This window comes from Canis aureus, chromosome 13 (assembly GCF_053574225.1).
Source record: "Canis aureus isolate CA01 chromosome 13, VMU_Caureus_v.1.0, whole genome shotgun sequence".
Lineage (NCBI taxonomy): Eukaryota > Metazoa > Chordata > Mammalia > Carnivora > Canidae > Canis > Canis aureus.
In genome coordinates, this window is record NC_135623.1 from 61,869,615 (window position 1) to 61,941,703 (window position 72,089).

Consider the following 72,089-nt stretch of genomic DNA (forward strand, 5'->3'; position numbering starts at 1 on the left):
CCTTACGCTCTTCAAAAATAAAACTTCCATACATCACAGTGCTGCCAAATCAGGCCCTCACCTAATTTCAAAATAGTAATACAAAAAAAAAAAAACACCATTGGAAATATGAATAGTCCTTTTCTACTGAGAAATCTGGTAAGATACTTTGTGAAACTCTCATATTACATGGCTTTTGTAGTGTATGATGTAGGCCTGTTTTTGAATGTGATATAAAATCAATCATGTGGCCTTGAAAAAAATTAAAAGAAGAATTACACATTTCTGCAGCTTATTACTGTCAGAAAAAAATGATAAGAGTTATCATATAGTTTAAATTGAGTCAACAAACCTATGGCTCATGGGTCAAGTTCACCTACTATCTGTTTTTGTAGGGCTCATGAGCTAAAAATGGATTGTTGAATAGTTGTGACAGAGACTGCATAGTCCATGAAGTCAAAAATATTTGCTACCTAGTCCTTACAGAAATGATTTTGTTGGGACAACTGGGTGGCTCAGTGGTTTGCCACATGCCTTTGCCCCAGGTTGTCATCCTGGGGTCCCGGGATCGAGCCCCACATTGGGCTTCCTGCATGGAGCCTGCTTCTCCCTCCACGTATGTCTCTGCCTCTCTCTGTGTGTGTGTCTCTCATGAATAAATAAATTAAAAAAGAAAAAAGATTTTGTAGATCCCTAAGTTAAATAAATACTATGACATATCAGTGGTTTTTTGGTAAAAATATAATTCAGTAACATATTTTAGGATGTGAAGTTTAATATACCTATGTTTAGAAACATATTTACTCCTATATTTTTAAAAAATGGTTCTTTCAATATGAAAAAATAACCCTACTTTGCAACATTTCATGTGCATTTTTCTTTTTAATCTAGTTAACCACGTTTATTTTCCTAGTTATCTGTCAAATTTTCAATTAACATTATTGTCAAATTAACTATGACAAAATATTTTTAGAAACTTGTGCCAGGGATGATGTTATAGTATATTGAGAACAGTATTCACCAACTCAAATTGACCATTTAAGTAACCAGCAATCAACCATAACAAAACCAATGTTTAAGTTACTTATACATAAATTTGTGTCTGAGAAATGTAAAGTAAATATAATGTTAAATATTTATTGGTAATTTGTTTTATTTTTCCAAAGCATAAAAATAAACACTAGAAAATGCTCCCTTGAAACTTTCTTTGAATCTAGCTTGTTACTTTATAGTAAAGTAAGATATCAGAGCAGTCTAATTCATAATATTGGCTTGGAAAATGAGAAGATTCTATATTTATAAGAATGGATTTGGCCTACAATAAGGGGTTGTTAGGAGTATTTTTAGACAAGAAACATATTTTCAACTATGTACTACCATGAAGGTGTATAATGAGCTGTGAAAACTATAGTCATATTTGCAAAGATTCAAACCAAATGGGGATGTCACAATTAACATGAAAATGGTGGAGAGATAGGAAGAATAATCTAGGCTGTCTCAACCCACCCTCTTTTTCTCCCCCAAATTCCTTTATCTGAAAAAGAAAAGTCATCTAGGATATTTTATACAAATGTTTCCTACTTTGCTAACATAGAAATAACCACGAAGGGGCTTTGATGTAATTAATTAGATAGATTTTTACATGGATTTTTGATGTGCATTGAGTCCAGATCGAACTTCAGTCATTTGTGTGGTTCAATAGAATCATGCAGTACTTAACACTTGAAAAATGAAGTGGCTCATTCACTGGACATATAGACAAAAAGGAAAAAAAAAAAAACAGTGAAAAAACATTCAATAAGCCAGAGTACAAAATTTCCATGTCTAAGCATTTTTTGCATTAAGACAGATGCCACTAAAAAAAGACAGTGTTTAGGCTCTCCCTGGACAATCACACTCTGACCCAAATCATCTGTCTTGTTCTATAGTGAACAGAGGAACAGTGCTGGGAATCTCCAGGCATCATCCTAACAGGGAGTATGTAACACGTCAAGACCCACCCCAATCTGACTTTAGGGCTCAGATCTTTTGATAACAAGGAGCTTCTATCCAGAGGCAAGACAACTTATCCCTTCTTGGTCCCTCTTCCTCTAAGGTAGTACTTCGTAGTTTGCCAGCTTATCTCTCCTTTGATTACAACCTCCTTAGAACCAGAGGAGGATATGAGTGGAGGATATGGGTGCGTGTGGTGTATGTTGCAGAGAGTTCTATCTAATTATTTTTGGTTCAACATTGCTTCTACTGAGGAAAACAAGCTTAGTGACCTGGCTGTGTCATGTTGATCAGTGCAAATTTATCATTCAGCTCATGATATGTCATGACTAAGAGTAAAAACAGACTAATTATTTGTACCTTATATAAACTGTATAGATATAAAAGCAAATATAAACTGGTTTTGTTTTCAAGAGCAGAAAATCATCTTCAAAAGAAAAGTCTCAATTTTCCTGTTTCTTTCTATTTATCTTTCATAACAAACTACAAGATTAGCTAATCACAGCAGTGCAAAATGTCTTCCATAATACAAAAGCCATATATTTGAAAATTATTAGAAAGTACATCCATGTGAAATCAAATAACCAGAATTTTTAGAAATAATACTAAATATAGAAATACTACTATTCATTTAAACACAATTAATTTAATATGAAAATATTTTAATGTAAAAGATGGTTAAATTGAATCTGCAAAGAATTTAAAGTTCCCTTTGTATGATATTCAGAAAATGTTAATCTAGTTTCATTTTTTTCCAGACTCATAAACAGACAGATCAGGCCATCCTCACATTAAGAGAGCCAGGTAGGTCCAAGAGCTGCCGAAAATTGTAAAAGTCCTACTTAGGAGCGCATGTGATAGTTTGTCAAAAACCATTTTATCAAAAGGAAAGTAGACAAGGAAACTGACATTTTAACTTGCCTGCTCTAAATATACTCTGAAATTCATGTAAAATGCAACACAATCATTTTTGGTTGGTTTGTTTAGCTGACTTAAGAGTTGTCAAAAATCACAGCAGGGTAACATGACTCTTGTATTATGCTATCTTTTAAAAATTGAATTCATGCCTAAAGCAATATAGTCAGTGAAGCATGTGCAAGTTTGAATAGTACATCTCATTAACAACATCTTGATATTGTGGCCAAAAATAAGAATACTCGTGAGACACTGACTGAATTCTCTTTGTCATCATCCACTCACATAGCATGACCCTCTGGTGGTTTGTTACCATTTGGAAAACAAGTCTGCAAAATGTCAATGTCACCAAATTGTAACAATGGTCTATAATTCTGAAAACTAAGGTTGGTATAATCAGCTTATTTTTAAATATTAACTACATATCGAGGTATAAATATATTCCAGGTAAAATGATCCAATGAATAAAACATCATAATTAAGCAATATTAGGAACATGATCCCTTATGATATCTTCCCCTTCTTTCTTGGTTGACATTTAATTGGCGTTTTTAGATCACAGCCATAAAAGCTTATTAAAAATATAAAGCATTCTCATTGCATTTTTACAGAGTTTTTAAATAAAGAATATTTTGAAGGAGATGGGAACTACATTTTTATATTTAATTTTTAGAGGGTACTCCAAAGTTAAGGGACAAGTTGGAGGGAGGAAGGAGACCACAGTAGACATATATTGGAGAGGTTGGAGAGACTGGCTGAAAAATTACAGTCACCTTGGGTGGCTAAGGTAGACATGCCTAAGCCTATGGGAAAGAACTTAGAAGAATTTTTAGAGAAATGCATTACAGTACACAGTAATTCAGATATCATAGAAAAGTCAATGCCTGAGGTCATCTAAAACAAGAGTATTTGACAATAATGGTACTGCATATAACCCAATTATTGCCCATAAAACCCCTGACTGTGGAAAGAGAAATAGCAAGTGGTGTAGACCACAATGTGCCAACAAGTAATGGCAGACCAAAGATAAGTGTCCCACTGAAATGACTCATCACTTACATTAATGTATAATGGCTTATGTGGGATATCTGATAATAACCCACAGTCTCAGTCAGCTCAGGCTGCCATAACAAAACCCCATAAACTGAATGCCTTAAGCAATAGACATTTATTTTCTCACAGTTTTAGAGGATGGAAGTCAGACATCAGGACGCCAGCGTGCCCCAAGGTCGGCTTCTGGTGAGATGTCTCCTCTGGTTTGCTGATGTTCACTTTCTTGCTATATCCTCACATGGCCTTTCCTCTCTCTGTGTGTGTGTGTGTGTGTGTGTGTGAAAACATAGAGATCTCTCTTCCTGTTCTTATAAGGCCACCAATCTCATCACATGGACCTACTCTTAACTCTAAATATCCCTCAAAGGATCTATCTCAAAATACCATCATACTGGGGATTAGAACTTCAACATATGAATTTTAGGAGGACACAAATATTCTGTTCATATACCCGTGTTCACTGAAACTGATGCTTATCGATTAAAATTAAATTAGTGAGATCAACATACTAAAATATTTTTTCCCAGTTTGTATTTCATGCAAGCTGTTTACAACTTTTATTTGGCTACTACTAGTATAAATGTTGCTATCCATATCAGAGTTTTTTGGGTTCCAAATAAAAATCCCTATCTTCAGTAAAAATGTTTAGTTAAATTAAATAGTATTATTTAATTTCTTATTGCTAATGATTTCATTGAGACCATTGTCAGACATTGTAGGATTGCATTAAACTACTACACAGAAGCTAGATTTATGTCATATTTTAAAAATCTGCCTTTGAAAATACATGCATTTCAAGAACATTCCTTAAAGTTCCATAGTGTCTTTAGAGTAGGATTCCAAACTAATTTTAAAAAGACTATGTGTATCTATGACATCCCTAGTTTAATCACACCTGCCCAGTTGGAGCACACAAGTAAAAAACAAAACTGTCTTAAAATTTTAGAGTATTGGTTACTTTAAAACAAAACTTTTTCAACAAAACATTTTTTCAACAAAACAAAACATTTTAAATTATTAAGATTAGTTTCAGTTGTGAATAACAGAAAGTTCAAAATACAATCACTTTAACAAGTCAGAAATTTGATTTCCCTTTATGTGTAAGTCTGGATTTTCACAATTTCAGGATGGTCAAGGCCATCTACAAAGCCCTTCATAGTCGTGAAAGCCAACAAAGTTCCATGAAGACCTCAGACATTCAGACTCCTTAAAACTTTCTCTTTGCTCCTTTCTAAGTGTGGCCTTCATAGTTATAGTCCAAGATACAGCTTCAGTCATTATATCCATCTCCTGTTGGATAGAAAACTTTTCCCTTCTTCCCTTCTAGTGCTTTGGCTGATCTAATAATTAAATTGACATAATACATATTTACAGGAAAAAAGAGAAATTTACTTACATATGTATGAGAGTCCCACAAAGACATGAGACTCCCAGGCACTTAGGCAATTGAGGCTTATACGTTATTCCGAGCTGAAGAAAACTGGGGTAGGGGTCTGTGGCTTCAAAGAGGAGGAAGACAATTCACAGGAAGATAAGAACAAATGCCTGCTACATAAGTGTTTGCCATGCCATGCAGATAAGTCTTTTTGATATAAAAAGTTATCTTTGGGGGCACCTGTGTGGTTCAGTGTTTAAGCATCTGACTCTTGGTTTCAGCTCAGGTCATGATCTTAGAGTGGTGAGATGAAACCCCACCTCCGGCCCTGTGTTTAGTGTGGCATCTGCTTGAGATTCTTTCCCCCTCCTTTTCCCTCCCCCTCTGCTCCTCCCTCTCCTTAAATAATTTATATGTTGGCAAATTAAACTTAAATAAAAGAAAATATGGAAATAGATAAATAAACAAAATCTTTAAAAAAAATTATCTTTGATAATAGATCTATCTCTTCCTGGCATAGACCCCCAATCAAAATTATTTTAGGCAGTTAAGGGGGAGATAAAAAGCAATTCCTGACCCCAAATGTCTGCAGCTTAAAATAATCCACATGTGCCAAAGTGGCATATTTTGGGGCAGCTTACCCAAAAAACCTCACTTTCCAAATTACAGAATTGAAAAAAGAGAAGACAAGAAGGAAAAAGTGTCCTCCAGGTGTTTCTGAGGGGATGCTCCTAGAAGCTACCTCAGCTCACTTCCACTATAACTCCAGTGGCCAGAACCCAGTCATCGAGACTTGCCTAAGTAGTGAGACAGGTTGGAAAGTGTAGTCTTTATTCTTGAAAGCCAAATTTTCTGCTAAGTTTTTTTGAAGATTTTCTTATTTGAGAGAGAGAGAGAGAGAGAGAGAGATAGTGAGAGAGAACACGAGTGGGGAAAAGAAGGAGAAGCATGCTCCCCACTGAGCAAGGAGACCCACGTAGGGCTTGATCCCAGGACCCTGGGATCATGACCTGAGCCAAAGGCAGACACTTAACCAACTGAGCCATCCAGGCACTCCTAAAATTTTTATTTCTTTGGGAGTAAACAAAAGATATTGGAGAACAGCTAGATTAGAATGACTTTTCCCATATTTTCAAGTGAATGTTTTCTCCTTTTGGTAAGACCATCATTTCCTCAGCCTAAACTGCAGTCTTATGCAGAAATAGGAACATGAGATTGCTGAGCTGGACAAAGAAGTAGCACAACTAAAAAAAAAAAAAAAAAAAAAAAAAAAAAAAAGGAAGAAGAAGGAGAAGGAGAAGAAGAAAGATAAAATTAGTCTGACATCCGTTTTAAACCAAAACAGCTCAATTGGCAATTTTTGCCTGAGGGGAAGTAGGCCAAGAGCCAATACTGAATTTCCTTTCATCTATGGAAAACTTGGCCTTCACTCAGGGCACAGATTTGGCAGCTTATAACAAGTCTTGAAACCACATTCCATTATTCTACCTGCCAGATCTTTCCCACTGGCAATCACTACCCTTCCAGAGCATCGAGGCAAGCATGAAAAGGGGAATTTCAGGTGTGGAAGCTCTGAGGGCTAGAACCTTGGAAGTCACTCACGGATGCATTGTCAAAATTAAGGGTTAAAGAGCACACAACTTCTGCTGAGCAACTAACTTGGTTATTTTTAAATTGAGCGCCAAAGTCTATCACCTTTGGTATAATTATCAGAAATCATTCACCAGCTTCTCTCTCTTCCTGGAATGTACCATAATTTTACCACTGATTTTCAATGCAATTTTGAAGTTTTAGGGAAAACATTCTTTCTTTGATAGAGTATGTACTTTCTAACCATTCAGCTCTAAATCTGGATTAATCCTTTTCATTAGTTTACAGTAGCATTTAATTAAATCTCACCGATGACTTGAACATGATGTCCATATTCAGCAACAAATAACGTGAATATTTACTACCATCTTAGGCAGAAATAAGGTGGAACTGTGTATGCATCTTCCTTTCCCGTTTACCTTCTGCTATGGGAACAAGAGCTAGAGTGGCTGTTTTCCCCCATTACTATCTGGTCATAACATGAGCTAAGCATCAGAACCTGCCATTTGAATTTAAAAATATTAAATTCTCCTTCCTAAGTATATCCAAAGAAAGCCTGCTAGGAAAAAGAAGCTCCATGGATCCAGTAAGGGCAGTCAAACAACATGGGATCTGATGTAAAAGCAAAATGGGTTCTGACCATGATTAAGCAAATAAGTATTTTCTTGAATGACTGAAAATTATATCCATGACAATCTCAAAAATTCATTGGCAATGTGGAAGAGTTTAACCCACCCAAAAATGGAACATATATTGGGATGGAGGGGGAAATCCTCCCCCCACACAGAAAAGACACAATAGAAAAAATATTCAGCATTCCTAAATCAAGTATATAGTTTCATCTGCACTAATAAAACAATTGGGATCAGGAAGGGTGAGATTTGTTAGAAAGATGGTACGATTTGCTGTTTATTGGATATTTTTCTTCACATGAAATATTCTCCTTAAAGTCACACATGTTACCCACAATTTCGTGAATCTGTTGAATTATTTAGTGAGCATTCAAAATAGTTCACCATGACATGCCTCCGTCTTCTGTTTCCTTGTTTTCCTCCCATTGCCATCATATAGATCTTTTTTTTTTTGTAAGATTTTGTTTATTTATTTATGAGAGACACACACAGAGAGTCAGAGACACAGGCAGAGGGAGAAGCAGGTGCCCTGCAGGGAACCCGATGCGGGACTCGATCCCAGGTCCCCAGGAATACGACCTGAGCCGAAGGCAGACGCTCAACCACAGAGCCCCCCAGGCATCCCATCACACATACCTTTTTATAATAATTGCAAATATGCATCATTTCTCTCTTTATCTACAAGGTAAGGAGACTCACACTGCCTATGTAATTGAATAAAATATATCTTTCTCTTAATTTTGATTCACCAGGTTTTACATTTTAAGTTATTTGGCTATTTTCTCATAGGTCAGTAGTTTTCATCTCTGTATGACATCAATAGCAGGGTTCGATTTCTTAAAGAATACTGAGCCCATCTTGAAGTTTTATACTTTGGAACTATTTCTATGAGAAACTAACACGAGCTCCTGAATCCTGTTTTGCAGGGACCTGAGGTTTTAATAATAGTGACTGTGTGAAAATATACCAGGTTAATAATACTCTGGGCTTTTCCTGAGGCAATTTAAAATGAGAACATTTATTTTTATTCTTCCTGTTGGGTCCAGAATGGCAGTGGGTAAACAGCTGGAACATTTCATTCTCTCTTGTTCTGACAGTGGGCTGACAGTGGCTACTTATGTCCCAAGCAAACATTTCACTGGACACTAAATGAGCTAACGAAGTCTTGCTCATTAACAGCTTTCAGTCAAGGAGAATCAACCTGATGCGCCCTAATGAGCCAAAAGTTGGGTGGGAAAGAAAAGTGTACCTTGGGGGAAAACTCAGCAAACAATAATTTCTAACCAGCACAACCACCCGGAAATAACCAAAGTAAGCAGATTGCCTCCCAGAAATAAAGGAGACAAAGTGAAACCTGTAACTTCCCTAGAAGAAGAAATGCATTTGCAAATAACTCATTGAACTTTTGCTTTTATGGCTTCTTTATTTCATTTTTAAATTGATAAAGATGATCAAAGAAAATCCTCAGAGGATTCTTGGGGCAATCAAGTAAGATAAAATGGTAAAGTACGTTGCAAATATTAAATTCATTTTATCAAGTTAAGAATATGAGGATAGAAACCTTTTTGCCAACACGATGAACACAGTAAGCAGGTGGTATGTTTTTAAATTATTTGGTAGCAAAGAGCCTAATTTGGATGCTTTCCTGAAAGTCTTCCTATTCCTTACTTTTGAAAAATCAACCCCGCCCTTGTGATATTCATTATGACCAACTAGAAATATTCCCACTTGACTATCCCTGTAAGTGTATTTATGTTTCCCTCTGACTTGTATTTAGGTTCCCAGGCCATACAAAAACTTCTCAAAATTGAGAAATATTGACCCCCTTTATCATTTGACTGAACAGCAGGCACAAAATCAATTCACATTCTGTCATTAAAAGCATGCTGCTCAGCAGGCTTCTTTAATCATATATATTTATTCCAAAATCTAAGCAGTGTAGCAAAAACATAACTAAGCTATAAATGATGGTCCTCTTCTTCCACCCTGATACACTATCAGCTTCACATTGCCCAGCCTTGACTCACAGAAAAAGAGAATATGTGTTGTGTGTACAGCAGTAATATGTTTCTCTTTACAAAAAGACACTTCAGTATTAGAAGTGGCTCCTAGTGATGAGAAGACCATTTTGAAACCACGTCATATTATGCCATTCAGATAACTAAAGCTCTCACTCAATGATATTCTAGAACTTTTGGTTATAGAGAACGGGTAGAGAAATAGGACATATGGATTCTGTTCTCTTCCTAACTACCTTTCCTATTATCCATGTGATTTTAATGGCCTATGTATGATGCACAATTGTGTCTAGAGAGCTTTTCATAGAACTGATAAGACTCTGGCCACTTCCGTCCACAGTGACTTTACCCCCACTCCATTCTCATCATCATCATACCACAGCACTTATATCATAACTCATTTGACATTTATTACTTACTAACATAGATTACATTTGTATATTAAATTAACATAGATACATAAAGTAGACTAATAGCCTGATTGTCTAACTAGAATTCTGTTTGTTGAACGAATAATAGATTCGGGGACCTATTGTAGTTATCTTCCCACAGGAGACACTCAGCGAACATTTGTTGGTAAAATTCATGATGCTGATAATATGTTCCAAACAAAAAGAAATATATGAATTCCACCAATCAATAAACTAACATAGTCCAACCATTTTTTACTTAAATTTAAAATAATATAAAAATACTATATATGCATTTCAGCCTCCTTAAAAATTCAGTTACTGGGACACCTGGGTGGCTCAGTGGTTGAGCATCTGCCTTTGGCTCAGGGCGTGATCTCTAGGTTCTGGGATCGAGTCCCACATTGAGCTCCCTGCATGGAGCCCGCTTCTCCCTCTGCCTGTGTTGTGTCTCTGCCTCTCTTTCTGTCTCTTATGAATAAATAAATAAAATCCCGCCCCCCAAAAAGAATTTAGTTACTAGTTTTATTTTCCCCTTAATAATAAAAAAGATAATGAAAAAAAAATAATAGAAAGATAATGTTACTCTATCTACAATTCTTTTAGAAGACCACATAGTTTTGATGGCTCTGCCTTGAGTAAATATTAACCAAAAGAATCTAAATCAAAGACAAAAATACTTCCTGATTATATTGAAATTTATTTCACTTTTGAAATGCAAACTCGCTATTAACTGTTATATAATCTTTCTCCTATACTGTCACTATCAATATTTTTGTGTCTAGGAAGCAAATATTGCTTTATTTCTTTTTCTGCTCCCTCTGTGTCCCCCACAGCCACAGATATAATAGATTAGAAATTAGTTCATTCTGTCAATTGTCCTCAAGCAAAAAAAAAAAAAAAATGTATGAGGAGACAAGCCTTCATGAAAAGGCTTGAAAGGCACCTGATTACTCATCTCTTCACAAAATAACAGTCCTGGCCATGTGTTATCATCATACCTAAAATGTTATCACTATGGATTGATTTAGTGTATCCATTGCCTTGTCCAGGAATCTCCTATTAGGGAAAACAAATTAAGGTATACTTTTATTTCTCCTATTTTCTCAAAGAAGATCAACTTTGCCACCTTCATGTGATTCTTAAAACACGTGATTTCACCCTTAACTGTCATGCTGGAGACCTGCACACAATGCCTAAGTTAAAGAGTAAAACATCCAGTTGACCACCACTGAAATGTCATAAAACCCAGCTAACAAAAACAATATGAATTGGAGGTTTTTAAACAAGAGTTAGAATCTACATAGCCACTATTATCTTCAGGGCTCAAACCAAGCCATGAGAAACTTGCTTAACTGGACCCTATTATATTGGCCGCTCTGGAATTACTCCCCAGTAAGGTGTGTGTTTAAAGTAGGCTCTGGGTTTCACCAGGGAAAAAATACCAAAAATAGCCTATCAGGATTGGTATTTCCATTTGCTGAAAAAATTTAGATGTCTAGGTTTATTTCACATAATTCTATTAAATACCAAACCAAACAAAAACACATTATTTTAGAATAAATACTAGGAGAGACTTTGTTTCCCTTGAAAAATGATACACATTTTATTCAAGGACATGGAGAACTATGTAAACAGTCATTTTTTTCTTACTGCTTTAAAACTTCCTAAATAACCAAAGCCAAATTCTCAGGGCAGCAATAACACCTGTATGAAACCTCATGTATTGAATAAAAATGCATTTCATTTTTCTTCTATGTCATCCTGATAATCCATTCTGCTTTATATTTTCTGTAGTGTTTTTCACTGAATGTACCTTCAGTTGCCTCATATTTTCTGTAGAATGAGGTATTACACATCTTTTAAAAAAAACAAAATAGAATTATTTGTTTCTTGATAGAAATTATGTGGCCAATTTTTGGTTTGTTTTTTCATATTTTCTCATAAGGATCCAGTATGTAAAGAAATCAGGAAGCAAAGAAGTGGTGGATGCAGGAAAGGCACCTGGTGAATATAACTTCCAGTATGGTCTTCAATGATACCTCTTACCTCCTGGTATTTATGTCCTCATGTGACATCCTCCACTGAGTGTCAGTGGGACCTACTACCAATTGAATATGGCAAAGATGGCAGGATATCATGCCTGTGATTAAGTTACATAAGATAGTGACTTCTGCCTTCCCAGCAGGCTGTCTCTCTCTTATTGGTTACTTATAAGTTGCCGTCTTGGAGAGGAACTGAGGGTGGTCTCCAGCTAACAGCCATCAGGAATGCAAGCCCTCAGCTTCACTATCCTCCAGAAACTGAATCTTGTCAATAACTATAAAAGTAAAGTTGGCAGCAATTCCTTCCTCAGTCAGTTCTTCAGATGAGACCTCTCTATTGGACAATGTTTTTTTGTTTTGTTTTGTTTTGTTTTCCCTCTGAATCAGAATGGAATTCTAAGCTATTATTTTACCCATTTTTATGTAATTAATAGTGAGATTATTTCTTCTTTGTTTTAAACCATGTGTTAGACTATGCAGTTTAGTAGGATTGCCATTTTAAAAACCATGTTTGTAAATAGTTATTTTCCAGATATCAGTAGGACCTTTGAACACATGGGTAAAAAGGAGATAAAGCCATTATGTAGTGACCAGAGAACTGAAGGACAAAAGGTAAATAAATATGAAATGGATTGATGGCATGCTTTTTTTTCCTCTACTTTTACAGACTTTCTGTAAAGCAAATGAGAAAGAGTTTTTTTTTTTTTTTGAATGAAGATACTATCCTATATAAATAATTATATTTCCTTGGTGATTAATAAGGTCTTTGAGCCCTAATTCCATCATTAGAAATTATTTCTTTTTTACAATCCAACATAACTGAAGTGTGCATCATATTAAATTCCTAGGAAGTTACTTATTTTATTATTCAATATCGTTCATCATATATAACACTGCCAAAAAATGTTTCTGTGTTCTTTTTCCCCAGAAGCAGCCAAGATTTATTAAACTCTATTCATTGCAGTCAGCTCACTGTGTATCACAGAAATCCTACTTTCTAACTAGTTCATACTATTTTACTGCTTCTCTCTGACTTCTTCACTCTCTTTACAACAGACCTCAGATTGCAATGCAGTTAAAATTAATGACTTAGTCAAACATTGAGAAGTTTGACTCTGTGTTCTTTGCTCTCCTTTTCAGCCTCTGTGGGAGATTTGATAACTTCTGTGCTCTAGAAACTTCTAATTAAGCATGAAGAAGGCTGGTAAGTCACTGTACTGTAGCAACAGTGATCCAATGTTTTTTTTCTGCCTAATGATCCTAAAACACATTCAATATATGTTCTTCATCTGAAATCTTAGCATTGGTCCAGGCATATTCATTGGTATTTGGAATGAATTTGCACAAATTCTCTTTGCTCCATTTCATAGTTTACTTCAATTCCTTTCTTTTTATATAGATCAGTGAAACCCTAGAAGATTTACTGTGAGTAAATACTCTAGATGTGGGATTTGTTGGATTTTAATGCCAGGCAACTGCTGGTCATATAATCAGAATTATCTACACTGAAGTAGAAACAAGTTTACAAATTATCTTTCTTTATATAGTTTCAAACCTCATACTCATTTATACCTATATTTCTAGTTTGATAGCAGTTTCTGCTACTTTAATTTATATCCTGCTACTTTCATAAAAATGTTTAATTTACTGGAATGCTCTTTGCAACCAAATAATAATAAAATAGAAATATACACATTGGACAGATCATGAGGTTACTAAACCCTCATAGAGTCCTGGGTTACTTATCCAGCCTCAGTCCTCCAGTTATTTGCTATCACAGCCCTTGCAAGTTCTTTCTTGTCACTTTTAAATACTGATAATTAAATTATGGGGAAATGAGAAAAGAGAAGACAATTACTTAGGTAAATGTCAGTTCCATGAAGAAGGTCCTGAGGCAGCTGATTCCATTGGAGAGGATTCATTGAATCAAGCTTTCTCAAAACGGTGGTCTCAGCACCTAGAAAAGAAACCAATTAAACAGAACACAATGTGGTATATGTGGTTTGAGAGATGTCACTACAGACCTCACAAACACAAACACCACACACTACCACTAAGGCATTAGTGATACATGTTGCCTGGGACTCAGATTTAATGGAAGTGCATTAAGTGACAATAAAAAAAACTTTCATAGGATCACATCTTGAATCTCCAAGGTTAGTAGTGGAAGGTGAGTCACAACATGGGAATTAAGATTTTATTTTTCCAAATAGACACTTTGTGACTCATCTGTTCCTACTCTTTCCACTGAAAAGATTAAAATGCTTTAGGAAATAATTAGATTTCATAACTGTGACTTGATGGTTAAAATATTTAGGAAGTAATCAGATTTTATAACTGTGACTCCGTCATGGCCTAAGAAATCAAGAGGCTCTAAGAGATAAAGAAAATATACAAATTATGTTTTGCATCACCTCAAGGCTTATGTCTTCCCTAATCTTTAAGCCCCAATGAGAGAGCTTAAATTAAAGCATTAAGATAGAGCATTAAAAAAATCAGTGAGTGGGGTAAGTTTTATACTTATCATTGTTTGTACCCTGACTATATGTCCAAAGGCAGGAAAATATACCTGTCAGGAAAAAAAGGGAAAAAAAGTGACATCAACACACATGTTAAGTTAGATACAGAAGGTCAGAATAGAGAGTAGGGGTGGAAAATAAAATGTAGTGCCATCAGTGGTTGCAACGCACGTATGTTCTCTAACCTTTCTATCAAAAAAAAAGCACCCTAGATTTTTGAGAAATAAAAATAATCAATAAGAAAAAAGTTCCTTCCAAATAATTTTATGTAAAATATTCATGGCAAGGAAGGAGAAAAAAACCAAATCTTACCCACAGCTTTATTTATTGGCCTACAATTGCTTCCATTATTCCTATTTTTCTTCCAATTAATCAACATAAAACTGAAGTAAATTGACAATTACTGCACAAATTTGACTTACCTTAAAACAATGTAGGCTAACGAATAACTATACCAAACTTTCCTCTTACATAACTCTCCCGAATAACTATACCAAACAATATTTTGTATTGCTCAAAGAAGTTTTTGAGTGATTTCATCATGTTGACCTTTGAGATCCACAAAATTCAATTAAGCAATGAAAAAGTCCACTATCATGTTATCATAAGAAAGTCAGTGACTTAAATAATCAAAAGAGGTCTAGCTTTACCTTTCTTTTTGATTAACGGTTGCACAGAAATAAAGACATTTTTCTTCAAGATTTTTCAGTCAGTACGAGCTACAAAGCTTTCCTTCATTTTTATAACTATAATAAAAAGTATGTTTGTAATCTATCTAGTTAAAATATCAGACAGCAGGTCCTCCTCAAAATGGATAGATGTGAGAAACCTCAGAATTTTTTAATTAGATTCAATAAAAAAGAATCACAAACACAAATTATTAATTCAATTTAATACCAGTTAGAATGTGGGCAGGAGGTTGGCATGAAAGGAAGGTAATATAAATTGTTCACCCAAATACTAAAGCAATCAGAGCCATTTTGATAATGAATACGCCACTACCATTTTGAGGCAAGACCATGGACCTGCATGCTAGTATTACCCCTTTTGGTCTTGAATAATGTTAAGAAGAGGCAGTGTGGTATTGTGATGAGGAGCATAAGGTCTGTGGCCGCAGGGTCTAGTTTTGAACTCTGGCTCAATTAGCTGTGTTATCTTGGATAATTTAATTGATCTCTTTGCTCCTCAGTTTTCTTATTTGTACAATGAGGGTAATAGCAGTACCTTATAAAGCTGTCAAAGAAGTCAACATTTATAAAGAACAACTCCTACTTTAATAGATATAGTGATTATTTCCATTAACTTGCTCTTTCTTTTAGTGTGTGTGTATTGCATACATACATTGCTCCCAAAAACATGTACCCCCTCTGCACAAAGAAACATAATTAAAACTCCTTGAATTGTATAAATACAATATTTATAGCTCATCGTTGATATGATTTTTCTTTGTAGAAATAATATTAGCGTAGTGGAAAATACCTAATTGTTGACTTACCATATGAATAAATACAGTATTACTTACTTTTGAGTTAATTTTGCAGGGAACCCTACCTCCAACACACACACACACACACACACACACATTCCATCTTTGAGACCACCTATGTAAAGGGAGCAAGAAGGCTTCTGAATTATAATTGGTTCAGCTTTATTTTTTTATTTTTTTTTATAAATTTATTCTGTATTGGTGTTCAGTTTGCCAACATATAGAATAACACCCAGTGCTCATCCCGTCAAGCGCCCACCTCAGTGCTCGTCACCCATTCACCCCCACCCCCGCCCACCTCCCCTTCTACCACCCCTAGTTCATTTCCCAGAGTTAGGAGTCTCTCATGTTCTGTCTCCCTTTCTGATATTTCCCACTCATTTTTTCTCCTTTCCCCTTTATTTCCTTTCACTATTTTTTATATTTCCCAAATGAATGAGACCATAAAATGTTTGTCCTTCTCTGATTGACTTATTTCACTCAGCATAATACCCTCCAGTTCCATGGAACTGGTTCAGCTTTAATACTACAATGACTTCATTCAATATTTGACAGTTTTGCTCTGAATACTACATATAAGAGCTACGATTCTGGAATTTTAAATTCATAAAATTTTCATTTCATTTTTCAAAAAAATGTTAGATTGACATTTGAAAGTTGTAGAAGCTGTAAGTTTGAGGGAATTCTGTCTAAATATATATGTGACTGCACTATTAAATTTCTTTTGCATATTCCAATTAATTTGTCATATCAAGTGTTTACATATTCCAAATTCTTTAGAGAGACAACTTCAGCAAATTACTGGATGTCAAACACTCCTGTTTTATCCAGTAGACTTGAAATAAAATCTTCCTTATTTTTTTTTTCAAGAAAAGTTGCTATTTTAGAAGCTTAGGACAAATCACTAACAAATAATAAATATAAAGTATCTCTGAAATGTTTATATGAGTCAATAAAAAATATGATTCCATTTAAAATAAATCAATTGACTGACATCTTTTGAAGAATACAGATACCGCTTAAAACTAGGAATACATACAGGTAAATTCCTTTCTATTCTGATTTCTTCCTGAATTTGAAACAGACTGAAAAATCTATTAACACTTTTTTTTTTAAGAGTGCCCAGCAGCATCTTAATTTTTAAGTAATGGTTGCCTAAAAAGTGCAAACATATAAACAGTTTAAATGCTAAAGATGGGAACTGCAATTTCTCCCTACCAGTGCAAGTCTTTTCACCAGATTCCTTTCTAAACCCTAACAAAATGCCATCTTTATAAATCTCTCAAACATATGCTGTACTAAAAAACAGATGCCTTGATACTAAAAATACATTTAGAAACAGAAATTTCTGAGTCTTAAGGATGATACAGTAGAACATCTCAGTCACAAAAATGACTTGTACCTTGAAAAAAAAGGAAATCAACCATTTTTGTTAAAATATAGAATCCCATCTTATTTTATGTGGTGAATTTAAATCACTTAAATCAATAGAGACTCAGTTGCTATTGATGACCTGCTAATTTAGAGTAGAATAATTAGGCCTTTGAACTATTCATCAAGGGGAAAAGCAAAAAATTTTTTTAAAAATGTTTCGACTCTGTAGGACTCATATTCAGACTTTTATTAGTAACAAAATCACCAGAGAAAATAGTTCAAAATATAGAAGCTACGTGGTTGCAAACCTACGATTGCAGCCCATTTCACTGTATTTTTTCAACAGTTTGATAGATTTTCAGAAATCCACTTTGTATGATTGGGCTTTGCTCAAAAAAAATGGAAAAAGACCCTTGTAATTCTCAACTTAAATGTATTTTTACAGTCCCTATAATTCATTCTATAAAACTGTGAGAATGTCGGTTTCAATTCTTTTCAGGATATGTTGAAATAATCTTCTCCCTCCCTTCAAATCTTAAATGAAATGTCATTGCATTATAAGGCATTTTCTTCTTTCTGATTCTCCCTGTGTCTTCTATCTTTCCTTCCTTATTTTAACTGTGTGTGACTTACTTGGGTGGGAGGGAGTGGGGGAGAGAACATTCTCTGTTGAGGACTGTTTTCTACCCAGTACGCCACTGCCCTCTCGTGGTTCAGAGTCTAACAATTGGAGGCTCTCACCATCTGGAAGGCAAAAGACACCATTTTACCCTCCACCAAGAGACAAGGAATATTCCTGCTGAGTTATCACAGTGATTTCTCCTCACCAGGAGAAAACATGGTTTTGTATTTAGCCAAATTTTTTATGCTTTTTGTCCAATCATTTAAAAGTACTTGGATTCTTTTATTACATGACTTACTCTTTACTGCTTTCCATTTTTCTTCCTTCTTTCCTCCCTCTCCTCATCCCTCTTTGTCAGCATAATTCTATTTAGTGAAAGAGGACTTGTGAACTCTGGGTAATTAAAATCATAATTAGTTATAAATTGCTTGTAAGTAATTTCAAATTCTTCCTCACAAAAATTTCAATTGGCATATTCAATCTAGACGTTACGTTGGACAAAGTCCGAGAATGCAGTGCCCTGGGTAAAATTTTAAAACAATGAGTCACCTCTCTATAAGAAACTCATATTTGTGTTCTGATTATTTCCATAAAAGTAACCAGAAGATCAAAGGGCAAAAATACACCCCATTTTACCAAAGAGAAACTCATACAAAGCCTCTTATAGGGTGTGATTTTTAATAACACTCCCTTTTGTTCTCAAAGTGAGTTGATTTTATGTAAAAAATTGTGTGATCACTCTGATTAGCAACTCTTAAATCTTACTGCTTAAATCCCTTAAGAGCAAACAGTGCTTTTCCTTTTTTACCCTCTGAGCATTAATGAGAAGTAGCAAAAATACTAAGACAAAGAGAAAAGCAAATTAGCAAACTGTCACCAGCCATGGTCATTTAATTTGTGTTTCACTGTTCTATATTTAAGTGTTCATTTCCAAAATATTTCTCTAGACTAGGATAAAGGACCCTGGAATTGACACTTTTAACAATATATAACATAAATCATCACCCTATGATAAGCAATGTAAACTTTCATCTATATAAATCAGTGCTCTCTAATGAGCAATACAGATTTTCATCTGCACACCCTTATTTTTGGTAGGCATGTTTGAGAAGTTGCGTGTGAGAGGGATAGGCAAGAGCTACCACAATGACTTTATAGGTTGTTATGTGTCTGTACATTGCACTGACCTTTCTAAATTCAGTTGACTTGGCATTTACGTGAGAGAGCAGGACCATCTCTCACTCAGTACTGTCACTTGCTCCCAGAAATTGAGTGTCCCCAAATAACTAAGAGTTTAGAGCCTCATTTGAAAAATAGAATCTAAATATTTTGTTTCTTAGGGACACAGACCAGTTGTGATGTTCTCAACACCATCACCATTTCTCTACTAATGAGAAGACCACACTTCATAAACTCTGATGTGTTTACTGAGAAGCCACTCTTACAGGAACCAGAAACCCACAATTTTTAACAGCAGCTTATCTCGTCTCTGCTGCAGAGTGGTACATGTGATCTCAACCTGCACTTCTGAAGGTTTGAACCCTTTCTGGCTTGAGAGGGACTTGGTGGCACCTATTGTTAGAGCCCATGGTTCTGGCTATTCCCTTCGGATCATTAAGTTCCCATGCATCACCTCTTTCCCACTCAGGCCTCGGGGTTTTCATGGACTCTCTTGTACAGCAAATCCTTCTTTTATTTGCTGGAAATTTCTGAAGTCCCTTCACATTCCCTGTAAAGAGCTAGGATTGGGCTGCCTCAGGTTCATCTGTTTAGGCCACCAAATCAAATACCATCCTTCCCTTCAGTGAATATAAAATATATATATATATATATATATATATATATATATATATATATATTTTAACTGCAGAGAGGAAGTAAACCACCAATTAGTAAATCTGGCATTTTACCATGCAGATTTTTGTTAGCATGAATGTGGAACAAATGGCATTTGCTATTATAAACAGATTTAATAGAAAACAGAAGAAGAAAATGCAAATCAGAGGCCTAAATACTGTAAGTTCACAATCCAAATCCACATGAAGACTTTGCTCTTTGAAACAATCAGTTAGAATATAAAGATGGAATATGAGTTCAAAATAGCTTGGAAGTACATTAACTCTTCATTATCTTTCAGTTACTGATATTTGTATGAGAAGGGAAAACAGAGAATTATGTTCTTACTGACTCAAACTTGACCAAGTTTAATGCCTTTAGATAGACAAATATGAACTATGACAGCCACAAAGCTGAATGAGATTAAATTGAGTTTGTAGAGGAGAAAGTTCTTCATAAATCCAATAAATAAATTAATGGAAAGAATGGTGAGTGTGCCAATATTGAGTATGTGTCAGGACAGATTTTTTAAACCAAAAGGGACATGAATTTAAGATGTCTTTCAGGTTTTATATCTTCTCTGATGTCAGTTTGTCATTAGAACAAATTGTCCTTAGGCTAATTATACTCTTACCCCTTGCAAAGAATTTTAAGATCAATTTTCTGCTGGGCTGAAAAATCCAGAGTCAGAGACTAAATGAAAACAACAGCTCTCTAACCTGTAAATGAGAGCACATTTTATAACATTAAAGAAATAATACATTTATATGCAAGCAGCTATTTAATAAAACTTTGATTTAATATACAACTACTCACTTGTATTTAGACATTTTATATGTAATGAGCTTTTCAAACTATAAAGTAATACAGACAACAAGTGGCAATCAAGTAAAGCAATAATTATTTGCAAATACCAAAGTCTTTCTTCCTGCCTTTGATATGTTTAGAGCTGAAGTGGCCATTATGTAACTCTGATGGAAAGGCCCAGAAATACTGGTTCTGACACACTGAGTCCTAAAGCAGAATCAGGCCCTGCCCATCTCTAGGATTCTGTTATTTGGGGAAAAAAATAAAATGATTTCTATTTAATCTGCTATGAGGAGGCTTTTCAGTGACTTGCTGCCAAGCCCATTCTTCAATGATGCCCAACTTCAGGGTAACTTAGCAAGATAAAATAGAATTTCCAACTACCTGATATTAACATAAGAATTGGAAATCTATCCAGGGATAGGCTGTAGTCTAAAGCGCAGGAGAGGAAGGGCAGTTTGACATCAAGGAAGTATGTTGGCAAAGGCCCAGACTTTGGACTTCACATCCTCTACAAGGAAAGGAGAAAATAGGAGCAAGCGAAGCAAGAGCTGGGCAGGGTCTCCTGTGGCTCTAGAAGAAAATGCAAAAGTAATTTCATTATCAGATCTAAACTAAAGGTCAGAGTCAGGGGAAGGGAAGAGTGCTTCATGTGTTTGGCCACAGAAGCCTTCAATGACCAGGAGAATTAGAGGTGATGAGATATAAACCTAGAAATTCTAAACCAGTTTACATACTATGGAAATAATCAGTGATACAAAGCATAAATCCTACTAATTTGAAGTGCAAACAACTAAAAATAGTAGTTTTGGCATTACTACTATTGGTTTTATCAGTGATCAATGAGCAATAATCCATTTTGTCCATTAAATAAGTCATCATTTTAAATCCTTTTAAAATTTTATTTATTCATTTGAGAGAGAGACAGAGACAGAGAGGATGAGCAGGGGGAGAGGCAGAGGGAGAGGTTGAGGGGAACCTGACTCTCTGCCAAGTGGGGAGCCTGACACAGGGCTCTATCCCAGGACCCAGAGATTGTGATCTGAGCTAAAGTCAGATGCTTACCCAACTGAGCCACCCAGGCACCATCATTCTGAAGTTTTGTGTGCTTGTATTATCAGTGGGGTGGTTGGATGACTTGAGACTGGTTTATAATGCTGTAACACATTCCTTCAGTAATTTCAAATCTCCACATCTTTCCTCACACTGTTGCTTTCTTAGAGATTGGTTCCCCGCTCTACCTTCCACAATATACTTCAATACTATCCATCCAGCATAGATAGTTTGTGATCTGTTCATTCTCTAAATAATGGTAAACGTACCCTCTAGTGTAAAAAATGTGGATGGAATTGTGATGATTTTGATATTGCCTTAGCCTTTCCAGAAGGTCCTTTAGCTTTTCATATGGGGTTCCAATTGCTCTTACTATGTGTTCAGAAAGGAACCTACTACTGTTAGCACCTCTAGCAATCTAACAGGAAAGTATTAGAGACACGGAGAGCTTTTGTTTTGTTTTGTTTCCAGTGGGATGTCATGCCACAAAACTGAAATTGCAATGCAAAGTATATAAACAGCTTACATTCTAGTCTAGCTGGTAGGAGACAAAACAAAACAAGACAGGGAATTACATAATGGAGTGGCAAGTGCTACAAAGTGGGAGCACACAGTGGCTCTCTGGGAGTTCACAACTACAAGACCTAACCCAGCTCTGAGAGTTCAGTAAAGATTTCTGGAAAATATTACATCTAGGTTGATAAAGAACACATTCATTGATGTCAATCACATCAAAGGGGTTTGGGAACAGTGAGCTGGGTAGAGGAATCTGTTCCCGCAAAGGCTCCTTGGTCAGAGAAAGTACAGGATGTTGGGGAACTTAAAGATGCAAGAAACAGGAGCACTCAAGCTTACCTCAATCACCAGAAATTTATCATAAATGTAAATAGAAAGTGAAAAAGTTAACAAATATTCTTAAGTGTCACAGGTCTAGCTCTCATAAAAAATAATATAACATGGTTTAGAGAGAAGCATTTGAACATCACGGATTTATTAACTTGTTCCCATCTCTATTCTGAGTACCAGAGCTACAGTGATGACAAAAGCAAACAAGGCTATATACTCCAATGGAACTCACTTTATATTAGCTAACAACCAAAAATGATCAAATCATACACACAAAAATTAAGTGAACAAACACATCTAGAATATCAATGGTGTGCTGGAGACTTAAAATGGGCAATGTGCCAGACTGCGAATGGATAGTTACTTAAGACTGGGTGTGTGACTGAGGGAATCTTTGAGGGGTGACATTTAAGTTGAAAACTAAATGACAAGATGGATCCAGCCATGGTAAAATTAGAAGGAAGAACAATCCAGATAAAGGAAATGGGCAGAAGTAGTCTTGGCAAGTTAGAGAGACAAGAAGTAAGACTTTGTGGTGGCCATAAATGTCACAGAGTAAGAAGGGCCAAGACTCGGTGGTGTAGGCAAGGAGTGTGGATTTTATTTAAGTGTGATTAGAAGCCTTGAGAGGGGTCATTTATTTAATTTATTTATTTTAAAGATTTTATTTATTTATTCATGAAAGACTCAGAGAGAAGGGCAGAGACATAGGCAGAGGGAGAAGCAGACTCCGTGTGGGGAGCCCAATGCAGAATTCTATCCCAGGACCCCTGGATCATGACGTGAGCCAAAGGCAGACACTCAACCATGGGCCACCTAGCTGCTCTAGGAAGGTTTTATGAAATAAACAGAATGATCTGACTTACATTTTCATAACGGTCGCTTGCCTGCTGAATGGAGATTGAATTGAGAGGTGAGGGGTAGGGGAAGTAGAGGCAGAAGTTCTATTATAATGCTATACGTAGAAAATAATTGTGGGTTTGGAAGAGTGGTAGTAGTGAAGAAGAAGAAGAGAAGGGGGTTGTTTGAGACTTGTGCAGAGTGAGCTCTGGTGGATTGGATGGAATAGGAGAAAAAAGAACAAAGAGTAAGTCCACAAGTTTAAATTTAGGAAACTGGTGGTTGGTGGTACCTTTACCTGGGATGGGCAGAGTGATGGAGGAGCCCAGTGTGGGATGGAGAATGAGAGACTGTACACACAGCTTTGCTATGTGGTTATCTTGAGCTCCAGTGTGTTTAACTTGAGCTTCTCTTAACCATCAATCAGGTGTCTGTGGAGCTATAAACCCATGGTCACCTTGGAAATATAGCTGTAGAATCATGTGTTTCATGATCTTGATGATCCAGCAACTCTGCAACTTCTGCTGTTACATTCCTTTTAATGAGCAGATTTCAACATTTCTCTGCTCTGTTCTTTGATACCTGGTTGCTCATGGTTTATTTTACCCCATGGCTTCTCCTCAATTAATACCTTTTTGTCTTATTTCTTCTCTCCATACTGTCTGTTGAATCATTCTGAAAAATCCCATTTTAATTCTTTGAATGCATTTGATTGGTGATAGACTCGCATATAAAAGAACCTGTATTGGACAGAGAATTTATGAACATCAACCTCATCGCAATGGCTTTGATTTCAAGACCTGATCTCTGGTTCAGTCATGTGTACCCAAGGTGGTACAGTTAGATGGCAGAGCACATGGGAACCCATGGGAAGCCATTAGCTGCTTTATTCAGAGATGTCAGACATATGAGTGCCAATTGCTATGAACATCAGTATGGATAAATCCTAACACTCATCTCAATGACTCTTCCTTTTGTCCTCATGTTCCTAAGCAAAAATCACCTTCCTCTCTTCTCCTCTAAACATAATAACATTTGATTTGCCATTTACGCGATAGAATACCATAATGGAAGTAATTTAGTCTCAGCTTCAGCTGAAGCCACAAGACAACTGATTTCCACTTTCCTTATGAGATTCCAGTATTAAGCCAGTGAGAATGCATCACATGCATCAAAGAGCTACAAATTCCCTAAGAGAAGTGAAGTGAGCTTCAAACACCTCACAGGCCCATACTACATAATGCTAGCTCATGATACTGTTAACCCAGTAAGGACTTTTCTGCTCTTCCTTCTGTCTTCCCAGTGTCAAACACTGAAAGGGTCAGGAAAGGGTTAGAAATACAGGTTCTTTTATATGGGATTCTATCACCAAACTCATTCAAAGAATTAAAATAGGATTTTCAGAATGATTCAACAGACAGTATGGAGAGAAGAAATGAGACAAAAAAGGTATCACCGTGGGGATCGGGGTGTGTGGGGGAAGGATTGAAATAAAAAAGAAGCCCAATGTGGCCTCTGTCTCACTGAAGGAAGCCAAACTTTAATAGGCCTAAACTGGTAAAGTAGAGCCATTTTATCTTCAAATAAAGTTTAACGTTTTGATTATTAATTAATAATAATGGGCATATTGATTACTCATTGAGGGATTCCTATTAATGAAAATGAGTGAGAAAATATGGTGACTTGACATAATTTTCAGACAGTGGAAGACAGGCTCCCTGGAATAAATGTAAAGGAAGACAAAAATAAAGTTTTATGACAACATCACATGAGTCCTGTTTGTTTGACACACAGATACATCTGTTTTATCCCTGATCATATTCAGCCTTGATTTAGTATGTTCTTCTGTCTCTTTCCATATATATATAGCCTATATAGAAAGGATATATATATATATATATATATATCCTCTCTGTACTTTTTTTTTCTCTCTGTACTTTATTTTATTTATTTTTTATTTATTTATTTATTTACTTATTTATTTATTATTTATTTATTTTTTGAGAGAGCAAATGAGTAAGCAGGGGTAGAGGGGCAGAGGGAAAGAGAATCTCAAGCAGACTCCTTGCTGAGCATGGAACCCAACTCAGGGCTGGACCCCATAACCCTGAAATCATGACATGAGCCAAAATCGAGTGTTCAACTGATTGAGCCACCTAGGCACCCCTGACTCCCTTTATTTTAAACTCCTTAGGAGCATAAGGCTACTACCATGCTTCCTATTTTACTAAGAAAACAAGCATTTAAAAGAGTGCTTCCACAAGATCCCATCTCTTCATCTTTTCATAGAATTTCAGCTAGGTATGTCTGACCCTCCATGTCACCTGTTTTGAGGGAAGAATTTTATATGCTCCTTGTGAATGCTAGATTCTGTGGTTGTTCAAGTTCTTGTCACCTCTCCATGACTGAAGGATGTGACTTCAGCAATCTCCTCTCCCCTGCTTCATCATTTTGTCTCCTTCTGCTGGATCATCTTTATCAGCATAAAAACATGCAGGTGCTTCTTCCTTAATTCTTCCCTTCTTATTCTCTCTTGAACCTATTCCCATAAAAGTCTTATCCTCTCCATCAAAATTATTCTTGAAAATGTTACCAAAGAGCTTCCTATTGCTAAATGCAGAGCTCAATACTCAGTCTGCATCTTACACCAGCTGTCCAAAGCATTTGGCAGAGTTGACAACTGCTCCTTATGGAAACTCCTCCAGGATGGCATGCTGACTTTCCTCCTCCCATATTCACTTCTCCTTCTCAGTCTCTTTTGCTACCTTTTCTACCTCCCCAAAACCTTAACCATTTTTTCTTCTAAGTACACTCCTTAGTACTTAGGATGATATCATGCAGTCTTAACTATTATATGAATATGCAATTCCCAAAAATTGTATTTCCAGAATAACTCTAGTTCAGACTCTCCTCAAGTTCAGGTTCATATATCCATCTCCCCACTTTACATTCCACTGGGAAGTCTAATAACCATATCAACATGTTCAAAATCAACCTAATAACCTTTCCTAAAGCTTGATACACTCATTCCTTCTTCATTCCTGTTAATGGCAACATCATTTTTACAGTTGCTCAGGCTCTAAAGCCTGGATTTATTTTTATTTTCTCTCTTTCACATGCCACACTATTTCAGTAGAAAATTTTATAAGAGGTATCCTCATCTATTACAAAGCCTGGTCATATTTTACCATCTTCACCCCTAGCAAGCGTCAATATCAACTCTTGACTGAATTATGAATAGCCGCATAAGTAATCACCTCTTGCTTCTATGTTTTCTTCCCCTTGGTCTTTTTAAAAATTTTAGGTGAGTCAATTAGAAGAAAATATTCACAAACTCCTACTTCATTTTTCTTTTTTTTTCTTTTTTTTCTACTTCATTTTTCTTATTAAAAATTAGCCATATCATGTCACTCCTCTGCCTAAAACTTTCAATGATTTTCCGTATCATCCAGAACGAAAGTTAAAGTTCTTTAAAGTGTCCACACGATCTTTTATCATACTGTTACTCTCCTTTCCAACTCTGCTTTAATTGCCTTGGCCACTTTGCTGGACCCAGAATCGGGGGCATTCTCTGGCCACAGGGCCTTTGTACTTATTGTCTACTCTGCCTGAAATGATCACCCTTCAGATATTCTCCTAGCTGGTTCCTTTAACTCCTAGGTTTTTAATCCTATGCCACCTTCTAAGAGAAGCCTCCTTTGTTTACTCTATTTGGAATTGACTGGATTCCCAATCCCCTTGCCCGCTTTATTTTTCTCCATAGCACTCCACCATCTAGCATACTACACTTACTATTCTTGCTTATTGTTTGTCTCTCCACTATAATGTGAGCTGCATCAGAGAAAAGATTTTGTTAAATGATGGCCTGGGTCCCCAGTAGGTCAAGCACATGGGTGCACTCAAAAAAAAAAATATCTGAAAAAGAAATCTGTCCATTCCCTTATCGACCCACTTCCCATACACACAGTTACATAGATGATTCCTAGAAAAGTATTTTGTACTTAAAAGATGCTTAATGAACGATAGTTGACTTGTATATTGAAAGTAACAACATACTATAGGATATATATTATGTACTTCCTTAATTGAATTTATACTGACATTGAGAGTAAGACAGCGGGTCAGAATCCAAGAGTCACTATGATTTTATTCCTTAGGCTTCTGCCCTCTCAGAAAGTATTGAAAATTGTGGGAGTTTTATATATCTTTCAAAGCAATAAATCATACAGCACAAGTAATAAACTACATGGAATCATGCATTGTATTCATGTCTATCTTGATTTTGTCTATTTTGGTAAGCTTTTTTGTTTAGTTCATTAACAGGCAGTTTAATCATCATTGTACATCATTATGTGGCAAAACTAGGAAAATATCTACCACAAATGTTTTCTTCTGAGGGCTTGCCAAGGATTTGTAGGCAGTAGATAACTATTCTTACCACATTTTCAAAGGAGCCTTAACTCCTGTGTATAAATCTACAGCAGTCAGTTCAATAAAAATATGGAGAGAGAGAGAATGTCTTCTTACATTTTCTCTCATTCAAGAAGAATGTCACTTCTTACAATTGAAGTTGGGAAGGAAATGAGGCAAAGTAATGAGTAAGAGCAATCCATGTGTTCACAATACCATTTTCTGCTTATCCCTAGAATCATAGTGCATTTTTACTCTAGGGTAGCAACGTCTTTTTACTTTTATATCTTTCTTAGGACTTTTTTCTTTAAGTTCTATTTTCTGCTGATGTATTCATCTGTATAAATATGTAAATGGGTGTTCATACATTATTAAGTCACCTCTTCTATGTTGCTTTTTTTTTTTTTAATAGTAATTAGGTGCCTCCTAAAGACTCAAATATTTAATGCAAAAAATTTTTAAAAAGAGTGTTTTAGGCATATTGTCAGGGAGATGATTGGAAATTTTGTGGCAAGGATCATCTTTCAACCCTCTTTTAATCATTACCTCATATGACATTATCATTAATAAAGCTGCAAAGTGTCTTCTATATAGCTGCAGGAGAAAAAAATAACTCATAGGAGTCAACCAGAGGGCATTCATTCGTTTGTTCGTTTCAGTTAATACCTGAAAGTTCTGTGGTTAAAGTGCTTTACTGATTACAAAGCAGTTTTATAGACTTCTTATTTGATCCTCACAATCACCTAATTTTTGAGGAAAACTATCTTGCATTAGCAAATAAGAAAGTTGAGACCCCGAGAGTTTAGGGAGTTGACTAAAATCACACAGTTTAGGTATAATTGTTGATACACAAACTTGTATATTCTAATGCTAAATTATTGTCCTTCTCACTATATATATTTCAGATTAGCATTTTCAATACACTAATATGGTGGAGTATCAAAGATGAGTAACCATGGTCCCTACTTCCAACAATTTATAGATGAGTGGAGTTTTTTAATTCATGAAAGAGTATGATTTTGCAAAATCATTGTCAATATGAAGTTGAATGATATAAAAATCTAAAGATCTTCATAATCAGAATAAATGAAACAAGACTATTGTGATTACACATGTAGAAGAACTTCTTTACCATATAAATTTAACTAAAAAGCTAATAGCGAAGTAACCTTGTCAAGTACATGGAATCTGTCCTTGAAAATCATGAAGAGAAGAATACAGAATTCTTCCTGGAATGAGAGTGATATTCACATCTTGGAGTCAAAAAGCTTCCTGTGAAGTTTAGAGAGACCTAGTCTTCAACAGCAATAAGTGTTTTATTAACTTACAATAGCCCCTTTCTGCACATGCTAGATCACTTGGCATGCAGGCTCAATAACTCTTCACGCTTAGGGACGAACTCTGTCTGAGATAAAGAGATATGAAGACTCCAGTAAGTAACTCAAGTGAATTCTATACCAAGTCATCTTGCTTTTAGTTCTGTGCTGACCTCTTGTCCCTTGACTAACAAGGAGACAACGTCCTTTTCTTCATCCACTTGTGGATATCAACCATAGAAATGGGTCCTTGTCTTGATTTTCGTTTCCTATAAGGCTGGAGAAGAGACTGCTTTTGTCCATCCTCTCAGAAAATAGGGCCTGCTTTCTGAATTCCAGCTGACCACTGGGATCCTATTCTCAGTTTTCACTCTTGCCGGAAACTACTGCCTCCCTGCCTTTGTCTTTACTTAAGGAAAGCCTGAAGGACTTTTAGCACAGGACGTGGCACACAGTAGGATGATGGGTATTGAAAGAGGTTATACAGCAAGAACTATGTCAAGATTAACATGTCTTCAGTGCAAGTTAGATTGTAGTAGACATAGACAAATTGTTTTTAAAAATAAATTAAATGTTCCAGATTCTATAATGAAAGGAATAGAGTGTAAACTGGCTTAAAGATTTTTTTTTCTGCTGACAGAATCAGAGAATAGAAAATGAGAAGAATAAGTAAGATTAAATGAACAGGATTTTCTTGAAACATAGAAAAATTGGTAAACATTTTCTGAATATAACAGTATATTATGGATGAGCTGGACATTTACTTTTTTAGACATTTGAAAATATCTGGAAAAAAAAAAGAAAATATCTGGAATTTTTTGAGCAGGCGACTGATACTATCCAAGTGATATGTTAGGGTTGTTTCTTTAGAGGCAGTTATCAGGACTTATTAGTTGAGGAAAAAACTTGAGAGAAGGAAATAAGTTAGTTAGGAACCAATCTAATTATCCCCATATTAAGTATAAGGTTCATCTAAGCCAATGGAAATGGGGGGAAAAAGGATTTACTGAATTCTGGTAAATTATGTAGAATCACTTCTTACAATTCCACAAAAATACCGTGCAAAGATTTTTCAATGCATAAAATCATAAAAGAAAAACCAGAAATGGAACAACAAAATTGAGATACAAAGCAAAAATTGAAAGATATAAAGGAGAAAATGAAGACAAGGGAAAGAAAAAAGATAGTGTCTGCCAGATGCAAGAGTAGAGTCAAGACACTAGTGAATTCACGCTCTGGAATCCAGGAAAGACCCACGAGTTAGAGGCATCAGGTTCCTGTGAAAGATGACATTTAGAACAGGCCAACAACATGAAGAGTTGTTAAAATGCCCATAAGGGGATCCCTGGGTGGCGCAGCGGTTTGGCGCCTGCCTTTGGTCCAGGGCGTGATCATGGAGACCCGGGATCAAATCCCACGTCGGGCTCCCGGTGCATGGAGCCTGCTTCTCCCTCTGCCTGTGTCTCTGCCTCTCTCTCTCTCTCTGTATGACTATCATAAATAAATTTTAAAAAAATTTTAAAAATGCTCCATAAGGAGTCTTTATACCTTAGTATCCCCTCAAATTCTGTGTGAGAATAAATCAGATTCTAAAATTGTTTTCCCTCCAACAAAAAAACTGAGGATAATTCTCTAAAGAGACTTCAAACCCAGAGACACCAGAAAAAAAAAAAAATCAAGGATGGGAAGCCATACTGAAATCAAGGGAATTCCATGAAGGTCCACACACTGAAAAATGAAACCTATATAATACCTATATAATATAATAATAATATTTCCTCACTTTTCCACAGCTTTATCTACCAGTCTTCCCTCCCAGGTGGAGGGCTAGGGGCTCATCTCTTTAGAATCTCAGTGGCTCAAGGAAAATTATTTGACAGTTGGAGAGAGTGTCCTTGATTAAAACAAACAAACAAACAAACTGGATTCCTGTCTAATTACCCTACAGAAGAGCTCACTGGTCAATAAGCCTTGAAATTGTACACAAAGCTTCTAATCTATGTTTAGGTCTCTACTCTTAACCATCAAATATCAGCAAAGAATCAGGAAAGCTGGGTGGCCTGGGTAGCTCAGCAGCTAAGCATCTGCTTTTAGCTGTTCCCGGGATCCAGGATCTAATCTCACATCGGGCTCCCTGCAGGGAACCTGATTCTTCCTCTGCCTGTGTCTCTGCCTCTGTGTGTATGTGTGTGTGTGTCATTAATAAATAAGTAAAATCTTAAAAAAAAAAAAGAATCAGGAAAGCCATGCTACTTACTAGAAATAAAGAGGACAAAGAGAATAACCAATGTAGAAGAGGAAAAGCAATGCAGGAAATAGGAGAGAGTATTCAAGGAAACCCTATAATCAATAGCCTTAAATAGATATATATGAAATATATAGGTATAAGACAGCACAATTGACTTCATTAGAATGAAAGAATCACCGCAAAGCAGGAAACTTGAAATGGATCAATGGAATGGAATAGAATGACCAGATTTTGGAGCAAGCAAGTATAATTTTTTTAAGCCATGATTTCATACCTGGATGACTGAAGACAATTTTGTAAAGTATCATGTAGGAGAGAAAATCTGAAACTAGCCAGGGAACAAGGTGTTTAGTGTGGTTGGAAGCATCCTGCACTGATTGGCAGTTAGACAATATGATTTCTAATTCTCCCTGCACTCCCAATTAATGTGTGAACTTGGTCAAGGAAATTTGCTTCTGTGCCCTCAGTTTTTTAACCGAAAAGGGGACTGAACTCAGTGATCACTACCATCCTCCCAATTAGTTTGAGAGGAACTTAATTTTACACTTGTGTTGGAGGTGACAGTGAAACAAATGACCTGTGTGCAGGAGACCACTAGAAATGCAGAATGGGAATGAGAAAAGCAGTCAGGGAGATAATTCTTAAGGCTTGAGAGAGTAAGAACATAGAGTGAGAAATGGAAAGACAGGACAAAATCTTAAGAGATGCCCACTTTAAGAGAAAGAGAAGGAGGTAACAAATGAACCATAGATGAATATTTCAACAAGGAAAAACTAGAATGGTGGAGGTGTAAGTTTCAAAAAATAGAAGAGAAAGATAATTTCAGCTATTCATTCATTTGGTTTTAAAACAGCATGAAAAGTTTGGTGGTGTTGTGAATTCAACAATGACCTCTGAACTTAAACTAGTACGAAAATTTCGATAGCGGGCCCAATTAAGATAAAAGCTTTAGAATTCACCAAAGATAAGCTTTGCTTTACTTTTTCACTAGGTCATTTTAGGCATCACATTATAGATGTTACCGTTTGAGGCATCTGTGAGAATGAAGGTGGTCTTTTATTTATCACCTTTAGAGACGCGGCAGTGATTGAAATCTTGCCTGTGACCATGAATTTTTCATAACAGCCATGTGGCCATTCAGCCCAGAACTCTAAATCTATAAGCCTCAGCTGTGATCCAAGCAAGGTTAAATGGAAATAATACTGGACAATATTTTACCAAGCCCTATCATGCACGCACATACCACCTCTTTTCATTTCTTTTTTTCATGCATAATTATTCATCCATACAGTAAAAGCAAATCAGTTACACAAAAATATAAACTCACTTTTCATGTGCAAGTGGTAAACCCTTTTCTGAATTTTACTGTCTTCACTTTTACATACTACTCTTTTTTATACTTTAAATTCTATATTTTATGTGGCTGAAAATATAATTATTATCATATGAAATCTGTATTTTTTGTTTTCAATGACAATATGACACACAATTATGTACATAAGCATATATATACATATATATATACACACACAGATATACACACATACTTTTATAAGAACTTCTCAATTTCAGCCATATTATGCATCCTTAATTTGTAATTTTGTTTTGTTATTTATATCAAAGTTACTAATATCCTTGTAAAAATACTGGGACTTCATTTATATTTTCTGGTTACTTTCTTAGGTAATTATTGTATCTAACATGGTATTATTTGGTATAAAATGCGAACATTTTATATGACCCCATTAAGTGTTTTTATATTGCTTCCATCCCTTGAAATCGTATATCAAACTACACTTTCGTTATTTTAATAAATTGGAACATTATTTCTCTTTTCAACAGTTTTGTCAGTTATGGTGAATAATCCCTCCAATTTACTCCTTAGACCAGTGGGGTTAACCTTAAGGCAAGGTAGATGTTTTGCCTGTTGGAAATCTTTAAAGTTGGTTTCTTATAAATACTTAATTCAGCACAATAATTACATTAATTGGAAAAAGATTAAGTAGATTTAATCAGAAAAAAAGTGCAGTATGGGTCAGTAGAGGGCAGCAAAGATCAGAGAAAAGACATGAATTCAAATGCTGATTCTTAATCCAGGGTAATAAAAGACTGAAAATTCTAGAGATAGCAAAGGACCAGTGTTTTCCTCAGATATTTCTGTGAATCTTAAAGTCTTGGTCTTGTATCATCTTGGAATAAGGAGTTGCACTACCCTGTCACCTTTTGGAAAGTTGATTGCCACTTCAATTTGGTTGTCTGTGGACAATGAACATACTCAGGCATTCTCAAGAAATGAAACTATACTTTTATGGGTATTTTCCCAACAAATACAGCAGTTCCAATTTTTTAAAGAAGGATTGAGAAAAGGGTCAATTGAGAATTTCTGTGGGTTTTCTGCTTCTTCAGGGATACCAGATATTTCCTAACAATTGTTGCTTCCCCATCTACAGCAGTAAAAATGAAACAAATTCATATCTCTTTAAATATGGAGTTATTCTCTGCATCCTTAAGAAACACAAATGTTTATAAAGGCAAAAAAATGGGGCATCTGGATGGTGCAGTCAACTGAGTATCTGACTCTTAATTTCAGTTCAGCTAATGATCTCGGGGTCATGAGATCCAGCCCTGTGCAGGGCTCTGTGCTCAGCTTGGAGTATGAGATTCTCTCTCCCTCTGCACCTCCACTGCCTCTTCTCTAATATTAGTAAATAAATAAATCTTTAAAAAGTAATAGTAGTATAGGGAAAAAAACCCTTATAATTTTAGTGTCTATTTCTATTTAAAGAAACTATTTTCTTTTTTATCTTTGAAATGTATCAATAGGAAAACTCAATAATAATCAACTTTTCCTTTTTTAATTCTCAATTTAATGTATATACATATTCACAGATTTATTGAATAAACATCCTCTCTTTCAACGTCAGAAGGGGATTCTGAAATTATAACAAATTGTGCTTGTGAGTGATATGCCCTATTCCCATTCTACATTTTGATATTCATACTAAAATGCATTGGAAGTCCTAATTCTTTAGTATTAATCAGTGTTCCTTCTAGTGGTTTTAAGATCCCAGAAAACATCAAATTTCATAGGTGTTTCTTTGGAAAATAAAACTCAAAGAATAACCAAACACTAGAGTTGTCAATTAATAAAATAAAATTGTATTTGTTTTATAATATCACCCTTCTAATATTGATTTTGGCTGTGTAATATTGACTTTGTTTAATGCCTACAGAACACCTTAGTGATGTTGTAGCTTTTTTCCTTAGAATTTATAAATTAAAGGAGAAACAAAAAGTACTTAGATGCAAGTAGATGTGTTTGAGGCCTAGAACTGGCTGGTCCATTTGGAAATTGAGAAACATAAAAATTCAAAAATAAAAATCTCTAGATATCATTACAGGTTTTCAATTTATGCATGAGGAGATAGAAATAATATTGATTTGAAGACTTTTTTTTTTTAAAGATTTATTTATTTCAGAGAGCATATCAGAGGGGTGGTGGGAGGCAGGGAAATAGGAAGAGATTCCTCAGGCAGACCCTCCTCCCCACTTAATGTGGAGCCCTGCCCTATGCAGGGCTCTAACCCAGGAACCCTAGAACATGACCTGATGGACCAGGAACCCTAGAACATGACACTGAGAATCAAGAGTCAGAAGCTTAACCAACTGAGCCATCCAGGCGCTGCATGAAGCTTCTTAAATAAGACAAACTAGAACTCAGAGACTGTTTCTTCCCCTCATGTTCTCAAAAGACCAATCATCAAGCCCTGATACTTTTATTTTATAAACATTTCTTGAATCTTTCCTCACTTTAAAGAGACCTAATTATGTCATCTGTAGTAACAATGGTCACCTGTAGTGACTTCTAGCAGTCCTCTTGAAAATGCTATCAGAATGCTAACAGATACCATGATTTTATTCCACTGCTTATGTACCTGTAATAAATCTTTATCCATCTACAGAATGCAGTCCCAATGCCTTCATATGGCATATAAGATTATCATTACTTTTGCATTTGAAGTGTATTCCCATTGATTGACCAAAAAGAACTCAATGCCCAGTATTCTTGTGTTTAGACAGTGTCAGTACAAAAGCAGAATTATTATTGGGAGTTATATCAAATAATTTAAAGTCATAATTCTTTTTTAATATGTGAGTTTAATGTATGTCTTAGCATCAGGGGAAAATCTAGTAAAAAAAAAAAAACAGAGCAGAGTAGACAGTGGTCATGAAAAAAACTGATGAGGAAAATATCGTCCAAGTTTTCACCAGAAGCAATATAAAGGGACCTGTATTGGAGATTCGTAGATTTAAATACAACAATGCGGCCCTCAAACGGTATTTCTGTCTCTTAGCTACATTCCTTTTTTCTCACATTTCCTTTTCAAAAAACAATCATCAGCTCTGAAAAAAACTAATTCCTTGAGACTTTTATAAACAATGAACAGTCATGGTTGGGCATTTCCTCCGAAGAAAAGATGGGAACCAAAACAAAGCTGCTTTCATCTTCTGTTTGCACTTGGTAAACTAGCAGTATTAGTTAGAAAAGATCTATCATTTGTTTCTTCATCTCCTCATGTGTCCAAGCACCCACAGAAAGTGTTTACAGAACAAAACTGCTCCAGAAAATCAAGCTATTGCAACTGGTAGGATTAATTAAAACAGCATGAGTGAGGAAGAAAAAGCAACTTGTTAGCTTCCCAGGAAAGACGCAAGGCCAGATTAGCCAATCTTCCATAAATCTTAAAATGATAAAGATACTAGCCTTTTGGTGGACCCTGGGCTTCTGAATACATTTTTTTTTTTCAACCATGCTTGATTTTCACTTTGCATGAAAAAAATATTCTTAATAGTAGAATGGCTTTTAGTTGGTACAACAGCAAAGAACATTTTCTTTCTGTTATTTTATACATTTTAAATATTTAACTGAACAAGGTTAGTTCTCTCCTTCAGTTTGATCATTTGGTATCACATGTGATTATTTGACCCATGACACATGCCCCCCAAAATACTAATTTATAATAATTTAATATAATTCTAAAAGATACTAAAATAAACCAGTAAATAATATTAAAATGAATCAATGGGAAAAAAAAAAAAAGGCTCCGTGCTAGGTATAAGACATGATAAAGAAAATAAATTATGAGGTACTAGACTTCAATAACTTAAGTATAGTTATTTAATATAGTATGAAAAGACATGAGCATGTGAAAAGTCAAATATTATAAAACCCCGATATGAAATGTCATAAAGCAGTGGAACATTAGGTGATAGAAATCCTGTTCCTATTGAAAATTACTACTGTAGTCTTGAGTTGAGACCCATGCCATGCACCAGCTTTGTCTTTCCTTGATATTTAATATATTCATTCAGTACAATGATCTCAGCACTTGATTATGCTTATTTCCATTGAAAATGCTACCATTTTGCCTCTCTTCTATTGAACATGAGATGGCTACACTCACTTTCCTTAATAAGTAGATACATAGTTATAAATTCCTTTTGGTTTCATAATTTATATTAAAAATTCTTAACTCTTTATGGTTCCTAGTTTATTAATTTTACATTTTTACCACTGAAACTCACAATTAATGAATTTGAGTCCTTTTTAGATGATTTTCAGGAAGATTTGAGGAAATGGGTCTTTGCTATGGATTAGATGCTAACAGGAGGCAGGAGTAATTCTGTGATTTTTTTTTTTTGAAAAATATTTATTTATTCTGATACATTTATCTGGAAGGAAGACTAGACTGAAACTGAATATGTAAGTGGAAAAGAAGCAGCAGATACTCCTCTTGGCCAGGAAAAGGGAATGGCCTGCTCTTTTATGGCTTAGATAGTGTTTATGTTTTTTTAATGCTCAGATATGATTACTAGTGATCTTGCTTTTGTCTTGATTTATCCTGGTCACAGAGGGGTTTTGTCTGATAGTGATGTTCTGTGAACAAAGGGCTAATTGCAAATGTCAGACCAGCTCATGGCACCAGCCTAGAGGATAGTACCAGGCCAGTTCCAGATGTCAGGGGCTGCTTTCTTTTTCTCAATTTCCCCTTTAGGCTAAGTGAGGTTTTTCTGATCAGAGTTTTTTTCTGGAAAATTTAGTAGTCATAGTTGGTCCAGGATTAGTCACTTGCTCTTTCTGTCGCAGAGTGAGTTGTTGAACACTCTTGTGTGACAATTGCTACATAGCAGCATTTGAAACAGGTCAAATATACCTGCCAACTGTAGTATAGGCAATTATTAGATACAACATGATCATCAATCCTTGACAGACTTCTTGAAGCCAGGGTTCTAGATTATCAAAGCCAGGGAATAGAGCCACATACGTTTATTTTAGAAAGAGGTAACTTTTTTCTTAGCTTAGTCATGGGTTCATGCATTTTTCTTGTAGTATAAGAGATACAGCAAGAACTTTTCCTGCAGTAATTAAGAGAAATCTTGGTTAATTAAGAGAAAAGGGAGAATGATATAAATTTTCCATGACCCTTACTAATGAATTTAGACTAGCTTGAAGGGCTTTCAGAGTAGTTGTATTATTTATGGTTTTGCTACAAAGTCAAATTCTGCACTGTTTTGCCAGTTGTGTTATCTCAAATGTGAACATTACAGTTCACATTTGTCTGAAGGAGTCAGTTATTCCTTCTGAGAGTTTTTTAAAGAAGCATGTATTCACCTTCTTTTGGAGACTTATGGGCAATTTTTTTTCCCCAGGGAAACATAATCTGATAGAGAGATGATAGTCTTCAATAGCTAAAGGTCTCTAACAATAATTTTGAATATAATAGACTAGAAAGTATGTGGAACGCCCAATGAAGTCACTTAGGGGAGAATGTAGCTAAAGAGAAGACGATCCATTACAACATTTGAAAGTCAGATAAAGAGGAAAGAACATCAAAGTACATAAAAAGAAAGTTCCTGCTGAACTAAATTTTTGAAAATCTGAAGAATATGATGCTCAAGAGGCCACAAGAAAAGGCCAAAAGGAGGACAGATTGGGCATATGGTCAAATGCTGCTCGGAAATCAAAATAAAGAGAGAATGACCACTGGGTTGTACACAAGAGAGGCCAAGTTTACCTTGTCAAGAAACATTTCAGTGACTGGAAGGGACAAAAACCATTTGAGTGAAACAGTGATTGGAACAATAATTAGCTGGAAAGTATAATTCTTAAAAATTCCAGGTAGCATCAAATTATAAATGAGTCTAACAAAAACTCCACAAAATCCATATATTAATAAAATATTGGGATCCCTGGGTGGCGCAGCGGTTTGGCGCCTGCCTTTGGCCCAGGGCGCGATCCTGGAGACCCAGGATCGAATCCCACATCGGGCTCCCGGTGCATGGAGCCTGCTTCTCCCTCGGCCTGTGTCTCTGCCTCTCTCTCTCTCTCTCTGTGACTATCATAAATAAATAAAAATTGAAAAAAAAATTTAAAAAAAAAATATTAAGTAAAACTACCTAATTATAAAAGACAAATTAAACAAGCTGTAATTTCTAGTGTGTTTATTTTTTTATGAAATGACTCATCATAAATATATCAATTTTCCCTAAGATAATTTATTCATTTAACTTGGTCCTAATAAATTTATTCCAGAACTGTTCACGAAATTTTGCAAATTGATTCTAATGTTTATTTAGAAAAAAGTTAACTCGGGGGCTCCTGTGTGGCTCAGTCAGTTAGGCGTCTGCCTTCAGCTCAGGTCATGATCTCAGGGTTCTAGGATTGAACCTGGGTTGGGCTCCCTACTCAGTGGGGAGTCTGTTTTTCCCCCTCCCTCTGCCCCTCCACCCACTTGTGCTCTCTCTCTCAAATAAATAAATAAATAAAATCTTGAAAGAAAGAAGAAAGAAAGAAAGAAAGAAAGAAAGAAAGAAAGAAAGAAAGAAAGAAAGAAAGAAATTAACTTTCAACAATACCCAGGAAAATCTGAGTCAGAAGAATGAGCATAGAATACCCATACATACATACATACCCCCATACATACCCATTTTATAATGTGTAAAACACATTATAAAACAACAGGAAGTATTAGTACTGTCAATAAGTAGTCAATATAACAAAAAACCATAATAGTCTTAAATATATATGAACTGTTGATTACTGGTGAAAGTAGCATTCTTAATCAGTGAGGTAGGGGAGCAGAGTAGATATTGATTAAATGGTGCTAGGATTGGAGCACAATCAGTTAAGCAACCAACTCGGTTTCAGCTCAGGTCATGATCTCAGGGTCATGAGATCGAGCCCCATGTTGGCTCCCTCTCTCAGCTCAAAGCCTTGCTCTCTCTCTCTGCTTCTCCCACACACTCATGTTCACGTGATCCCTCTCTCTGTCTCTCTCTCAAATAAATAATCTTTAAAAAATGTTGCTAGGATAACTGCGTAGAATCTGGAGAAAATAAACAAGCTAGATTCTTTCCTTCAATCTTTACACTAAACTTCAGAAAAAGTTTTTATAAGTAAGAAATTTAAACCACAAAATATGGAAGAAAAACACTGAAAAATTCTCTTTTATCCTTGATTTTAAAGTCTTTCTAAGCAGGGTGTAAAACCTTTCTAGGCATGGTGCAGAATCTATTAAAGAAAATATTGATAAATTTGAGTTCACTAAAATCAAATAATGGAGTTCTCCATAGCAAGAAAAAAATTTTAAAAAGCAAAATATAAACTCAGTAACTTAGATTTTTAAGTAACACATATGCTAATCAGCTAATTCTCTTCATGTATGTACTGTCGAATCAAATCAGTTGGAAAATTATCAGCAACCCACTTTTTAAAAATTTGTACACATGAATTCACAGAAAAAGATAAAATTTTGAAGATCTCAAACTCAGTCATAACAAAATAAATGTAAATTAGAATTTATATTCTGACTGCCTTACTGAAACTTTATACGCAGTGAACAACTCCTATCTGCAGTACTACCTGGTGCTTATAGGTAACAGTACAGTACGATGTGCTTCAAAATTTGTTAAGAGGGGAGGTCTGATGTTTAGTGTTATTACCACAGAAAAGAAAGGGATGAATACAGGGACACTTTGGGAGATGTTGGATTTGTCTATTAACCTTATTGTGGCGATGGATTCCAAGTGTTTGCATATATCCAACCTCACCAAGTTATACACATTAAATGTGAGCAGTTCTTTGTATATCAGTTATACCTCAATAAAACTGTTCTTAAAACCTACACTTGGCTATCAAGCTTTCAATTAATGCTCTTGGCAAAAAGCAAAGCTACCTAATACACTGAGTGAGGAAGGGCATGGGAAAAAAGACTGTCTCATACAGCATCGGTACAAATATGCATTGGTACGAGTCCCTGGGAGGCAATTTCACAACATCTATCAAAACTGTAAATAAACATATCCATTATTTGATAATTCCACTTTTAAGAGTTTATCCTATAAACATATGCCAGAAAATATAATTACAATGATTTTCAGAGTGGCATTTATAGGATAGCAAGCCATGAATTTGTTTTTTTTTGTTTTGTTTTTTTTCTTTTTTTTTTCATGAATTTGTTAAAAGGAATGAGGCATACCTACATACACTTCCACAAAAGACTTCCTTGATAAATCATTAAGTGAAAAAGCAAAATGTGCTATACTTTGTCCAAAATAACAAAAACATAATCATTTCAAGAAAAAGAAACCAGAGCATTGGAGATCAATGATGGAAAAATTGCTTACTTTGGTACTGTTTAACATTTAGCACAACTTGAATCTTTACCACAGTCATGTGTTACTTTGTCAAAAATTTACATTAAAAGCATTTCGAGTAAAAAAAAAAAAATCAATGGAAGGTAATGGTTTGATGGCAATGAGTAGGAAATATTACCTGTAGTTTGTTGAGAAGGATACAGAGAAACTAGATTAATATGGGTCAAAGTTTTGTTTTTGTTGTGATCATGGTTGCTCTTTAAAAACAAATAGTTTTCCAAGGGTCTGTTGTACACCCATCAGAATAAACCTGTGGGTCTGATTATATATTCACGAGAATGAACCAACTGGGTGGGAAGAAAAGGTGCCTCACACAGAGGCAAGAGGCAAGCCCTTGAGAAGGCCCAAGGGATTCAATTCAGGTGAGCAGAATCATCCACCTGTGGTCAGAGCAGGAGTGCTTCCATTTTAACGAGCAGAATGAACGAAGTTGTTAGACTTGTATGTGTCAAAATGACAAAACTCTGGTGGAGATGTTAGCCTGGATGGAGCAAGGAGACATCTCCCATTTTCACAGGTAGAAGGTAGAATTAGGGATACAAATCCCAGCAAAGCTTTTATATCTTTAGGAGCAGAAGAAGAGGTTCTAATAGCCTGCATCTAATCAATCTATGAGTTGGAAACTAATAAATCATCATCTGAAGATGAGTCTTGCTGGAGAAGCTGGCGGAACTTTGTGGAAAGAAGATCGAGGGTCACGTCCTCATCTCCAGTCATGGGAAATTGAGTAGGACTATGAGACTGGTTGAAAGTGTTCTGGGAATTGTGGTTAACTTAGAGTGAAATGACAGTTATTACAAGGGATGAAGATGATAATAATGGAGATTAATCTGTTTACAAGGGAATCTGATGATTCAGCTTGTAATCTAAACTAGGCTGAACTAAGTGAAGATGGGGGTGAGGAGGCCAAGATGATGTAGTGGTAGGATAAGTGGATTGAAGACGTGAATTAATTCAAATAGCTGTCCTGGGAATTAGTAGAGAAATAGAACCAGAAGGCTAAAAAGTCAGGCTAGAGTGAAATGTTTAAAATAGAGATCTTAATCACAGCAGAGTGGGTCCGCAAAAGTAGGTGGCTGCTGTGGATCAGTGGAAAAAAACTGGAAACAAAGAAGGATTTTTCTATTCCTCATGTTCTAATAGATTTGACAAGTAGTATATACTGAATCTTATCAAAATACATTTTTAGTCTCTTTTGAAATAAGCTCTTTTTGTCTCATTGAATACATATTTTCTTATTGAATATTTATATAAAATATTTTATGTTGCTACTTTTTAACCATCTTTCTGTGAAATAAAAGTATGTGAAAATAGTGATTACTTTCTTAACAATCTGTTTTATATAATTCTCTAGGATTTTATTTTGAATTTTCACATTTACAAACATAAAAATGATTATGCTTTCAGAACAATATTACTTTCAAAGGCTGTAGATAATTTTCTATCCTTTTCTATGCTCCTGACCACATGATTTGGCATGGAAATGTTAAATCTGGACGTTGTAAATTTGTAATAAATCATCTGTTGTTATTTAGCTTTATGTGGAAATAATTATTCAATATGTATTTTTTCATTTTACTTCCTATTTCTTGGCATAATTTAGAGGTTTATTACTGCCCACAAGATCATTTATTCCATAGAATTTTTTTTTTTATTCCATAGAAATTTTTAAAGATATTAGTATTGGGGAGTATACGGTATTATCCTATAATTTTAATATCCTATTTATATATTTTTGTATTCCTTCCCTCTCATGAAAATGTCAATTTTATGATTACAGTTTCTAGAAATTTAACATTCTATTTTTCTCCCAAAGAATTAAGTTATGTTTCCTTTGCAATTCCACTATTTTTTCTTGTTTTTTAACCCATTTATTTGAACTCCTTCCTTCCTTTTTTCTTTGCTTCCTCTGTTCTTTTTGTCTCTTTTTTTTTTTTTCTTAAGTGTGACTTTAAATTGTTTTCTGGACTATTCTGTGTTAAAGGCTCATTTCATTTTTGTATTATTGTTTAATCATGGACTCACATCTGGCTTTGAACCAATTATATCAGTTTTGTAATGTAGGGTTCTCATTTTTATGATTTTTCCAATGGCTTATCATTATCTATAATGATTATTTTATTTTTAAATATTTATTTATTTATTGTAGAGGGGATGGTGGGACAGAGGAGAGAGAGACAGAAACTTAAGCAGACTCCTCACTGAGCCCAGAGCCCCACGTAGGGCTTGATCCTACCTCCGCAAGATCACAACCTGAGCTGAAACCAAGAGTCAGATGCTCAACCAACTGCGCCACCCAGGAGCTCCTATAATTTTAAGGAATTTTTTTTTTTAAATTTTCAAATGTCAGATTTAGAAGAGTTTGAATTTTTTATTTGCTTCTTTTGCTTTGCAAATTATTTACTTTTTGATTTTTGTATTACATGGTATCAGAGTTTTATTTTTATGTGTGTTAAAAGAACTGACCTGAAAATTTTATGTGAAGAAGAGCCTGCAAGTCACTGTAATTCTTTTGATGTGCTTGGCACTGAGATATTTCACTAACACAATCCTAGTTCACGGATAGTCATAGTCTCTAACTAGCAGTTTACCTTTTCGTTGAATTGAATTTGAATTCTTTATTATGGTAGAGGTTTTGTTTGTTTTGTTGTTGTTTTGGTATGTTGTTGGCCTTTTTTTTAAACAAAAACTTAGGGAAAAAAGCACTCTGGGAGCTGGTAACTTTTAATACCTTGGGCAGAAAGAACAAAGGATAGATAAAATATTATTATCACTGAAGCAGGAATTATCTTACTAAAGGGATTTTAAAAATATGCAGCGTGGCAATAATTGTTGCACATAATTGCTGATGTTCTGAGAACAAAACAATACTGCTAATATCTATATAATGCTTTGAATTTTATAATTGATACTTGACAATTATACTGTTTAAATTCCTCAACCAATCATGACACGGTTTGTTTTTAAAGCCTGTAATTATAGTCAAGTCATGAGAAAATAGATCACTATATCCATAAGTGATAAATCCACAAGACAGCTCAAAGATATTACACATCTTCATGCTATCATCTTGAGAAGCTGCAATACAAACCACAAACCCTACATGCCCTTGAGGTCCTCTGTTTAGGGGTAGCCCTGGTTAAAGGAATACTTAGACTGATTTTTAAAAAATGAATTCTAAAAGTCTGAAGTAACTATGAAAGAATAGCAGATTTATGTATTATATGTGTGTTTCTTGTTAGGAGACATTTTAAAGTGTTACTGATAAATAAAAAAACTGGAGTGTCCCAAAATGTTACAGTACTTAGTGAAAATTGAATTCGTACAGACATCCTAAGATAAACTTGAATAAACTGTCAAATTTTCATATAACTTTTTTTTCCTTAAGAACAGACATGTTTTATTCAGTTCCTGCCTCTAAAGTTGTTTTTATTTGGTTATTAATTCAAACTTACTTCCTTCCCATAAAAAAATCCATTTCTCATTTATTCAGAACCGTGCACTACTATGAATGCATTTGAAAATTGCTTAAGTATATAAACATATTCAATTTTGCTGAGTGTTAGTCCATGTACTAGTCTAATGAAGTCACAAAAAAGACTTACTCGTTATCTTCATACATTTTTGCTGTCTCTCATTCTCCTTTATCATCATTTTTTTCTTTGGCCCTTAAACATTGGTATATCCCAGAATTCCAGCCTAGTGTCTTCCTCTTTCCATCTAATCTATTATCCAGGCAAGTCCATAATTCTGGCTCAGTTATTTCCCACATAACTATACTCTACATAGTATCTGACCATCTTTCAAAAACACAGGTCATATTATTCAACAATCTGAGGCTTTTTTGACCAACCACTATGTAGGCACAAGGCTAGAATGGAGAAAACAGAACCAAGTGAAATATTGATCTCAACATTGAGGAGCTAGAAGTCTACTGGATTATGTAAGTCCCCTGCTTTTAGAAATTCTCAATGATTCTCCATCACTATAAAATATGTCCAGATTTTTAAGGCCAGCACAGGTTATAGTTCACCCTGTAATGAACATTGTGTTCTCTCTCTCTCTCTCTCTCTCTCCCTCTCTCTCTCCTCTCTCTCCCTGATAGCAACATTTTGAAGTCTTTTGGAAATCAACCCCTCTTCACTCAGTGCACTCACTTTATTAGACAAGGAGTGACTCAGAATTAGCCAATCAATACACTGAATTCCCTATACCACAGTGATTAATTTAAGAGTGTAAATATGAGCAGGTTTTGTCAGAAAGCACAATTTTCTCCTCTTGGTCACAGATGTTGATAGAAAATAAGCGATGACCCAATGTGATCCAATAAGAAAGAATCCTGGGACTTAAAGAAGACACAAGCCTTTTCCACTAGACTTGAACTTGGGAAGATGTCACTTGAAGTTACTTTTGTCTAGAGTAAATACAAAGAGAGAACCTATCTGAATTATTAGGGTTTGACCAGGAAATGGAAAAACTATAAGCAACTATAAGCAATAATAAGGGATTTATTATTAATATTAGACATTACACAATTGTGAGGGGCTATTGAAGAAATCTATGGGAAGGACAGTGCCTATGTGTCTGGTGAAAGGCTTAAAATTGACATTTAAGAAGTGAAACTTGGCATGAAATGAGGAGAGAGAATGAGAGAAAACTGGAACCCATGAATTCTTGTTGGAAACCACAAAGATAAACTAGAACGCACAAGGGCAAACTGGACCCTGAGCCTCTCTCTCACCCAATCTTGACATCATAGGTTCCCTGATGAAGCAGATGATGCATTTCTTAATGCATCATATGCTCTACCTGTATGCAGAGAAGCTGAAGGATGAGATGCAGCAATAGATAAAAGAGTTATAGGGCACATGGCTGTCCCATATCTGCAAGGTAAAACAACAATCCACATGTGCAGTCAGCAGCACTGCTTGGCACCCTACACTGATTCTCAAAGCTTAATGCCTACAGCTTCACTTCCACTTTCTAAATCTTATGCATTTCACTTGTGGCACACCCTAACCCAGAATCATAGAGAAAAAAACCCTGTGGTTCCAGTTAGCAAAAATGGTACAAAACCAGCACACTATCTCAAAAAGGAATCAAGGGGAACCTGGGTGGCTCAGTCAGTTAAGCATTTGCCTGCCCTCAGGTCATAATGCCAGGGTCCTGGGATGGAGTCCCATGTTGGCTTCCCTGGCGTTGGCTTCCCTGCTCAGCAGGGGGTCAGCTGTTTGTCCCTCACCCTCTGCCCCTCCCCCCACTCATTCTCTCTCTCTCTCTCTCTCTCTCAATCTCTCTCTCAAATAAATAAATAAAATTTTTAAATAAGTAAACAAGTAAATAAAAGAATCAACATAGAAAACATGAATCTAAAACATGAATAAAGACAGCTTGATTATGTTAAAATCCCCCAAGATCAAGCAAGTCCTGGACTTTTCATTATGAGTTAATACACTTCCTTTGTGATAGAGCACTCTGCACTGTATTTTCTCTCACTTATCAAAAGATACGAAAGCTGGCACTACGAATGGAAGGTTGCCAACAACTGACACCAAATTCAAAACTGACAGAACCAAGGAGAAGAGAGAGCTCTCACACTTCTACTGGGGGAAGATAATAGTATTTGAGGGTTCTAGAGGTTCTACTGGGGGAAGATAATAGTATTTGAGGGTTCTAGAGGTTCTAGAGGGTAGAAATGGTTAAATATACACCTGTTTGAGCATGGTGCTCAGAAATTTCCCTACAGAAACAAAAGCATTCCAGGTTTCGATATGAAAAATGTGAGATTTTGGAATGTGGGTCTTGTTCCTATGGTTCTCTAGAAGTCCTATAAGAAGAAGACAAGTTTACATTGAAATTGTTGCACTTAAAGGCAGACAGGAGTCTTCGGCCCAGGGTGTGATCCTGGAGACCCAGAATCGAGTCCCGCGTCGGGCTCCCTGCATGGAGCCTGCTTCTCCCTCTGCCTGTGTCTCTGCCTCTCTCTCTCTCTTTCTCTGTGTGTGTCTCTCATAAATAAATAAATAAAATCTTTTTTAAAAAATGCAGACAGGAAAAAAAACATGTCAATACCAAGAAATACCTTTCTCCCCTGAGACCTATTCAAGGTCACTGAGAAATTTAAAAGATTAGAAAGCTGAATTCTGTCTTCCAAACTACAGTTACTGCCAACAAAAGCAGGGATGTAGGAAACATAGGAGGAAATAATATTAAAACCTGTGAGAAGCCATTTCCATCAGGTTCCTCCAAAGAAGTTCCTATTTTAAACGACTTAGAAAAGAGAATGGTTACCCCACCTCAAAGATGCCACATGACCTATATACTTAGGAGCAGGAGTCAGAGAGGTTCTATCTTCCACCTCAGTCAATGTGGTAAATTGTCCCAAGTCAGAAGCAAGGTTTAGACAATTAGATGAAGGGGATGGGCAGGGCAATGTGGCTGGAGAGGATGAAGAGAAAAACATGGGAACTGATTCTACTACAAAGACTTGCTTGAAGGGGATGCCTGGGTGGCTCAGTGGGTTAAGTGGCTGACCCTTGGTTCTGGCTCACATCATGATCTCTGGGTTGTGGGACTGAGCTCCACATGGCGTCGAGCTCCCCACTCAATGCGGAGTCTGCTGGAGATTCTTTTTCTTCCTCTCCCTCTCCTTTTCTAAATAAATAAATAAATAAATAAATAAATAAATAAATAAACTTTTAAAATCTTAAAAAAAAGAAAGATGCACTTGAAGACATTTCTGGCCTTTGGTGGTAACTCATGGAATAGTTTGGAACACATAGACAAGAGAGCCCATTAAATTTTAAGAGAGTTGTCCTGTTAGCACTGGAAAACAATAGGCTCTAATTACCATCTCTAAGGCACATGCCAAATTCCTAATCCTGTCCCAGTGGAAGGGGGTGGGGCGAACTCCACATGTACATCTCCCATTTGACCACTGAGGAAAACCAGAAAGAAAGAAAGAAAGAAAGAAAGAAAGAAAGAAAGAAAGAAAGAAAGAAAGAAAGAGAAAGAAACCAACCCAGAAAAGATGAATCAGGCCAACCGATTCAGAACTACTGACAAAACAACTCCTTCTAGCATTAAAGCAAACAGGGTAAAGAACCCTGTTTGGGTTTTTTCGTTTCTTTGTTTCTTTTTCTTTTTTAGCTAGGTATTACATAGGGTATGAATTCTTAGCCACTGTATTTTATTTCTCATTTGCCTCATCCAACAGAAGTTTTATTGCAAATATTTCTTTTCTCTGTCATTGTGCTTTGCAAATGATAAGTTATTGTATTCTATACAGGTATATTTCATACAGGTAAATTCCCTGTTAGTTTGCTGGACCATGAGGAGCTATATCCAGACCTAATGAATAAGAATTGAAATTAACCAGAGGCATAGATCTGGACCTGGATACAGTAACTGGGAACAAGGAATTTAAGAACAAGATTGTGTTCATATGAGGTGGCCAAAGGGACAGACTATTTTGGACCTTTGTTGTTTTTCAACTGCCATAACCCATGACCTCTGTTATTCAAGTGGGGCTCTATCCTTAGTGCCAGGAGTGGGGTATCACCACACGATTGGTCAATAGTATACTGATCAGAAGTGGGAACCTGATGAGATGGATCCAATCAGAATGAATTACAAGGATGGGAGGGAGTGATCAAAAGAGGTTTGATCTCTTTCCCTCCAGATCTGAACTGGGAAGAAGGACAGAAAATGCACACCACAGTAAAGAGAATGTCTAGAAAAATATGAACCCAACAGAAGCAGAGCTGAGCAATACAGAGAAAGAAACTAAATCCTACTAATTGAGAAAGGCCCTGAATTGAGAAGAAACTGAAAGCTTCCACTTCTCTAACCCTAGATTTGTCAAGAACACAAGCAAATTATCTTTTCAGCTAAAGGTACTTGAGATTGAATTTACTTTCACATTTAGCAGTAAAAGAAATCCCAACTAACCTTTTCAATTTGCTTCTCCCTCCCCAATCCACAATTTTATGTCATAGTCACCCAAAGCATAATCAAATCTCACATTTTGATTTTGAAGACTTGGCTCTCGGAAGGCTTTTGACTGGAATCTCCATTTTCCTTTCCTGTCTGGAAAACTTCTTTCTACCCATTAAGGCTAATGTACATGTTGCTTCCTTTGTGGAAGTCCTCCCAGACATTCTGAATGGATTAATGCACTTCCACAGCCATTACCATTTCTAAGTTGACGCCTAAAATGACTGGTGTATCTGTTGTGTGTGTCACTCAGATACAACAAAAAAATTTTATTCATTAGCTGATGGGTTCCTGTTTCTGATACCCTATTAGTTGCTTTGGCTTTCTACAAAAAATTACTACAGGTACCCCCTCCCCAACACACACACCCTGTTTTCAAAAGTCAGCCTTATGTTACTTCACTTTTACAAAGACCTATATTTAGTACCTGTTTTCGCTAACTAAAAGAAATCCGAAGAGGATTTTGGCTTTTACAAAAAAGATGAAAAGCAAAAATACCTTTCAGCATTTGTTTTGCTGCCAGCCTTTATAGAGGCAGCGTGCATCCCAAGCAGCAAGTGTGGCCCCACCGAGCTCCTTCCCTGGGAAACTGGCATCTCAGCAGCAAGCTCCACAGCTTTGAACTGTATCTATGAGTATCTGTGCTTTATCTTGATTTTTTGTGTTTGTGCATTCATTAAAAAGATGTGTCCCATGATATCAGACAAGCCTAAGAGGGTTTATTTTTTTAGGTCTGGTAATGCTCAGAAGTTTTTCCATATAAATTAGTGATAATTTCTTCTTCGTCTTATGCTTGAACAGTTTCCTAGGAATGCTCTACTTTGGGATAGCACAGGGGGACCCTGCATGTAGGATTTAAAATAATTTGTAACAAGGTACTGGCAGTCGCAGTTAAACTGTCATTTCCAAAAACTGTATACTGTTGGTAAAATCATTTTCTAAATGAAGTGTATCACTTTTTTGTTGAGTAGGAAAGTTATAATTCTTAAATAACACTAAACTTATTTGTAGTATTTTTGCATGAAGTAGAGACTCAGTGAGTGTCAAATCCTAATTATATTTAAATGTGTCCTTTTCCATGCTAAAGTCCCTCCAGAATTGTTTATTTTCTTTTTATTGACTCCCATTTCAGTAGGTACTTATGTTGGCTGAAAATAATAATTTCCAAAGGCCCATAAATAAGAGTATTTTAAACCTGACAACACTATTGCTAAGGTTATATTTTAGATGCCTTGTATTATGTGGCTGTCCTATCTGATGCTCAAGGGGAAAAGTGTCATAAATACAAATGGTGATTATCAAAACTATTTTAGGCATTATCTTGGTGACCAAAACAAAGAACATTTATTTTTAAATGGGGATGTTACAAAAAATATCATATCCTTTGTTTCCTTTCATTCAGTAAGTTCTAGTGTGGTGTTTTATAAGCTATTTTTCATATGTTTATGGCACAATGCTGTTTTTATTAGGAAATGGCCTGCTGGCTGAATGCCCATTCATTGTATCCCAGCATTTTCCCTTGGCTATATCAGAGCAACAAACTAAGAAGTTCACTACTTCCTCATTAATTCTGGAAAACTCATACCATGAATAACATATCATGAACCCATGAACCTTTTTATATCTTGACAATTGCTGGAAGTGTTTTATTTTATAACAGCATTCAAGAATATCCTATTTAAATAGCAAATTATGGATATTGTGGAAACCCAGTCTATAAGTCTCCTAATTTTCTTAAAGGATAATAATTGGGACTTAAACCCTGTGAGTTAGGTACTAATAACGTGCAAGCCTGTTTCCTTTTTGAATGGTTTCTCATTTGTTGGATATATTACCATAATTTTTTATTGCGAAAGATAACGTAAGGGATCATTTTTAAAGTTTGATGGTTCCTATAATTTATGAGGACAATTCACATCACCCAAGTCCTAAAGGTAAAACTGGAAAGCTTATGAATATTTAGGATAGAAACAATGTCAAGAGAAAGAAAAGTGTGGATTAACAGAAAAATGAAGTTTTAGCCTATTTATGCATTAGTTCCTATCCATTCACTCCCCCATTTTCTGCCTTTGTATCAATTTGAATCCCATTCTTTGCTGAATATTTACAATGCATAGTAAGAGAATGACCTTGGGCCCTGGACTTAGACAATCTAAGTCTGATTTCTGACCTCCTGCCTATGCAACTTAGTTTGATTAATTAATTTTTCTAAACCTTAATTCCATTTGCTAAAAGATGAGAAATTGACTTTGCTTACAAGCCTATTATGACTCTATTAGAGAAAATAAATAGAAAGTACATTGTAAAAATAATGTCTGATGAAAATCAATAAAGAGGAGGTGTTTGTAATAGGCCCTCAGCCAACAACATCAACAACAGCAGTATTTTTTTAAAGATTTTATGTATTTATTCATGAAAGACAGAGAGAGAGAGAGAATGGCAGAGACACAGGTAGAGGGAGAAGCAGGCTCCATGCAGGTAGATCCCAGGTCTCCGGGATCACGCCCTGGGCTGAAGGCGGCGCTAAATTGCTAAGCCACCCAGGCTGCCCAACAATAGCAGTATTTATCAACCATGAGTATACTTAGGCTCAGACATCTTTAAATGTTATCTATTTCAGTTATCACATAAGGTCTAGTAGTTATTATCACCTTGTGTTGTTGCTGCTGTTTTGTTATTTGCTATTATTACCCCAAGTTTAGAAATAATATACTTCACTAAATTAATTTGTAGATTGGGAGAAAATCTCAGTTATTCAGAAAGGAAAACAAAACAAAACAAAACTTAGGAGGACCACACACATTCCCTCCCTTCCCCTCAAAAATAAACTCCCCAGCTCATAAGCACCTGTCCTAGTATAGGTTCCCCCCGCTGTCCAGAAGAAAAGCATATCTATGAAACCTTTCGTAAACCAAAATAGCATAAGGCTAAGAAGCAATTACCATGAATTCATATAGCAAATTTTTTGAGCATTCCCAGATCCCCCAAAATACCTTCTCTTAGGCTTTTCTGATACTGTAGGACACGTCTTGCTAATGGATGCACGAAATAGAGATAAAGAGATGCTTGTACAATTCAGAAGTATGAAGCTTGATGCTGAGATGCTGAGTGTAGCTCCCAGGGAGGGAGCTTGGCGGGGAACACTGGACACACCTTTTGCTTTTCGCCTCTTTTTGGTGAAAGTGAACATTCTCTTCAGATTTCTTTTGGGTTAGCGAAAACAGGCACTAAGTAAGTAGGTCTTTCATAAAAGTGAAGTGGCATAGTGCCAACTCTCAAAATGTAGGAGATGCCTGTATCTACACCTGGCTCTGTTACTGCTCGTTCCATGCAAGGTACACATCGTCTCCTGGTCTTCACTATTCCCCTACTTCGTCCCTTTCAAATCTCAGCTACTCCCGCTTAATACATCTCCCAGATGAAAATCAATATTGGTTCTTCCAGACATATATTTATTTGTTTTGGTAGAAAAAGCTTCAGACTGACCATTAGCCAAAGATTACAGAGAGATTCATTGGCTCTCTCCAGGCATGCCGCTGTGGACTTTGGGGGAGGTCGTCCCGTCGATTTGCCATTTTCATCCTCAACCTCATCTGTTTACCGCTGACCTACAAGGGCTATAACCATGTCAGAAGTGCCACAAGAAATATTCATCCCTGGAGACCCAAGAAAAAAAAAAGCAGAGAACCCATTTCTTTGGAAATCGATGAGCCCCATTCTTGGTTCATCAGTTTTGAACTTGACACAGCAGAGAAACAGAACAGTGGCTCAGTTTTTCAGCTACAGCCCTGCCACTTGACAACCCAGAGGGCAAGTTCACCCACCTCACTGGAAGGGTTTGTGCCCAGATCCCTCCATCCTCAGTGAGGATTCAGAAAGGTCTCAGAGAATCCTTGGTACCCCGGGCACCAAGCCTCATGTGTTTTACAATTGACATTAAAATGTCAGTGAACTTGACTGAAGGGAAATCACAGGACACACGTGTCTGTGCATGTAAGTACACATAATACCAAATTAAATAACTAACCATTCTAATTTATAAAGTCCAAAGAGTAGATTTTGTCCAAATTTGCCAGGGGAGTCGGTTTCTACTGTTGTTAAGAACAGACGGTTTAGCCCAGGCTCTATAACTTAGTCTCTTTGAGACGTTGGGCAATTTACTTAACTTCTTTGTGCCTCATGATATAGGATAATTATACTCAGAAGTTTGTTTAGAGAATTAGCTTTATCGGTATGAGTTTTGAAAAATGTTGTAAAACTTTCGAGAATTGTTAGACAATATTACTTTGAAAATATCCAAGAAATTACTATTATTCTATACCAGTTTACATTGTTAAGATTTAGAAATTTTAAAAATAGATTTTCTTTACATTTTAAAAGACAACAGTATTTTTTTTTTAAATTTTTATTTATTTATGATAGTCACAGAGAGAGAGAGAGAGGCAGAGACACAGGCAGAGGGAGAAGCAGGCTCCATGCACCAGGAGCCCGACATGGGATTCGATCCCGGGTCTCCAGGATCGCGCCCTGGGCCAAAGGCAGGCGCCAAACCGCTGCGCCACCCAGGGATCCCAAGACAACAGTATTTAATTGTAGAAAATATAAGCCAACTGTTTGGCTAAATGCAGAAATCTCTTTTGAGTTTGCATTTGAATATGTTCAAATAGGATAATACATTCAGTCTTCCAATAATTCATTCAAATAAACATTTATTAAGCTGCACAGGTGCTGAATTTCAACTTTTCGTATATGCAAATTTTGTTTCTGATTCAGATTTTCTGCAGCTAGGTTCTTTTCATAATTCAGGTATGAACTCAGATTTCTCCTCCTTAGAATGGCCTTGCTTGATTACCCAACCTATTTTTGCTCCTCTAAAATTCTCTAAAATATTGCCCTGTTTCATTGTCCTTACATTCTCAATTACAATCAAAATATATCTAAATTATCTGCTACTGATTTAATCTGTCTTCCTCTTTCCACTCTTGCTATTTTTGTTTACTGATACATCACGGGGGCCCAGAATAGTTCCAGACTAGCAGTAGTAGTAATAATAATAATAATAATAATAATAATAATAATAATCAGCTTACATTTATGCTTTTTGTGCACAACTTACTTTGTGCTCTTCACATTCTTTGACAATTTAATCCTGATAACAACCTTGCAAGATAAATGCTATATTACACCCATTTTACAAATGAGGAAAAGGAGGCAGACAGTGGTAAAGCAAGTGCCCATAATCACACAACTAATGACTTCTTAACCACTATTCTAGTTTACCTCTGAGTAGGCATTTAACACATAGTTGTTAAAGAAATGACTAAATATCTTAGGTTTGGGTCAAAGAGCTTTATATGCAAAAGTCAGGCCATGGGGCACATGAGTCTACAAGAGGAAAATGGATATAACAAGTTAATGAGCAAGATAACACCTTAAACTTATACAGTGATATGTGTCAATTATATCTCAATAAAAGTGAAAAAGTAAGCAAGATGGATGGACTGATTCAGTGAATCCTATAGATGCTCTGAAAGAGGCTTTTACAGGGCACATAGAGAGTATAAATAAGAGCATGGCATTTCCTTTGGTGATAACCTCCAGTTCCTAAGGAAGACGATGGCTAATTCTATTTTGAGGGAGAACAGTGAATATGAGGGTCTTAAATTGTGCAGCATTGGGAATCTCTAAATGAAACATTATAAAACATGGTAGAAAATGCCTGAAACATATAAGCTATCTTGACAACCCCCAAAAAACACCACATGAGGTTTGTTCACATTGCTGCACCTCAGTGGCTCTAGCTGAATATGGTTCAGCTGCAAGCCAAGCTGTTTCCATGGATATGTGAACAAATGACAGTGTGGAGATGGTCTGGAACCATTGCTAAATTCTTGGAGAATAAATGCCAATGAGCATTCCTCCATTATAAGAGATGCAATCTTTGTAAAAATTAAGCATAGGAAATTGCATCATTTATTTCAAGAAAAGTAACGAATTTAGAATTTATAACCATTGGTCGTAGCTGTCACCAGAGAGTAGAATTTAAAATGTTCGCTGTCATTAAAGCCTACAGAGTTACTATAATCTCTGGTTTAAATATTGTTCTTTTAAAATTTAGGGGTTTGGTTTTCATAATTTCAAACAGCATTAATAAGTTGTCAAATTTTGCAAGGTACTTTATAATGAAAAATGTGTATATGTGTATATTCAGTTTGAGGACACTAAGATGTTAATATATATCAACCATTTAAAGAAGAAATAAGGAATAGCACCCTGGTAACCATCAAATTTTTATCCTCTTTAATCACTGACTTTTAAGGCCTTAGCTGGCATCTTATAATGTATTTCTTATATAAGGTAATTTTGTCTATAAATTTAATTTTATTTTCAAATTTCATTTTTACTTTTTAATTTTTAAATTAATTATCAAGTTTACTTTGGATCACGTACTTTAAGAATATTATTCTTAAATAATACAGAGGACTTAAAGTGGTTATTTGGAGAGGACTCTGTCTACAGACTGATACTGTAAACTTCTCAACTTCTTCAAAGCCTAGGAAACTAGAAAGCTACTGTGCATACTATCACCTAAATATGTTAGAATATGTTTAATTAGAATGTGTTGAAGATGAGAAAACCTTTTACATGTATTACAATTTATTAGGTAGAATTTAAACTGACATATATGCAAATATGAATTTACTGTGATTTTTTAATGTAATCCTTGAGAAGCAATCTTGAATTAAATTAAATTGAGTTTTGGAGCATCCAGGGGCTCAGTTGGTTAAGTATCTGACTCTTGATTTCAGCTCAGGTCATGATCTCAGGATTGTGAGATCGAGCATGTCAGGCCCTAGGCTGGGCTTGGAACCTATTCAGATTCTCTCTCTCCCCCTCGGCTCCCCAACCTCCAATCCCAGCCCCACCCTGCTCATATACACGTACATGCACTCTCTCTCTCTCAAAAAAAATAAATAAATAAATAAAATTGAATTGAATCTCAAATTGAAGTAATCTTTAAGGGGTGCCTGGGTGGCTTTTGGCTTAGGTTGTAATCTCAGGGTTCTGGGATCAAGCCCCATGTTGGGCCCCTGCTCAGCGGGGAGTCTGCTTCTCCCTCTCCCCCTACTTGTGATCTCTCTCTCTCTCTCTCTCTCACACACACACACACACACAGACACTCAAATAAATAAATAAAATCTTTTAAAAAATGAATTAATAGATAATTTTTAAGATACTTCAGGAGGAAAATATTTTTTCATATGAATGTCATTTGCCTTCCTGTCATTAGTAGTAAGTGTTACAGCTTCATAATTTGTTTATTTTGTCTAATACAGTCCTAGAAATTTTCCATGCTATAACCAAACAATCAGAAAAATTTTTTTTTTGATTGAAGGATTTTTTTAAATCAAAATGACACAGCAGGTTAGATTATCATGCTGAGCTTGGCAAAGTTGAAGATTTCTTGCTCTTAGTAAGCAATAAAAAAAATGTATTTTTTCCTGATGGAAGTTGTCTGGGTTAACATTAAGATAAAAGAATCTATAACCTTAGAATGTACTTCCAATTATTCCAAAAGTTTATATTATATTAAGGAAAAATTCTCTGGCATAAAAGAAACAATTGTCACAAATGCATATAGTATCCTGAAAATATTCCATTCAAATTCCTCATTCAAATTTGCTCACTTATGTATTTTCATTTTATTCTTTAATTGAAGTTACATTTTAAAAAATATTTTAATGGAAGCTATACTTTTTCTGTCAAATGTACTTTATTTATTTTGTCTTTTCATAAACACAAACCTTTACTTCTGTTATTTTTTCTTTTGTAAATTGAGCGTATTTATTTTTTAATTTAATACATGGAGGTTTTAAAATTCTACATAGAATCATTGCTGACTTGATTCACCGATACCACTTTTTATTTTTTATTTTTTTTAATTTTATTTATTCATTCATGAGAGACAGAGAGAGAGGTAGAGACACAGGCAGAGGCAGAAGCAGGCTCCTCACAGGAACCCCGATGTGGGACTCGATCCCAGGACCCTGGGATCATGCCCTGAGCCAAAGGCAGACACTCAACTGCTGAGCCACCCAGGCATCCCTGATACCACTTTTTAGAGAGTACCACTCCAAGTTCTTATTATTTTTATTTAGTCACAGTGGTGGTTGCCATAGGTGACATTTTTGATAGTTAATATTGAGTAATGAAAAATTGTTGGCCACAAAACTTTAGGGAATTATTAGTAAGATACTCTTTGAATCATATCTAAACTATAGACTTAACATTTTTAACACTGTTTTCCATTCATTTAACAAAAATGTACTTTATGTAACTCTGCTAAGTAATAGTTCTGGGTACTTTGCTTCCACAACATTGTCTGAGTAATAATAGTGACTATTTATTATTATATCTTCAGTAACTGGAACTATTATTATGGTTTATTGCCATATCCTTAGGAATGAAGAAAAACTTAAAAGTATAATTAATAAATGCTCTATGGTCTACCTCATAATACCACTAGGAATATTTCTAAGTTAAGTTATTTATTTTGATAGATGAAATTTTTGTAAATTAAAACATAAAGTTTATACATATGTATATGTATTGTTTTTAGTTATTTATGTAATTAATTCCCCTATAACTAGACAATTTTTTTTTTAAGTAGGCCCCCACCCAGTGTGGAACCCAATGTGGGGCTTGAACTCACAACCCTGAGATCAAAGACCTGAGCTGAAATCAGGAGTCAGACTCTTAACTGACTGAGCTATCAAGGTGCCCTCACTAATTTTTTTTTCATTCTTGGAATTACTTTTACAAAGCAGAAAATAAACAGCCTAATATATATTCATGTAATTATTGAATATAATTATAATCTCAAAATATTAACTTTAGAAAGCATGAAACCATCAAACCTCCAAGTAATCTCAATGTCCAAGCCTTTATTTTGACTTGAATTCCTTTTTTTTTTAGTAAAGATTTTATTTATTTATTCATGAGAGACACAGAGAGAGAAAGAGAGAGAGAAAGAGAGAGGCAGAGACACAGGCAGAGGGAGAAGCAGGCTCCATGCAGGGAGCCTGATGTGGGACTCGATCCTAGGTATCCAGGATCACGCCCTGGGCTGAAGGCGGCGCTACACTACTGAGCCCCCTGAGCTGCCCTTCACTTGAATTTCTTAAAAGAAGATGAAGCTTTTCCTAAATCTCTCAATACTTGACAATAATAAAATAAAAATTCAGGTCTCCTACTTTCAGAACATATCCTCTTTACTGAAACTTTTTTTTTTTCTATCAAGGCTTTTTGGTTAAAAAAAAAAAAAGTCCACAGTATCCACAATATAAAACAAAATTGACACTATATTTTAGATTTAAAGCAATGAACATGAAATGGGATTGACTGCTGGGCAAACCCCATAATTGGAGTATCTTTTTAAACTTATTTTCCTTAATCTAACTGTTCCTGTGAAATATTAATGCTAGCTAGAGATGGTTAGTTGTTTGCCAAAGATTCTGGGTGGGGTTTGGTACTTCCGTGTAAGGAGGATTAGTGTTGTTCCCCAAACTGGCTGACCCTTCATCCAGGGGCAATCACATGGCCAAGAGACAATGTGAGTAGAAATGATAGTAACTAGTCCTTCTCAAACTTTAGTTTGCATTAAAATCACCTGAAGAGCTAGCTGAGACATGTGTTTCTGGACTCTGTCTATAGAGTTTCTAATTTAAATATATCTAGAATGAGGCCTGCGAATTTGCATTTTTAACCACTTAGTAGGTAACGGTGACGTTGCCTGCCTATGACCCACATTTTGATGTACATCCCTACTACTTTGCCCATGTCCAGAAAAAAAAAGTGTTTTTTTAATGAAGTCTTTAGTTTTTAGTTATAAACAAACAAAAAGTAATTGCCCATTGATTTACAATATGATGTGTGAATACATTCTCCGCTACCACCAATGTTAGTTATAAAAGTTTTGGACATTTACAAATTCAGTCTTAAACATGGATATTTCAGAAAAGGAGAATCCTGTTCAACCAGGGGATAGTTTCATGGAAAACATTGTAGGAAGGAGATGCAGAATAAGAGCGATGAATTTAGGGCATGATTTATCATCAGAAAGTTAGGCCTAGGAAAGCCTAGCCAAAAGAACGAAACGATGCAAATAGAGTGAAAATATATATATTTTATGGACCTTGGAAGATCTCTACTGACCACCATGATGATGGTAATTACTTTTGGATGTAAAATACAACAACGAAGCCATTCCTAGTACACTTTCTCTGAGCTTCAGAAAATCACAAGCATGTGAACCCAACTAACCAACTTTAATGCAGACTCCCATTTTCAATATAAAAACAGTAAGATGTACCACTGGCGTGCCAAGAATAACACTTTGGCTTAGGAAACTCTCCTTCCAGGGTCATATAATGCACTCAGTCCACTTTCTAGTTTATGTGTGACCTGCTCAAGGCTCAATGGCCTCATTCCGCACCTTATCCTTTCACCTCTGGCAGAGTGTGTAAACAGCTTATCCAACCCATCACTCCATCTCCATGGTTTCATCCCATCACTTCAATATCCTTAGGAAAACAAGGACTCCTAGAGTAAAATTTGATTTCACAATATGCTTGCTATTCCTAATCTCCTTTATCTCCTTAAACCTGTAACTTTTCAAATTAGGCCCACTCGGGTAGCTCTCCCTTAATTAACTTGAGACCACGGATTAGACGCTCCTATGTAATAATAATTGAAGATGGACAAAGGCAGTTTGTGTATGTCTTCCTTGCCCTACCACAGAGCTGAGAAATCTATCAAAAACTTAACTCATCATTTTCTCCCAAATCTGTGGTAGGTGTATCATCATTTTGTAGATGCGATATTTGATATAAAAAGTAGTTGCAACTTGCCTAATAACATAGTCAAAATTTTTAGCAAAGCTAAGGTTAAAATAAAAGCTTCACAAATCCAGTGTATATATTTTAAGGTATTTCTTCTTATGGAAATGCTTACATTGTAAAAATTAAAGTGGACCCATGGCACCCAAACCTGTGTTTGCAATGCATACAAAACTAACAAACAATTCATTTTTAAAGATCTCTCTACAGGGATCCCTGGATGGCGCAGCGGTTTAGCGCCTACCTTTGGCCCAGGGCGCGATCCTGGAGACCCGGGATCAAATCCCACGTCAGGCTCCCGGTGCATGGAGCCTGCTTCTCCCTCTGCCTATGTCTCTGCCTCTCTCTCTCTCTCTCTCTGTGTGACTATCATAAATAAATAAAAATTAAAAAAAAAAAAAGATCTCTCTACACATTTCAGGTGGCAGACATGCATATGAAAATAAATTAATGAAGACTTATTTTCTTTTTTTTAAGATTTATTGATTCATTTTTTTATTTATTCATTTTTAGAGAGAGAGAGAGAGAGAGAGTGAACGGGGCGGTGGGGGAGGAGAATCTCAAGCAGACTCCCCATTGAGCTCAGAGCCCAATTCGGAGCCCAATCTCACAACCCTGAGATCTTGACCTGACCTGAAATCAAGATTCAGATGCTTAACTGACTGAGCCACCCAGGTGCCCCCTGCAGACTCTCATTTTCAACAACAACAACAAAAAAAAAAACAAAAGATGTTCTACTTGTTTGCTAGGAAAAATTCTTTGTCTTAGGAAACTCTTCTTCCAAAGCCATATTATGCACTTACTTTTAGTCCACTTTTTAGTTCATTGTGTGACCTGCTCACAGCTCAACAGCTACATTTGTGTATTATTCACTATGATAACACCAGTATAGTACCTTGAACCTAAAAGGCATTTGAAAAATATTAATTGAATGAATGTTGGAAATACTAATAAAATCATAAAGTATACTTAAAGAAACCCTATCTATTCCTGGCTTGTTTTTCTTTTACTTATCTTAAAGAAGCTTCTGGAATCAGACTGTACACCGCTGTTAAGCTACCTCATTTTTGCTCAGTTTTCTCAGCTGGAAAATGGCATAGTAACACACCCTAACTCACAGAATTTTCATGGGAATTAGATGAAAACATTGCCATTAGTCTTTTGGATCAGCATTGGACACACTGTAATCACTCAGTAAGTATACATCATTATAGGAGTTTCCATTTGATACTGGTAAATAGCTGGAGCTTTTTAAAACTCATGATAAATGTACTGATCATAAAGCAATATAGAAGACATAAATTAGATTGGAGAATATCACAAAAAGATATATTCATCATAAAACTAGTAAAAGGCCTCATTATTATTTTAAAATAATCCTCATAACGTTGTCTAATAAGCATTCCATCCTGATAAAGACCTTAATAGGTAAATGGAGGTTTTATTATCCTCTCCCTTTGTTCCAAGACAGGAAAATGAAGATATGCTGTATTTCAAAGTTGTGCAATCCCTAAGGAAACACCTGCAATTCAACTTTAGCTCCTCTGAAACACATAGCAGACCAGGCTAGATAATTTATTCAGTTAATACCACCGAGTAGAATACCTACACATTTCCCACAGTTTTATTTCTTTTTCTCCTCCTTTGCTCTCTCCCTTTAACTTTATCTGCTCTTCTATTATAATTGGAATTGGGGGATTCATTTTTGTCATTGGTGGTAGTGGTGCTGGAAGTGGTGGGCTTTGGAGCAGCTGTGTTTTCTTTTCTCACTATCTTTTGACTTTTCTCTCTCTTTGACCTAGGAAAGAAAAGTGCCCACTAATACACAAGAGCCATGCTTTGCTAGCAGAATTTGGGATTTAAACTATATGACCTCTATAACCATTTGTTCTACAGAAGTTTTCTTTAAAGAATCATTTAGAAACAAGCCAAGACTTTCAGACATTCTCTGGTGACCGGCAGCGTTTGCCATCCATCTTTCAATGGGTAATTCTCCTGTCAAAGGCCTAGTCTCCCAGATAATTATATACAGTGCAGCATTATTTATTTTCTCCAACAATACACTGGAATCATACCAAATAAATCATGTGCTATGGTAAAATGCTAGTGAACTACATGAACACAAGGCTTTAGGGTGGCATGCCTTAGGAATCAAAACTACTTATGATTTGACATTTATCTCACTTGCTCAGGAACTGACACAGGATTCAGAAAATGGAGAGTAGCATTACAACATTACAAAAGATAAATATGAACTGCCTTCCACTGAGAAGATTTCCTCTTCAAGAGGATAGTCTCTTATTTAAAGAGAATTAGACTGCTTTCTTGATAGAAGTCGTTTATATAGTTGTTAAGCAATAACTTAGGTTTTTTTTTTTTTCCTGGCGATCCTTCTGGACATATTCAAGATAAAAAAAAGGACACATAATTCTCCAGCCATCAGGATGGCTCCGGTAAATATCATATTCTGGATAACACTGGTATCAAGGGATCACGTGGAAGAGAACTCTCTTCTTAAAAAATGGAATGGGAGCTGCTGTCAAAAATGTTTTAGAAATAGCTTTTTTATGCCATGAAATATGTTCATGTTATAGTAATAGATGCATTGAGTAGAATATGAGCTTGATTTGTATAATATTATCTTAATTATGTATGTAAATCAGACATACACAAAAAAGACTGAAAGGCAATAAATGTCTTTTTTGGATAGTGAGATTGATTATTGACAACTTTTTTTTTCCTCTTTTCCTTTTCTTTATTTCCAAATGTTATACAAATTTTATTTCAATTGTTAGTACATTTGAAAAAATAAAAGTAATATTTCTAAAAGTATTTTAAATGTTAAAGCATAGCGTATAAAGGTATTTTTTTTTCCTACTTTGTTAAATTCCAATCAAGTTTCTTACGCTTCTTTCTCTTTGGCTTGTACCATCGCTGCAGATAATGAACACCAAAGTCTTATTGTGTTAAAATTACTTGAATACTTTCTCTTAAAAAATTTAACGCTAACCTATAATATAGTTCAAAATATAAAACAGGAGCCAGACCATCTGGAACAAAGAGAAGCTCAACTCTAACACTTGCTAGCTGGGTTGATCCTAGGCAATTTACTTAGCCTCTCCATGTTTTATTTTCCTCACACATTAAAGGGAGATATTAACAGAATCCACCTCACAGATTGTTGTAAGACTAAATGAGCTAGCTGTTCTATGTAAACATTTAGGACAGCGTCTCACACATGTCAAATGCTATATGAGTATTTGCATTCTTTCCAGATTTTGGTGGACCTATTTGTATTGGCTTTATAACTACATAAATAATAATCATTTCCTCTTGGTGCTTTTCTAATTCTCCTAATAAGGTTCATGATGGCAGAGAACTTGTTAGACTTGTTCACTACTAAGTCCCAACTCCTACCACAGTGTTTGACACCTCATAAGTATTCTAGAAATATTTCTTGAATGAATAGACTCATAATACACATTACAGTCATAAAGCTGTGTCTAAGATGAAATCTGATATTTGGATGTAATCTGTTATCTGAAAGCTATCTAATTTCAGGACTACTCAGTTTTTACCAAGAAGAATTAGAAAATGTTTCAGCTAAACTATTTTTGTGGGCTCCTACACTATTGTTTATATATTTCAAGTGAGATTATGTTGTCACTAATGACCTTGCATTCTTTCTTGATACAAAGCTTATGTTGAATCTAAGGAAAGAGTCATGTTTTCTGAATAAAATCGACATGTGTTTCCCATCTGACTTTTCCCTGTGTTGCTTTCAAAGTGCACATAATGAAGGACAGTAGAAGTCTCCCTATGCCACAGGAAACACTCCATACTGAGAAGTTCCACTGGCCAGGTCCCCTGATCATGAGTCATAGTTACTCAGAACATTGCTTGAGAATAACTTTACAAGGCATTAAAAGCACAAAAGATTTTAATGACTGACCCAAATGGTCTGGAGTTGTAAGTGCTTCCAAGAATCCATGCTTATGCTGTTTTATTCCATGTTCTTGATGTTTAAGGGCATATGAGGGATACATATCATTTCTTTTTACTTGAGGAGACAATCTATAACTCAGTATGATGATAGGTTCGAAGCTCAAATTTGCCTGTCAATCATATTTAATACATCTTGGTAAATTCATTTTCAGATCATTGACTGTATTGTGAAAAGAAAAAGTATGGTATTTTAACCCTTGGATAAAGCTCAGATTGTTGAGAGAACTTTCCAGTTTTGATTGAGTACAATTACAGGATGTGGGAGGGCATTTCAAAATATTCTAGTGGTTCTAGAAGCCTAAGACTGGAAACAAATCACAGAACCACTTTTCATCTTGTCAGTAGCCAGCATCATGCTTAAAGAATTCTTATAGCAAAACAAATGCCTATTTAGAGTATTGGCCATTCTGTTCCCTGGTATCAAATCAAAGCAGTAGTTCCTACAAAGAATGTTGGAAAATATGCAATCATCGCTTTAAAAATATATACATGTGCAAAATTCATTATTACTCAGGATGTTCATATCTCACAAAGATAGAACTACCACACATTTCACAACCCACATGCCCTGGGCCAGAAAAGCATGGTCCAGGCCTACACAATGTTAAGATAATAAAGATATATCTGGATTTCATCTAGCATAAAAGCAGTTATGAATCTAAGCAGAACTATTTTGGTATGTTATTGCTGATTTTCAGATATTCTGGGGAAAAGCCATAAGATTTAGTGGCAGACTAAAGCCTTTCTTCACACATCTAGTCCAATATTTCCTCAGCTTTAGCTGCACTTTAGGATCAGCTGAGGAGCCCGTATAAATCCCTATACCTAGGTTAAATTCCAAACCAATTAAATCAAACACACTACTGGTGTGGGACCCTGGACATCAGCCTTTTTTTTAATAGCCTTCCAAGTTTCCTTATATAAAGCCAAGATTAAGAATGACTGGTCTAGTTATATTCTGCTGGCATGATCAAGAGTGCAGGAGCTATCTTTGGGTGTGTTGGTAAGGAGTGGGTGGCTAGAGGCATCCTTTCCTATTAATACAGGCTGGCACTTTACTAAGTGCTTTTCTTGTAGTGACATTTAATCCACCAGAATGGGTAGAAGCTATTATTATCACCACCATTTTACAGATGAAGAAACTAAAAAAGAGAGAGGTCAGACAACTAGGAATGGTGAAATGGGGGTTCCAATCCAGATATTTGATTACACAATGATATTTATTTAACAACTATGCTTAGGTTCATATAATACACCAAGAAAGGTCAAAATACTTGGAGTCTCCACATGCTTAATGCAATAAACAAGGAGATGCCTTCTACTAATAAACATCAAATTATGAACAACTGCCTTCCCACTTGTGCTGGATTTGAACTGAAAAAAATAATAATAATGCTATCCTCAATAGTACCCTGGAGAAAATGTTAATAGTAACTGAATTAATAGATAAAGTTAACTGAAGATGACCAAAATTCTACTTCCATTGTCCGGTTCCCAAGAGGTCAGTGAAGTAGAATCACAGACACTGTGATCCTGGCAACATTAAACCAAACTGTAATTGTACTATTTACACAGATTCAGCACCCAGATTAAACAACACTGAAGGAACTGAACTCCTAAGAGCTGAGAACGGATTCCACTGTGTAATTCACATTCTCTCTAACCCTCTGGAAATGGAGTACTGCTTAAGACATGCCTTTTGCAGGGGGATTCCCAGGGGCAAGACAGCTGCAATTAAAATATCTTCATTTATGCACAATAAAAGAAACATATTTCTCCTCATCCTACATACTGGTGCTGCCTTTCTGATTTTACAAAGAAAAGGCCTAAGAAGACCACCAAAGACTTCAGGTACATTTTATGATGCTATGTACGTGAAGAATATTGCCTGTATTTAAGAGAATCCACCGGTCGAAAAGCAACAGTTTGAATATATTACATACATTCCTCTGATGTCGAGATGAACAAACCAATTTAGACCCAAATCTGAATTAAAATGATCTTATATAAGTAAATGTCAGAAATTTAATAGATGTGAGCTTCAAACAAATTCTTGATCACCTACAAGTGTTATTTCAGAGCCATTGAAAAGAGTTAACGTCACCTTCAAAAACTTTCACCGTCATCTGGTAAATCTACAGGGAGATTTCATCTCTTCAGCTGTTTACCATTTAAAAATATTTCCAAAGGGGGTTTTATGCCATTCATGCTTTTCAGTGTGAATCAATCTTTTAAGAGTAAGGTTTCTATGATTTTAGGAAAGAGAACATGTGGGTCCTGAGACCTGGAAAGGGTGGGGAGAGGAGCTGATATCCAGAATGTAAGAAACAGAAAGTGTGCAAACTCTGGGAATGCCAAAGGCAAATGTCAGTCATTTCGCAAGTTTATCTTGGAACCACTTTCAATAAGAAAGCAGGAGACATTTGAGAAGGGAAACTAGAAAAAATTTATTTTCTTTTGTTCCTTGATAATACCTATTTCCTATGGCTAATTAAGACTATGATTTTTACAATCCACAGAGAGAGTACAGATATTTTAATTACAGGCAATTCCTTTAGTGCTAAACACAATATGAAAACAAGTATGTTGAAATCCTTAAGGAGGAACAAAAAGAAGAAGAAAAAAAGGAAAAGGAGAAATCACATCATCATCACCATCATCATCATGCCCATTGTCAAAATTTGGCTCAATGAATCACCAGAGAGATTAGGTGCTTCATGAAGTTCGGCCAAATGAAGCAAGATTTTTGCAAATGAGAACCAAATTGACATAAATTTAAAAAGCACTGAACTGACCATATTGAAGTGCAGAGTAACCACACCACAAAATACATGATGATTCAACCATGTATAAAAATTAGATTAAAGAAATGAAACTTAGTAAGCAAAGAATAAAGAGAAAACTGTGATGATCTCCAAATGACAGAAATATTGAAGTAATTTGAAAATACATTACATATAGTATAAAGGTAACTTCAAGTAATCTTATGCTTAAGGAAGATACCACTGATTCTCATCACTATACTGACCCAGAAAGCAATGTATCATATATCTTGCTCTCACTTTCATTTGTGAAATTTAAATCCATTTCTCCCAAAAGAGATGGAAATAAGGAAGAGAAAGAGAAGTGAAAATTATAACCCTCACAAATTTTTAAAAAATGAATTTCTAGCAATGAGTATGAGAATAATGTCAACTCTAGATATTAAATATCCCATTGTTAAGATGATAAGTACAATGTGATGAGAAATGAAATATTCTCATTTATTGAGGAAACATTTGAAGAAATAAATTTGAGGGACACCTATGTGGCTCAGTAGTTGAGCATCTGCCTTTGGCTCAGGGCATGATCCCAGGATTCCCAGATAGAGTCCCACATCAGGCTCCCTGCGAGGAACCTGCTTCTCCCTCTGCCTGTGTCTCTGCCTCTCTTTCTCTCTGTGTGTCTCAAATAAATAAATAAATAAATAATAAAATCTTAAAAAAAAAATTTTTAGAAAGGCTGAAAAAATCATCGTATCAGTTCCTAGTGATGTAAAACAAATTTCCCCGAAACTTAATGGCATAAAACAGTAACAATGCTATTATTTCTCATGATTCTTATTTGTTAGGAATCCATGAGCAGCTTGGCTGGGCAGATGTGGTTCAGAGTCTCTCAAGAAGCTCCAGTCAGATTGTCAGTCAAAGTGGAGCAGCTGGTTGCTGACCAAGCATCTCTCTTTGTATGGTCTCATAGCTTTTCCATGTGCTCTCTGCAGATAAAATAGTTTGGACCTCCTAAGATCATGGTGACCTCAAGGCAGTGGGATTCCTTACACTAAGGTCAGGACTCCAAAGCAAGTGCTTCACTGAGCCAGTTGGAAGCTGAATCTCCTTTTATGACCTGGTCTTGGAAGTTATCTAACAGCACTTCCATCCGACTTTTTAGTCAAACAGCTTCAGAAGTTGGGGCCCCTGGTGGCTCAGGTCGTTAAATGTTTGCTTCATGAAGCAAAAGACCCTTCACGGGGGTCATGATCCCAGAGTCCTGGGATCAAGCCCACTGGAGGACTACCGACTCAGTAGGGAGTCTGCTTCCCCCTCTGTCCCTCCTCTCCCACCCCCTCCCCACCCCGTGCTTGTGCATGTGAGCCCCCACACACACACACACTGTCTCAAATAAATAAAATCTTTAAAAAATATTAAAGAAAACAGTTTCAGCAGTCTTCTCAATTTTGAGTGCATGGGATATGAATCTAATCTCTCTATGGAAGGAGCATGAGGGACACATTGCCAGCAGATCATGCAGGTTGGGAGATATCATGGAGACCATCTTTGGAAAGTACAATCTGCCATGTCAGTGGTTTTCATGCCACATGACCTTCTGACAATATATCTTTCATATTCCTTCCTTCAAAAAGTTAATTTTATATCCCATGCTAACTTACTTTCTGCAACAATAAAGACAGTGATATAATATGATAGCAAAATATTTCTTTTAATCCTATTATTACTCCCATCTACAGTTTCATAGTTTCAAAACTGGAACTTCTTAGAAAGTCTACTTAGCATGCTCAAGATCACACTGCAAATAGCTAAAATAATCAATAATCCTCATAAAACCAGTTTATTACTGACTTCTTATTTATTGTAAACGTCTACTTCTAAAAAAGCAGTTTTAAGTGGAAACTCAGCAGCAGACCCACCAAATAAAAGATGGGAAAATGTTGAGCTTGCAGGGTTGCAAAGAACTTGTAGGGCTGCAAAAATCAGACTCTTGGCTTGTCCATCACTATTGTTCTACAATATATTATGTAGCTTTGTCCGTATCACCTTCCCATCCCATATCAGTTGTTACAATTTTATTCTAACTCTACTTAATATAATGTCAGTTTTCTCACTCATAACAGACAACCAAGTCTCCAACTTAAAAAAGGAAATATTGTCCGGTATGAATTCCCTCAAATTCCCTCCACTCCACATCAAGTTTATCTTGAACCATGTATCTCTTTTCATTGGATTCCTACTTCTACTCAAAGCTAATCCCTTCCTCTGTACTTTGGATCCCCTCCCTTCCTGTCTGCTCTGAGAATTTTCTGTCCTAATTATGTCTATTTATTTTACCTTCTACCTCTTTTCTCTATTGGATCTTTTTCTTCCTTTTAGAAACAAATTCACATTCTTTATTCTGGAGAAAATAGCCCTGCCCTAGTCTCTCCCCCTGTCATTTATGCTGCTTCCCCTTCCATGTTTCTTTTCAGATCCAAACTGCTTATCACGAGGGTTTACACTGCATGGATTCACTTTATTATCTCCTACTCACTCTATGACTCATTTTGGTCTGGTTTCAGCCTCCATTTCCTTCAAGCAATTCTTTCAAATGACACAGCTCTTTAATGCAACTTTATGACTAAGGATATGATAGTTGCTTATGTATCCTTTTGTAGTCAATATCCTTCTCATAGCATTATCCCAAGGTCAGTATTTGCCACGGATAAAGATTTTACCTGATGCATTTTTTGAGCTCCTCACTAAAATTATTTATTCCCTTTCCTTTGTGTATATCCCCAGAAGTGGAGGTGCTGGATCAGATGGTAGTTCTATTTTTAATTTATTAAGCAACCTCCATTTTGTTTTCCACAGTGGATACACCAGTTTACATTCCCATCAATAGTTTACAAGGATTCCTTCTCCTTCACATCCTTGCCAGTATTTGTTATGCCTTGTCATTTTGACAATAGCCATTCTAACAGGTGTGAGGTGATAGCTTATTGTTGTTTTAATAGGCATTTCCCTAGTGATTGATGATGGTGAGTATCTTTTCAAGTGCCTGTTGGTCACTTATATGTCTTCTTTGAAAAAAATGTCTAATTAGGTTCTTTGCCCATTTTTTAGTTGGGTCATTCAGGTAGTTTGTTTCACTGCTTTTGAGTTATATGAGTTCCTTGTATATTTTGGATATTAACCCCTTATCAGATATGTGGTTTGTAAATATTTTCTCCCTTTTCATATGTTGCCTTTTCATTTTATCAATGGTTTCCTTTGCTGGGTAAAAGCTTTGTAGTTTGATGAAGTCCCACTTGTTTGTTTTTGTTTTTGTTGACTTTACTTTTGTTGTAAAATCTCCCCCAAAAAGCATTGCCAAGACCACTGTCAGGGAGTTTACCCCTACTCTTTTGGAGTTTTGTAGTTTCAGGCCTCATATTCAAGTTTTTAATCCATTTTGAGTTAATTTTTGTGTATGGTATAAGATAGTGATCCAGTTTCATTCTTTTGCATGTGGGTGTCCAGTTTTCCAAACACTATTTATTAAAGAGACTATCCTTATCTTATTGTAATTTTGTGACTTCTTTGTCAAAAATTAATTGAACATACATGCACACTTTATATCGGGGCTTTCTATTTTGTTTAATTGATCTATATTTGTCTGTTTTTATACCAGTGCCATACAGTTTTAGTTAATATAGCTTTATAATATAGCTTGAAATCATGAAGTATGATGCCTTCTGCTTTGTTCTTTCTCAGAAACTTTTTTGGCTATTCAGGGCCTTTTGTAGTTCCATATAAATTTTAGGGTTATTTTCCCCCATTTTTGGATATATACCCAAAAGAAACAAAATCATTATTTCAAAAAGATATCTGTGCTTTTATGTTCATGAAGCATTATTTACAAGAGTCAAGGTATGGAAGCTACCATAGCCTGTCAGTGGATGAGTAGACTTTTTTAAAATGTGAAATATATAAATGTAGCCTTATTTAAGAAAAAAATCCTGTCATTTGTGGCCTCATTGATAGATGAACCTGGAGGACATTATCCTAATTGTAATAAGCCAGACAGGGAAAAAAAAAATACCTCATATTATTATTTGCATGTGGGATCCAAACAAAATAAAACATAGAACTCATAAAGAAGGAAACAGAGAAGTAGTTGCTAGGTCCCAGGAAGGGGTTGGGAATGGAAAAAATAAGGAAAGGTAGGCCAAAGGGTACAAACTTTCAGTTATAAGATGATTAAGGCCTGGGGATCTAATGTATAACGTGATGACTCTAGTTAATAACACGGTACTGTAAAATCGATCTTTGCTAAGAGAATAGAACTTAAATGTTCTCAAAGAAAGAAAAAAAGAAAGAAAGAGTAAATATATGACGTAATAGAAGTGTTAACTCTTTGGGAGGATTGTTTCACAATGTAGACATGTATCAAATTATTATGTACATTTTAAATATCTTACAATCCTATTTGTCAATTATACCTTAATAAAGAAAATAAAAGCCTCATGACTCTTAAAATATCAGCTGGAAGAATCAGGACAAAAATGTTTTCACTTTTCTACTTCTCTTTCAAGCTTACATCGCTTTCAGAGTACATGTTTTGCCTATAATTAATGTCCAAATGCTTCTTGTGGGTGTTTATCACTTGCCCAACATGGGAAGCTCAGCCAAAGAGTCAGGAACACTAGGAAAGGCTATAATGACATATTTTATCATTAATGTCCTCACAGGCAGGGCTGGCCACTGTCTTAGTCCACTCAGGCTGCCATAACACAACACAATAGAGTGAATGGATTAAAGAACAGAACTTTAGGGCAGCCTGGGTGGCTCAGAGATTTAGCACCACCTTCAGCCCAGGGCCTGATCCTGGAGACCTGGGATCCAGTCCCACGTCAGGCTCCCTGCATGGAGCCTGCTTCTCCCTCTGCCTGTGTCTCTGTCTCTGTCTCTGTCTCTCTCTCTCTGTCTCTCTCTCTGTGTCTCTCATAAATAAATAAAATATTTTAAAAAAAGAACAGAAATTTATTTCTCACAGTGCTGGAGTCTGGAAAGTCCAAGATAAAGGTGCCAGCAGATTTGATTCCAGCTAAGAGCTTTCTTCCTGGCTTACAGACAGCCACCTTTTCATTGTGTCCTCATTTTGCCTTTCCTTGGTCTGGGCACACAAAGAGAGAGAATGATTTCTCTTTTTTCTTCTTCTTAAAAGGCCACTAATTCCTTCATAACAATCCAACCCTTATGACCTAATCTAACCCTAATTACCTCCCAAAAGCCATGCATCCTCTACATACTCTAATATTAGGAGTTAGGGTTTTAATATGTGAATTTGGGGATGATACAAACTTTCAATAATAGGTA

The 72,089-nt window shown here is 35.8% G+C and overlaps 1 long non-coding RNA gene across 1 annotated transcript; it reads left to right on the forward strand.

Annotated features, from left to right (window-relative positions):
• The first annotated feature begins 3,989 nt into the window (after positions 1-3,989).
• On the forward strand, positions 3,990-53,075 carry LOC144281684 (uncharacterized). Its single transcript, XR_013350109.1, has 5 exons — positions 3,990-4,125; positions 13,150-13,213; positions 19,351-19,543; positions 48,765-48,978; positions 52,607-53,075. It is a non-coding gene; the product is annotated as an uncharacterized LOC144281684 (long non-coding RNA).
• Positions 53,076-72,089: the final 19,014 nt, after the last annotated feature.